We start from the raw sequence: 72089 nt of genomic DNA, 5'->3' as shown, positions 1-72089 counted from the left end.
ATTAACTTCCTTACCTGAAAAATCTTCTGGATCCCCTTCCATCCCCACGTGAGATGGGGTCTCTAGTCTCCTCCCGCTTAGCTCTTCCATGCCATTGTCCTGCTGGCCTTCCCCACACACACCTCAAAACAGAGCAGGAGTTGTCTCTAGTCTTGGATCCCTCAAACATCAGGAAACATTTGGTCACATCACCCTCCGCACAGGGCTCATTTCAGCATATAGGGGCACGGGCTTCCTTGATGGCTCAGCGGTGAAGAATCCGCCTGTATCGCAGGAGCCACGGGCGACATGGATTCAGTCCTTAGGTTGAGAAGATGCCCTGAAGGAGGGCACAGCAACTCATTCCAGTATTCTTGCCTGGAGAAATCCATGGACAGAGGAGCCTGGTGGGCTACAGTCCCTGGGGTCGCAAAGAGCCCAACATGACTGAACAAGCTGGCACTCACACACAAGGACTTTATGCTACATTTTACACTTCTCCTCAACTGCAAACTCTTCTGCCTTTCTTAGGCTCAGAGCTGTTATCAGGGTTAGTGGCAGGGCTGATGAGGTACCTGCTTTATTTATACCCTCTTGGTAAACCTCTCCAGGCATACACCAGAGTCCTCCAGGTTTCCCCTAAAAGGGTAAAGTTGCTTTTCTCTTTGCCTCTCTACTCTGTTTCTTGCAGGTCTCCAGAGGAGCAAGTACAAGCCCCACGTTTCTGAGTCAGATAGGAGAGTAGTCCAGGAACGAATTCCTCATTATTATTCTGCCACCTATACCTTACTCACTAGATTTTGCTAGTCAGTAAGTAGCACTGTTAAATGTTCAAATAATCACTTTTTACTCATGAACATAGATCAACAAAGGATTTTTTTTCAAAAGGAAAAGGATCCTTAGTGTCTCGGGGTGCAGTCATTGAGGTCATTTTAGCTATTCTGCCATCGTGGCAGGCATAGGATCGAGGTCCCCAGGCCACACTGAAGTAGGACGCATGTGCACAGTGCTGGCTGTGGCCGCCCTGGTGGAGCTGTAGGGCTTGTTGCTTTAATAAGCCCCGCTACCACTAAGTTGTTCAGCCATCCAACCCAGTCTGGTCTCCCTCCAAGTCTTCCTTATCCTCCTCACCTTGCAATTGCTCTCTGCCGAGCTCAGCTACTTCCCCAAGCCTTTTTCAAAGGCCCTCTTATGTGTGCACCCCCCACCCTTAGTTTTTCACACTGAGGACTACTTCAAAGGCTGGCAGCCCTGGGAAGGGAGGCCTGACAATAAAAGAAATCCCAACTGGAGAAAGGTTTGCTTTGGCAGCTGCCTGATTGTTCTGTAGGTGGGGAGGCGCCTGCTCCAACCTCTGCAGCTCACTTGCCCTCACAGCTCATTACAGATGTTTTCTTTTGGTCTGGTTCCCTTCTAGGCCTCTGAGCCCCCACTTGTAGCAGGCTTATGTAAATTTTCGTGAGGCCTCAGCTGCTCCTGCCTCCATTGATCCCTTTATCTGCTGCCAACAGGAGACTTTCTTAATCTTGCTCTGAGCCACACTCAGGAGGGGAGAGGCTCAAACACTCCAAAGGTGGGGCCCATTGCTATTTGGTTCTGCAGCTTATTTCAAGGCCACAAGGCTTAGAAGGAATGCGTTGAATAACCCTTCTACCAGAAAGCCTGCTCCATCATGTGTTTCCTCCAAGAACCCCTTGTGGGCCTCCATAGAAATCCTGAACTTCAGCAAGAATTATTATTTCTTTGTGCAGGGCTTGTAATATATATATTTTTAAATCACCCTGCAAACCAAGCTAATCACTGACTGAATTCACCTTAGTAGTAGTCGTGCACTGTTAGTCACTCAGTCTTGTCTGACTCTCTGCGACCCCATGGACTGTAGCCCACCAGGCTCCTCTGTCCATGGGATTCTCCAGGCAAGAATACTGGAGTGGGTTGCCATTCCCTTCTCCAGGGGATTTTTCCTGACCCAGGGATCAAACCCAGGTCTCCTGCACTGCAGGCAGGTTCCTTATGGTCTGAATCACCAGGGAAGTTGCCTTACTGATATCCAATTGAGGACCCCTGACTGACTTGCTTAAACTAGGAATTTTTGACTCAGCTGAAATAATTTTGACCTTCTCTTGCAGTGCTGCTTTATTTCAAATGCTTTTGAAAAGGTCTGTACCCTAAAGGCCAGAAAACAGTCCACACAGCTCCAAGGATACATACATGGACATGTATGACATCCTGGGGTTCCCTGTCCTTCAGGCAAACTCTGGCATCTGGCCAAGTATTGAGTCCTTCTCTTGATGAAATCATAAGGGATTTGATTTAGGTCATACCTGAATGGTCTAGTGGTTTTCCCTACTTTCTTCAATTTAAGTCTGAATTTGGCAATAAGGAGCTCATGATCTGAGCCACAGTCAGCTCCTGGTCTTGTTTTTGCTGACTGTATAGAGCTTTTCCATCTTTGGCTGCAAAGAATATAATCAATCTGATTTTGGTGTTGACCATCTGGTGTTGTCCATGTGTAGAGTCTTCTCTTGTGTGGTTGGAAGAGGGTGTTTGCTATGACGAGTGTGTTCTCTTGGCAAAACTCTATTAGCCTTTGCCCTACTTCATTCTGTACTCCAAGGCCAAATTTACCTGTTACTCCAGGTGTTTCTTGACTTCCTACTTTTGCATTCCAGTCCCCTATAATGAAAAGGATATCTTTTTTGGGTGTTAGTTCTAAAAGGTCTTGTAGTTCTTCAGAGAACCGTTCTACTTCAGCTTCTTCAGCGTTACTCGTTGGGGCATAGACCTGGATTACCGTGATATTGAATGGTTTGCCTTGGAGACGAACAGAGATCATTCTGTCGTTTTTGAGATTGCATCCAAGTACTGCATTTCAGACTCTTTTGTTGACCATGATGGCTACTCCATTTCTTCTAAGGGATTCCTGCCTGCAGTAGTAGATATAATGGTCATCTGAGTTAAATTCACCTATTCCAGTCCATTTTAGTTCACTGATTCCTAGAATGTCGACATTAACTCTTGCCATCTCCTGTTTGACCACTTCCAATTTGCCTTGATCATGGACCTGACATTCCAGGTCCTATGCAATATTGCTCTTTACAGCATCGGACCTTGCTTCTATCACCAGCCCCATCCACAACTGGGTATTGTTTTTGCTTTGGCTCCATCCCTTCATTCTTTCTGGAGTTATTTCTCCACTGATCTCCAGTAGCATATTGGGCACTTACCGACCTGGGGAGTTCCTCTTTCAGTATCCTATCATTTTGCCTTTTCATACTGTTCATGGGGCTCTCAAGGCAAGAATACTGAAGTGGTTTGCCATTCCCTTCACATTCCCCAGACCACATTCCCTGGTCCATTCCCTGGACCACATTCTGTCAGACCTCTCCACCATGACCCGTCTTTCTTGGGTGGCCCCACACGGCATGGTTTAGTTTCATTGAATTAGACAAGGCTGTGGACTGTGTGATCAGATTGGCTAGTTTTCTGTGATTATGGTTTCAGTGTGTCTGCCCTCTGATGCCCTCTCGCAGCACCTACCATCTTACTTGGGTTTCTCTTACCTTGGACGTGGGGTATCTCTTCATGGCTGCTCCAGCAAAGTGCAGCCACTGCTCCTTACCTTGGACGAGGGGTATCTCCTCACCACCGCCCCTCCTGACCTCCTGATCAAATCCCTTATGATTATACAGTAGAAGTGAGAAATAGATTTAAGGGACTAGACCTGATAGACAGAGTGCTGATGAACTATGGATGGAGGATTGTGACATTGTACAGGAGACAGGGATCAAGACCATCCCCAAGAAAAAGAAATGCAAAAAAGCAAAATGGCTGTCTGAGGAGGCCTTACAAATAGCTGTGAAAAGAAGAGAAGTGAAAAGCAAAGGAGAAAAGAAAAGATATAAGCATCTGAATGCAGAGTTCCAAAGAATAGCAAGAAGAGATAAGAAAGCCTTCCTCAGCAATCAATGCAAAGAAATAGAGGAAAACAACAGAATGGGAAAGACTAGAGATATCTTCAAGAAAATTAGAGATACCAAGGGAACATTTCATGCAAAGATGGGCACAATAAAGGACAGAAATGGTATGGACCTAACAGAAACAGAAAATATTAAGAAGAGGTGGCAAGAATACACAGAAGAACTGTGCAAAAAAGATTTTCATGACCAAGATGGTGAGATCACTCACCTAGAGCCAGACATCCTGGAGTGTGAAGTCAAGTGGGCCTTAGAAAGCATCACTACGAACAAAGCTACAGGAGGTGATGGAATTCCAGTTGAGCTATTTCAAGTCCTGAAAGATGATGCTGTGAAAGTGCTGCAGTCAATATGCCAGCAAATTTGGAAAACTCAGCAGTGGCCACAGGACAGGAAAAGGTCAGTTTTCATCCCAATCCCAAAGAAAGGCAATGCCAAAGAATGCTCAAACTACCACACAATTGCACTCATCTCACATGCTAGTAAAGTAATGCTCAAAATTCTCCAAGCTAGGCTTCAGCAATACGTGAACCGTGAACTTCCTGATGTTTAAGCTGGATTTAGAAAAGGCAGAGGAACCAGAGATCAAATTGCCAACATCCGCTGGATCATGGAAAAAGCAAGAGAGTTCCAGAAAAACATCTACTTTTGCTTCATTGACTATGCCAAAGCCTTTGACTGTGTGGATCACAGTAAACTGTGGAAAATTCTGAAAGAGATGGGAATACCAGACCAGCTGACCTGCCTCTTGAGAAATCTGTATGCAGATCAGGAAGCAACAGTTAGAACTGGACATGGAACAACAGACTGGTTCCAAATAGGAAAAGGAGTCCGTCAAGGCTGTATATTGTCACCCTGCTTATTTAACTTCTATGCAGAGTACATCATGAGAAACACTGGGCTGGAAGAAGCACAAACTGGAATCCAGATTGCTGGGAGAAATATCAATAACCTCAGATATGCAGATGACACCACTCTTAGGGCAGAAAGTGAAGAGGAACTAAAAAGCTTCTTGATGAAAGTGAAAGAGGAGAGTGAAAAAGCTGGCTTAAAGCTCAACATTCAGAAAACGAAGATCATGGCATCTGGTCCCATCACTTCATGGCAAATACATGGGGAAACAGTGGAAACAGTGTCAGACTTTATTTTTCTGGGCTCCAAAATCACTGCAGATGGTGACTCCAGCCATGAAATTAAAAGATGCTTACTCCTTGGAAGAAAAGTTATGACCAACCTAGATAGCATATTAAAAAGCAGAGACATTATTTTGCCAACAAAGGTCCGTTCAGTCAAGGCTATGATTTTTTCAGTGGTCATGTATGGATGTGAGATTTGGACTGTAAAGAAAGGTGAGCGCCAAAGAATTGATGCTTTTGAACTGCGGTGTTGGAGAAGACTCTTGAGAGTCCCTTGGACTGCAAGAAGATCCAACCAGTCCATTCTAAAGGAGACCAGTCCTGGGTGTTCATTAGAAGGACTGATGATGAAGCTGAAGCTCCAATACTTTGGCCACCTCATGAAAAGAGTTGACTCATTGGAAAAGACCCTGATGCTGGGAGGGATTGAGGGCAGGAGGAGAAGGGGGCGACAGAGGATGAAATGGCTGGATGGCATCACTGACTCGATGGACATGAGTCTGAGTGGACTCCGGGAGTTGGTGATGGACAGGGAGGCCTGGCGTGCTGCGATTCATGGGGTCGTAAAGAGTCGGACACGACTGAGCGTCTGACCTGAACTGAACCTGATGAAGTGGGGCTCACACAAACTCATTTCCCTGAAGATTGTGCCACAAACTGCTGACAGGGTGGCCTTTCGCTGTCACTACCATGAAGGGGGTTCACCAGCAAGGGACATAAGAATGCAGGTACCCTTTGTTCTACGTGGTTCTGTCCAGAGGCTGCTTCCCCTCCCAGAGGGCTCCCTCGGTCACCTTCAAGGGCTGTTCCCATCCCCAGCTGCTGCCCTCACGCTATGAAAGTTCAGAGCAGCTGGACAAACACCATGTGCCCAAGTTAAAATAATAAAGACCTTTCCTGGGGCCTCAAGCTTTTTGGTGATAAGAGATTGTTTCCTAAAAGAAAACAATCCCTCAGAGCCTAAACCACCTGCTGAAAAACACTTCCTGCCTGATGCAATTTGAGGACAAAACCTGGAACAGAGCATTCTATAAATTGCTTTGAATTGGTTAGGAAGTAAGTTGTCCTTGTATCCTTTTCTGTTTGCCTTGAGCTAACTCAAAAAGTAATAGAGCAGAGGTGGCCAATGGGAAGCTCTGCCCATGTAGATTACACCATGATATGGGCCAGTAGGAAAATTTCCAAGACATCCAATGTGTGTATTTAAAAAAAACAAACCACTGGAAATACAATGAGAGGGTGAAAATTTATTCACCAAACTTCTCAGAGAAAGCAAGCTCTGGTTCAAAGACATAAAGTTCCCTGTGCTGGGAATTAGAACCTCTAAGTGGCATCCTTATAAACAGAAACAAGAATAGTTGGCCAACTAACCATTTTCTAAGGAAGACAAGTGTAATTAATGACTAAACTTTAGTTTTCCTTAGTGAAGCAAGGCCAGGGCAGAACTTCTGGGTTAATGGAGGAGACACTGAGTGTTGCCTCATGTCCTACATCTCTACCCAAGCTCTTGGCATCTCCCTCAACTAGTGACCTGAAGAGTCTAGAGTATTTTTGAAATATTAGTTGAAGGAGTGCCAAAGCATTAGCTTGCCAAAAAACTTAGCCACACATTTGGCTAAGACCCTGGACCTGAGGACTTGCCCAGCTCAAACTGCGGAGATAGCACTGTTCATCAGGACAGTTCTTTAACCTAGACAATTCGTGTGTCCTTCCAGATTTACCTCTTGAGGAGTAAGGAGGTGTAAGTGGGGAGATCTCAAGGCAAATCTACATGTCAAGGATAAAAGAACGAGCAGGACAGCTGTGCAGTCACTCAGCCAATTTTCACTAGGCCACCAGTGCCAAGTTATTAAAATCCCTAGTATTCTTACCCCAGGCATCGTCTCATATCAGCCAAGACCCACCTGAAATGAGCTGACTCCACATAGAGAGTCTCTGGGCCCCACACCTAAAGCTCCCCTCCCCACCCCCCAGGGCCAATAGGAATTAGGAAGGCATATAGCTATGGATGAAGACATGAGGTGGAGGAAAATGGGCCTAGGGAACAAAATCATCTCTCAAAGATGCTGATGAGGCATCTGGGCTGTAGATCCCTCTGCTGAAAGCCCAAATGTGACTAACCTCCCTTGTGCCTAGTTATTTGCTTAAGGTCCTTTGACCTACAATATAGCCCCCAAACCTACTGAATCTGTCTTTACAACAAATTCGCACTGGGATTCTGTCCCATGTCATTTGCCATTCCTACACCCAAGCACCCAGCTCTGCAGCTGGAATTCTTTGTGTATCCATCCTCTCTGTTAACATGGATGTGTCATTTGTTTGCTCTTGCCCCCCAGGGAAGGATAAACTCCTTCCTGAAAGCTCAGGCTCAGAGCAGAGCTCTGTGTACAATGATAGCAAGTGCTGGAAACTTATATTCAGCCACCAACATGGCCTGACAAACTTATATTTACCACCAACATGGCCTTGCAATCCTCTGCCTCCCCACAGCCAAGCCATGGCCCCTCTATGGTGACGGATCCTCTTGGGCTTTGCTCAAATTTTTCACTAAGAGGAAATGCCAACTCAGTGTATTATGGTTTGTCTTTGTTTTGGCAGAATAAAAGACACTTTGCCAAAATTAAAATGGAAAATTTGGAGTCAATCTTAAATTTTTTTTTTTTAAATGAGGGAATGTCACATGTTCATAGGTTTATGTGAGTGTGAGGGCAGGCTCTTTGAGTCTCAGTGGTGTCAGTGGCTCCTCAGATGTTCTTGAGCACCAGATAAATATAAGAGAAAGTATATTGATTTGGTCTGCATATTGGGTTGGGATTGTTAAACTTGGACAAATGAAGCCTGAGGGACAATAGCCTGAAAAAAGTCACTATTTAAGTATTAAGTTTACAAAAAAAGGTTAAACGGCTTCAAAATGGCTTAAAGACTTAAGTATAAAACGTGACACCATAAAACTCCTGGAAGAGAACATAGGCTTTTGCCTATTCTCCAACATAAATCATAGCAATATTTTCTTAGATCATTCTCCCAAGGCAAAAGAAATCAAAGCAAAATTAAACAGATGGGACCTAAACAAATAGTAAGCCTTTGCACAGCAAAGGAAGCCATAAACAAAACGAAACACAACTTACAGACTGGTGGAAAATTTTGCAAATGATGTGATGGACAAGGGCTCTTTTTCCAAAATATACAAACAACTCATACAACTCAATAATAAAAAAAAAAAACTCAATCAAAAAATGGGCAAAAGACCTAAATAGACATTTCTCCAAAGAGACATACAGATAGCCAACAAGCTCATGAAAAGATGCTCAACATCGCTAACTATTAAAGAAATGCAAATAAAAACTACTGTGAGGTATCACCTCACACCAGTCAGAATGGCTATCATCAAAAAATCTTCAAATAATAAATGCTGGAGAGGGTGCAAAGAAAAGAGAACCCTCTTACACTGTCGGTGGGAATGTATATTGGTATAGCCACTGTGGAGAACAGTATGGAGGTTCCTTAAAAAAACTAAAAATAGAGCTACCACATGATCCAGCAATCCCACTTCTCGGCATATACCCATAAAAGGCAAAAAATCTAATTTGAAAAGATACCTGCATCCAAATGTTCATTGTAGCACCTTTTACAGTAGACAAGATATGGAAGCAACCTAAATGTCAGATGAATGGATAAAGAAGATGTGGTACATATGGAATTGCTCAGCCATTAAAAACAATGAAATACTGCAGTGTGCAGCAACATGGATAAACCTAGAGATTACCATACTAAGTCAGAAAGAGAAAGACAAACATCGTATAACAGCACTTATACATGGAATCTAAAAAATAATACAAGTGAACTTATTCACAAAATAGAAACAGACTCACAGACATAGAAAGCAAACTTATGGTTACCAAAGGGGAAAGAGGGGGCAGAATGGATGAATTAGGAGTATGGGATTAACAGATATACACTGCTATACAGAAAACAATAAACAACAAGGATTTATTACATAACACAGCTAACTATACTCAATACATTGCTTTTTTTTTTAAAAAAAAAAAGTGAGATACAGCTTAAACTGCTGCATGAGGGATTTCTGTATTAATGAAAATCTGTATCAAATGTTAAAATCTCACATTAAATGTGAAAATCTGTATTAAATGTGAAAATGGATTATACCAAGGGACAATATGGAATCTTCTCTAAGTGTCACTTAGAGAAGTGACGCTTTATTTAGTGACACTTTTTTAAGTGTCACTAAAATAAAATTTGTCAGTTATGGATAGTTTAGAACTGGACCTAACGGAAGGGATAAGGGACATCTTTTCTTCTATTTTTATTTGAATTAAAAAACCCCAACAATGGATCTCTAGCTTTAATATACGTACCTGCTATGCATTTGTAACCAATCACAAATTGATTGTACTAGAAGAGATTTCTTAATAATACATTATTTATGAGGCGCGCTTGTGTGGACTAGTAAGAAAAAAAAATTTTAATGTATATATAATTCATGTGCACTCATTACATTGAGGCCACATTTTTAAAAACAACCACATCAAAGAAAATTTGGGAGAAAGCTATATCTCAGCATCTTTTAGACACTTGAGAATAACGATCGACATTTTATTAATCTTTAACTTTTTTTCACTTACATTTTAAAGTTTCATCCCTTCATTTCCAGACTGTAGTCATGCTTCACAGGAACAGTCGAGACAACAGCCCTTGCCGTTCGCTAAAGGGCTTATCTGCCCTGCCTTGCTTCTTCATTAAAAACAAACCCGAGGGACATCACTAATTATTAGAGAAATGTGAATAAAAGTTACAATGAAGTAACACTTCACACTGGCCAGAATGGCCATCATCAAAAAATCTACAAACAATAAATGCTAGAGAGAATGTGGAGTAAAGGAAATCTTCCTACACTATTGGTGGGAACGTAAACTGGTACAGCCATTATGGATAACAGTATGGAGGTTCCTTAAAAAAAAACTAAAAATAGAACTACCATATGATCCAGCAATCCCACTTATGGGCATAAATCCAGAGAAAAATCATACTTCAAAAAGATACATACACCTCAATGTCCATTGCAACACTATTTAGAAAAGGCAGGACATAGAAGTGACCTAAACGTCCATCAGCAGAGAAGAAAGAAGATGTGGTACACACATACAACGAATATTAGTCATAAAAAAGAACAAAATAATGCCATTTGCAGCAACATGAATGGACCTAGAGATTGTCAAACTGAATGAAGTCAGACAGAGAAAGACAATATCTTATATGTAGAATCTTAAAAAAAAAAAGATACAAATGAACTCACAAAAAAAGAAATAGAGTCACAGGTGTAGAAAATAAGCATCTTTATTTTTATGGGTACAGGGGGTAAGGGGGTGTGAAAGATAAATTGGAAGATTGGGATTGAAATATACATACTATCATATATAAAATAGGTAACTAATAAGGGCCTACTGCATAGCATAGGAAATGCTACTCAATACTGCATAGTGGCCTATATGGGAAAAAAATCTGAAAAAGAGTGAATATATGTACATATATTGATATAACAGATTCACTTTACTATACACCTAAAACTAATACAATGTTATAAATCAACTATACCCTAACAAAAATCTAAAAAAACTGAAGGAAGTTCCCTGGTTGCCTAGTGGTTAGATTCTGGGCTTTCACTGCCAAGGGCCCAGGTTCAATCCCTGGTTGGGGAACTAAGATCCTGTAAGCCATACAGAGCAGCCAAAAAAATTAAAGAAAAAGAAACAAACAACATCAAACCTGAGGATTCATTACTATTTAATATATGATAAAAGTAGATTGTTCAATAAATGATTGTGAGAAAATTGGTTAAGTCTGTGGGGAAAAAAATGATATTAGATCTTTACTTTGAAGTATGTTGCAGCTGCTGCTGCTGCTGCTGCTGCTAAGTCGCTTAAGTTGTGTCTGACTCTGTGTGACCCCAGAGACGGCAGCCCACCAGGCTCCACCGTCCCTGGGATTCTCAAGGCAAAAACACTGGAGTGGGTTGCCATTTCCTTCTCCAATGCATGGAAGTGAAAAGTGAAAGTGAAGTCTCTCAGTTGTGTCCTACTCTTCGAGACCCCATGGACTGCAGCCTACCAGGTTCCTCCGTCCATGGGATTTTCCAGGCAAGAGTACTGGAGTGGGGTGCCATCACTTTCTCCGACTTTGAAGTATAATTCAAACTAAATTCCAAATAAATTAAGTGTCCAAGATATAAACAAAAGAACTGGCTAATCAGTCTTTGGAGGGAGAAATCTATTATAAACAAAATGACAAAGGTGAAAAATGTTAAAAAGATTTAACAAACATTCACAATCTAATGTTAAAAACTCTTGATTAAATATACACACATGTAAAATGAAAGATAAATGATATTTTTGTATACAAAAATACTTTGTATGAAAAATAATGTTCAGTTCCACATTGTTGAACATAGTTCTGTTTTTACCAAATAAATCCTCTACTTCAAATTACTGTCCAAATGGTTTCTTACTGTCCAAATGCTTCTGGCCTTCGTTGTGGAATCTGTTACTTTTGTTGCCACCTGCTGATTGCTGTTCCCTGAAGGTTCTACTTCTTTCCCACTGTCCCCCGATGCCTCAGTTGCCCTTGCGCTGTCCCCTGAAGCCTCGAATGCCTTCCTGCTGTCCTCAGAAGTTGTCATATCCTTCCTGTGGACCTGCTAGCTCTGGTTGCTCCGTGGCCACAGAAAGCTGCTAGCTCTGTGAATCATGCCACTTTTCCCGTACTTCTCTTACTGATGCAGTAGGGATATCAAAGCAAACACCTTGCTTTCCTTTAAGACCATTCCCTTCACTTTGGAATCAATATCCTCACCCAGCTGCTGTTTAAGTTCTTTCCTAACATAACTAATGTTTGGCATTTCAATTGAGCACCACAAGATCATGGTCAAAAAGCTTGCTTCTGAGTTGATCAAGGAGTGCTGGTCTACCAACGTGGCACCGGAAAAATGGGCCAGGGCTGCTGCCAGGGCTGCCACAGCGCCCTTCCCCTCAATCAGCTTCTCAGCTGACCGCTTGAAGTGACCGATCACAGTGGGAGGCACAGAGTCCAAGAGCCTGATGGCATCTTTGCTAGAAGCATTTATTATCTCTGTTGCAGAAGGAACAGCTATTCATTTAAATTTAATTCCCGCTTTTTGCTCCACTTGGGCTAACTGGCATTCTTCTTTGTGCTGGTAAAAGCAGATGCAAACCCTCGTCCTCCCAGCTCTCTTGTTCGCCCAGAACAATGAATGTAGGATTCAATATCCTTTGGTGGAGAACTCTGAACAACCAGATCAACCTCAGGGATGTCTAACCCATGTGCAGCCACGTTGGCTGTAACCAAAACTCCAAAATCACCATTTCTAAAACCTTTCAGGGTGATTTCTCTTTGCTTCTATGGAATGTTTCCATGTAATGACTGGGCTGACTCCAGTACTTTGGCCACCTCATGCGAAGAGTTGACTCACTGGAAAAGACTCTGATGCTGGGAGGGATTGGGGGCAGGAGGAAAAGGGGACGACAGAGGATGAGATGGCTGGATGGCATCACTGACTCGACGGACGTGAATCTGAGTGAACTCCGGGAGATGGTGATGGACAGGGAGGCCTGGCATGCTGCGATTCATGGGGTCGCAAAGAGTCGGACACGACTGGGGGACTGAACTGAACTGAATGACTGGGCATCCTGTGTTACAACCACATTCTGTGACAACTCCTGGGCTTCTTTCTTCATTTCACAAAATATGATAGTGTGTCCTTGAAAACCACTGTATACTCAGATCACATCTCCAATGACTGCCACCCTCTGAGTCCAGTGGCACTTGATACCCAAATGCTCTACAGTTATTGCAGGTTTCTGCATCTTTTTACCAATCAGGTCCACTTGTTCATATGTAGATTTCATGTATTTCTTAGCAACATTATACACCCAATAGGGGCAAGTTGCAGAAAAAAGCAAAGTTTGGGGATTGTCTTCTGAATCTTTCTTGTATGCCACACATAAAATCTCTTCCACTTGATCAGCAAAGCCCATATCCAACATCTGGTCATCTTCATCCAGGACAACATGCTTAAGTCTGGTGGGATCTAGCTTGCCATTCTGCAGATGGTCTTTGATACGACCTGGTGTCCCAACCAGGATATCGATCCCATTCTGCGTGCATTTAATTTGTCCTCCATAGGGAGTTTCACCATAAAAACAAGCCACTGCCAGCTTGTTTGTGATGTCACTGAAGTCTCTACTTATCCTTTGTGGGTGCAAGAACCAGTACTTCAGGGGCACAGCCTCTCTTCTGGTCTTGCAGTTCTCCAAGAAGTTTCTCAACCAAAGGGATAGCAAAGGAGAATGTCTTTCCAGTTCCTGTCCACGCCTGTGCAATCAAATCCTTCCCCCATAGACATGGTAAAATGTCTTTGCTTGTATAGGAAACAGGAAGGTCAACCCACAGGCTTTGAGAACTGTAGTAGTTTCCTCAGATATGAGAAAATTAGAGAAAGCTCTTTCTTCTTGCTCCACAGTCATTTTCTGCTCTAACTCACTGTTTTCTTAACTGGCAGCTTCCTTGGAGTTGGAGTCAGGTCCAGAATCAGGGAATCCATTCCTGAAGTTGGGGCTTTTCTCTCGAATTTCGCCATTTATTTCTTATGGACCAACAAACTTAATACGCACTTATTTCACCCAGCAATTTCACTTCTGGGTATTCAAGGGAAGGAAATAATGTTTCTACAAAGGTAATTATCACATCATAGTTTAAAGGAGTGAAATTAGAAATAATCTAAATACCTGAAAGGAGGGAATTGGTTATATCAATTATTGTGCATTACCTACACTATCTGCATAATGCATTATCTGCATTACTGTCTACACTATCTATAGACTAAGACACTTTCATTAACAGTCGTTCTGCAGATGAATACTTGCTGACATGAAAAACTATTCAACCTACCTCTAAAGCTAAAATTATACGTGAGGTATGACAGTACTGGGCTTCTCAAAGGAAATCAACCCTGAATATTTATCGGAAGGACTGATGCTGGAGCTGAAGCTTTGGCGCCTGATGTGAAAAGCGTCTTTTCATTGGAAAAGATGCTAAGGCTGAGAAAGACTGAGGGCAGGAGGAGAAAGGGATGACAGAAGATGAGATGGTTGGGTGGCCTAACTCAATTGGCATGAGTTTGAGCAAACTCAGGGAGACAGTGAAGGACAGGGAAGCCTGGAGTGCTGCAGTCCATGGGGTTGCAAAGACTTGGACTTGACTGAGTGACTGGATAGCCAAGGTGGCTCAGTGGGCAAAGAATCTGCCGGCGATGCAGGAAACACAGGAGATGCGGGTTGTGATCCCTGGGTCAGGAAGATCCCCTGGAGGAAGGCACGGTAACCCACTCTGGTATTCTTGGCCTGGAGAATCTCGTGGACAGAGGTGCTGGTGGGCTACAGTCACAGAGTTGCATGGAGTCAGACACAACTGGAGCGACTGAACATCATGTAGCCCATGACAGTGTTAGCTGCATCCTTCTGTAGGTTTTGAAACATGCACAACAAAAAGTTTTCTCTGAGAGTAAAAATATGGTTTTCTTTTTCCTTCTTTTGCTATTATTTTCTGAAATTCTGTCTACACTGGGCATAGAACACATACCAGAAAGAAAAGATCATTTTTTGATAATAATTTAAAAAGAACAGGGACTTCTCTGATGGTCCAGTGGTTAAAACGCCACATTTCCACTGCAGGGGGCACAGGTTTGATCCCTGGTCAGGGAATTAAGATTCCCACATACAATGCAGCCAAAAAGAAAAGAAGAAGATGAAAGAAAATTTTTTCTTGAACTGAATAAAAATGAAAATACAATATATCCACTTTTAAAAATTATAGAAAAAAAGAAAGTAACCCAAAGCCAGGCCTATGAACCAGTGGTCAGAAGCGCACTAGTGCTGGCATAATTATTTTGTGCTCTAAACTGTAAACAGCTTTGAAATCAAAGTTCAGTCCTTGAGCTGCCTACAGCGCCCTGCTCTGGCCTCTGAGCTTTGTTACCTGTGGCTCTTTTCAAGGAGGGTGTGGGCAACTCTCCCATGTGCCAGGCACCAAGTGCTGGGCTAGGAGGAGAGCATAGGTCTTCAGCAATCAAGGAAAGGAGGTGCCTGAAGACACACACAGTAATGATAGATGGCACTACCTTCAGTTTTTATATGTTAGAAGTTGCATGTGTGAATCGTATGCCTGCCGTGCTATTTATAGGTGTTCTAATCAGAACCTCCCATATTGCAGCAACTGAGGAATCACTAAGTTAATTAATAGAAGTTGCACAGCCGGCTACAAGAAAGATGCCAAAGGAGAAACCAAATCAACAAAGAAGTGTTTATTCCTTGTAAGGAAACTGCTCCTCAAATTCAAGATATACACCAACTTTTAAGCAAGAAAGCAGGAAAGCATTCTATTCTTTCCCTTCCCTTTAGAAGTGTGTTTTCAGGCTTTCCTAATAGATATGATTTTTCATGAGTATCTTCATCTGATAGACAACGAGCATATTCTTCTTTGCTGGTTAGGGTCAGGAGGTTGCAACTTCTTACTGTATCATCTTGGTAGAAAGGACTCTCTGAAGCCACTTGCAACCACACGTTGCTGTAAGACCTTGAGTTGTGGGGCACAGGAGAACAATGGACAAAGAATAAACACAGGATGTGTTCTTCACTCTGCATTGTTTAGTGTTCAAAGAACACACTGAGTAATGGCTGCTGGTGCCACCGTGACAGGCATTCACACGTGTGCTATGCCCTATTTTCAGGAAGTCTAGACCTGGGTAGCTTCTTTTTGCTCGGTTTTAAGGAGAGCTGAAACTGAGTCCTGTGGAGTGTGGAATGAAACTCTTGAAATCAGGGTTAAAACTTTCCAGTATGCATGGTGTAAAAAATTATAGTCACAATAACAACTTCAATGTGTTGAATGCGGCAGCATATTTTTTTAAAAAAAAGATCAGAGGTTTGGGATTAGACTTAGTTCAAATCCTTATTTGTTCCTTATTAGAGGTGTAGCCTTTACCTCAGTGAATTTCAAGCTCTTTGCTAAAAAATTGGAGTAAAATCATGTATCAAAAAATTCATAAGGTACATAGAGCTTTATGCTGCATTTTCAAACACACTCTCTCATTTGATCTTTGCAATTATCCCCAAAAGATGCTATTAACTCTAATTTACAGTTGAGAAACCTGAGGCTCAGAAACTGAAATGTTAGCAGCTTGTACAACTCAATAACAGCACAACAAAAAACCCAACCAAAAAATGGGCAGAAGACCTAAATAGATATTTCTCCAAAGAAGATATACAGATGGCAAACAGACCCATGAAAAGATGCTCAACATCACTGATTATTAGAGAAACACAAATCAAAACTACAATGAGATACCACCTCACACCAGTCAGAATGGTCATCATCAAAATGTCTGCAAATAACAAATACTAGAGAGGGTATGAAGTAAAGCAAATCCTCCTACATTGTTGGTAAGAATATAAATTGGCACAGCCACTATGGAGAACAGTATGGAGGTTACTTAAAAAAAAAACAAAAACAAAACTAAAAATAGAACTACCATATGACCCAACAAATGGAAGGGAAAAAAGTGGAAGCAGGGACAGATTTTATTTTCTTGGGGTCCAAAATCATTGCAGACAGTGACCACACCCATGAAATTAAAGATGCTTGCTCCTTGGAAGTAAAGCTATGGCAAACCTAGACAGGGTATTACACAGCAGAGACATCACTTTACCGAAAAAGGTCTGTATAGTCAAAGCTGTCATTTTTTCCAGCAGTTATGTACAGATGTGAGAGTTGGACCATAAAGAAAGTTGAGCACTGAAGAATTGATGCTTCTGAACTGTGGTGCTGGAGAAGACTCTTGAGAATCCCCCAGACTGCGAGGAGATCAAACCAGTCAATCCTAAAGGAAATCAGTCCAGATTTCTGGAAATATTCATTGGAAGGACTGGTGCTGAAGCTGAAGTTCCAATACATTGTCCACCTGATGTGAAGAGCTGACTCTTTGGAAAAGACCCCAGTGCTGGGAAAGACTGGGGGCAGGAGCAGAAGTGGGCAACAGAGGATGAGATGGTTGGATGGCATCACTGATTCAATGGACAAGAGTTTGAGCAAGCTCTGGGAGACAGTGAAGGACAGGAAAGCCTGGTGTGCTGCAGTCCATGGGGTCACAAAGAGTAGGACACAGCTGAGTGACTGAACAACAACGTGCTCCAGCAACCCCACTCCTAGGCACATATCTTGAGAAAACTATACTTCAAAAAGATACATGCGCCCCTGTGCTCATAGCAGCACTGTTTACAGTAGGCAGGACATGGAAACAACCTAAATGTCTATCTGTAGAGGAGTGGATGAAGAAGATGTGGTGCATATACACCATGGAATACTGCTCAAACATAAAAAGAGTGAAGGAAATAATGCCATGTGCAGCAACATGTATGGATGCAGAGATTATCACACTAAGGAAGAAAGAGAAAGACAAACATAGATCACTTATATATGTAATCTAAAATACGACACAAATGAACTTATCTCCAAAACCAGAAACAGACTCTCCGACAGAGAACAGACTTGTGGTTGCCAAGGGGGTGAGGGGTGGAGGAGGGACGGAGTGGGAGTTTGGGATTAGTAGATGCAAATGGGCTTCCCTGGTGGCTCAGAGGTTAAAGCGTCTGTCTGCAATGCAGGAGACCCGGGTTTGATCCCTGGGTTGGGAGGATCCCCTGGAGAAGGAAATGGCAGCCCACTCCAGTAATCTTACCTAAAAAACCCCGTGGACAGTGGAGCCTGGTAGGCTACTGTCCATGGGGTTGCAAAGAGTCGGACACGACTGAGCGACTTCGCTTTACTAGTATATATAGAATGAATAACCGATAGGTTCCTACTGTACAGTACAGGTACCAATATTCAATATCCTATAATAAACCATAATGGAAAAGAATATATAATATATATGCATTATATAAACAATGGAATCACCTTGCTGTACAGCAGAAATTAATACAACACTGTAAATCAACTATACTTGAACAAAATAAAAAATATTTTAAAGGGAAATTGAAATGTCTTGTTTTAAGTCACACAGGATAAGGACATGTATCTTCTGACTCATTGTCCTATGCTCTTTTCACAAAACACACAAAATATATTCTAACCAACTAAGCAATAAGGAAAATGAGTTGGGAGAAAGAGGAGCTAGCTGGCCTTAGATATGGCTTCTCTCTGCTTAACCCCAGAAGCCAGTGAGCTGGGGCTCAGCTGAGAAAGCAGCACGTGACTACGAAGGTAGCCCTCTGCTTACAGAAGTGAACTCAAATCTAAATTGGCCTAGTCAATTAGGAATTTGATTCTACCTACAGGAAGAGGATTTTACACATTAGCACTCCTAAAATTGTATGAGTAGAAGATGGTCTCGATTACCTTGTATTGCAAAAACTGATTATAACGTAAGACCAAGGTTTCAGCCTAAAAGCCTCCATAAAAGCTCAACAAAATAAGAGCTAATTCCACAAAGCTAACTTTGCCTTTTGCACTCATGGGTAGTTTCATGATTCTAGTCTGGATCATTAGCTCACTTTATTACCTGTGGGGTCTTTCAGTATCCATTGGGTCCTCTCTCTGCCAAATTCTGCCTGGTATTATAATTCAGGAGCTTTGAGAAACATGAAATTTATGGTCTGGGATTTTTCTAGTTGTATAATGCAATGCTCTTAACTTCATTTTTAAAAAACTGATTCAAAATGTGAGATCACATTAATGATGAATTCTTCATAGGGTCAAAAGTCCATACCTATGGTCTAAAATGTCCCTTGTAGATACAATTCTCTTGATAGTATAATTAAAAGCTTAAACTCTAAAGTAAGAGAGGACTGGGTTCTAAACTCAGTTCTAGCTGTGGGATCTCAGAGGAATTATTTACATATCCTCAGTTTCCTGATCTGTAAAATGATGACAAGGATTGTATTTACCTTATAGAATCATTAGAAGGCATTTGAATGAAATAATGTTTGCAATATGCTTAGTAACTCCTGGAAAACAGTCATCATTCAAGAACCTTACTGCTATCATTATTCATCAAGTATTTATTCCCTGATATCTCAGTGGTTAAAAAAAAAAAAAATCTGCCTGCCAATGCAAGAGATGTGAGTTCAAACCCAGGGTCAGAAAGATCCCCCAGAGAACAACCCATTCCAGTATTCTTACCTGGGAAATCCCATGGACACAGGAGCCTGGAGGGCTAATGTCCATGGGGTCTCAAAGAGTTGGACATGACTTGGTGACTAAACAATAAACAATATCTGGCAAATACTGCAGCAGCAGAATGTGGTTCTACTCAGGAGGCCAAGGTGACAAGTGCCTGGTGCATAGCAATTGCTGAAGCAGCAATTACCTTCCGATAGTAGTAAAACAAGTCAAGGGGGGGTCACTACAGAAGACTCGAACTCTAAGATGCCACCTAGAAAAGTCACCTGATCAAGAGCAATATCCTTAAATTATAAAAAGTATCAACAATTGAATTTCAAAAAGGCAACAAACCAAAAGAAAATTCACAGAAAGAAATACAAATATTGAGAAAAAGAATACATAAAGATGATTTAAAAATAAGATTCCTATGCTTTATACTTTCTGTAGATATATATTACTATAATAATTACTATTTTCGTGTTACAAGAATCTCCATAGAACTAAGGGTTAAAATGTCTATAAATGAAGCACGCAGTCTCCTCTGCATTCCCCAGTTACAAGCACATGTTGAAATTTCGTCATGATTTGGCTGCAAAGAAGAGGCCTATTGTGGTCATCTCAAAGAGTAAGGCTTGGCAGAGCATTCTGTAGGTAAAGAGAACATTGAATCATCATTGTTAAACAAGGAAGAGAAAGAAAAGAAGGTCTGAATTTCAAGAACGGGATTATAAATTAAATCAGACTCAGAACAGGTTTGAGGCCATGTTTCTTTCACATCTCTAGGTCCTCTTTGTCTTCCAATAATTCTTTTATGATGGGCTCCCTTCCTAGGAAGTTACCTGATTCAGAATCCTGGACCTTAGTCTTTCCCTTGTATTTTTAGGTCAAATCACCAAGTCCTGTGTCCTATCTCTTAAACAAATCTGTAACTTACTGTCCTCCTTTTCAAAGCCACCACGACTACCTTCACCGAGGTCCATGGATTCTGGGGATAACTTCCCGTTCAGTCTCTAAGCATCTGAGTCAAAACATACTGGATTTTTATTACCAAAAGATATCACTGACATGTATTTCATGATTCCCTGACTTATACTTTATGCTTTCATCATATTTATGTTATTTAATATCATTTTTTCATGAGTTCTTTTTAAAGACGACTACTATAATCAGGGGAAAATGATGTTTTAAATCTGATAAATCAAGGTTAATCTGTAAAAGGATATCAAAGTCATCAAACTAGGAATGAGTTTGACATTATTAAATATATTGTATCTCTATTATAAGAGTACTGAAAAAATTGACAAAAATTTAACTAAGGATTTTCTGTAGTTTGGAGTAAAAACTAAAGGATCATGTAGCCTCTCCGCTACAAGTAGGTGGACCATATTTCCTGAGTGGTTGAGGACAATTCTATTTCATGACTGTTGTCCTAGAATAATCATTATTTATCCAGCTTGGGGAATAAATTTTATCATCACTATATCTAGAATGGATATATCATACAGTATGTTTTCCCCTTTTTTCCTTGTAAAAGGATTCCCTTACTTGGGAAGTATCCATTATATGGGATTCCAGGAAGGCTGAACCCCACATGGCAACTCTCCCAACCTTTATTCTCCATAAGTAGACACATGCCTCCAGCATGGCTGGTCGGAATAACCCCTATCTTGGACCACAGTTTAGGAATAAGCATATAAATCAAGCTATCCAGCAGAGTCCTTTCTGAAACAGTTTTATAGGCACTTTTAGGGACAATTCTGTTTTATCTGGGTTTGTTCAAGTGATTGGATATTAGCTTTGGGGTTCCAGGGACTTCTTAGTCTGCCAGGTAGAGAAAGATTGTCTCAAAGTGAGAATGCCACAATTACATCACTGACTATGCCTCAAGTCAGCCGCTTACCAGTCTCCCTAGTTCAATAAGACATGACATTTGGGGGCTTCCTTGGTGGTCTGAAGGTGAAGGTGAAGTCACTCAGTCGTGTCCGACTCTTTGCAACCCCGTGCACTGTAACCTACTAGGCTTCTCTGTCCATGGGATTCTCCAGGCAAGAATACTGGAGTGGATTGCCATTTCCTTCTCCAGGGGATCTTCCCGACCCGGGGATCGAACCCAGGTCTCCCACATTGCAGGCAGACGCTTTAACCTCTGCACCACCAGGGAAGTGGTTAAGAATTCAGCTGGCAATACAGGGGACACAGGTTCAATTCCTGGTCCAGGGAGATCTCACCTACCCTGGAGCAATTAAGCCCATGCACCACAACTACTGAGCCAGGGCTCTAGAGTCCCTGAGCTGCAACTACTGAGCCCACACACCACGACTACTGAAGTCCAAGCACCTAGAGGCTGTGCTCTGCACCAAGAGAAGCCACCACAGCGAGAAGTCTGGGAACCACAACAAAGAGTAGCCCCACTCACCACAACTAGAGAAACCCCACGTGCAGCAACGAAGAACTAGCACAGCCAAAAACTAATAAATCAATCAGTCTTTAAAAAGAGATGTGACTTTTTAATAAGCAGTTTAAATGGTTCTAATTAATAGCACTATTAATTAGCCCAGCTCTCCTTCCAGTGTATAACATGAACCCCCTAAAGAAATTGAACATCATATGAAATCCCATAAAGGCAGAGATTTCCATTCTTGAGATTTCTCTAATGGAAAAGAGAACACATATTAGTTAAAGCACTTAATAATACTTATTAACTAAATGTAAATCATTGTTACAGTAATAACCACAAGGGAGTAACCAGCGTATTTGAGGTGCAACTCCTGCAAACTACAAGGGAAGTCTCAGAGGAAGAGCAGTATGTTCATTGCATCTTAATGACTCTTTCTGAGATAAGAACCGCCTGGAAGCACACAACTCCTGGTTACATGTGGCTTATCTGCCAGATGCTGTCTAATTTGCACCCTCTTTCTGACCCCACCCCTCAGTCTCCACAGATTCAGGAGCTAGCATGAAAAGAGGTTCTGCAAAGAGGTGAGATGGCTATTTTTGCACATCACTCAGTAAATTTTAAGAGCTGAAAATGTAATTAATTTTAGGCTACCTCAAAATATCCCTGAGTCAAAACACCTGCATCAAAGAAGCAACTTCAAAGTGCCAGGTATTGACTGCCTCTTTCCACTGGGTCTTGCCCCTTAATTTAGTTTCCATCCAGACTCTCGAGGGAATTTTATAAGATGAAAACCTGATCTAATCATGACCTTATTTAAAGTCCCTCTGGCTCCTGTTTTCCTTTCTCCTACCCCATCCCCACGCGGGTTCCCAGCTCCAGTTACGTCAAACTATACGCAGGTCCCCGAATCCCCACGTGACTCATGACCCCATGCCTCTACAAACCCTCCCCTGCCTGATGAACTCTTCATCTTGGGTCATCTCCTCCGAGAAAGACTCCTAAGTCTCTCCAGACAGGGCTAGTTAAGTGCTTCCTGCTCTGGGCTCCCTCAGCATTCTCTGCTGATTCTCTAATATCCCACTTACTCCTTCAGGGGTCTTACTTGTCTCCTATTTGTCTCTCCTGCTAGACCGTGAATTCTTCAAGGGCAGAGGGTATGTCTTCTTTATCTTTGTTGCCTTTGAACTTGGTATAGTACATCACATGGCAGTTGTTCAAGAAATGTTTGTTGAATGAGTGAATTAATAAATGCATGTATCAATGAATAAATGGGTAATAAATTGAGCATAAGAAACCAACCATAATAGGATGATTACACTGGATGTCTCTCGCAGCTACACGATTTTTAATTCGTTCATGTGAAATTTGAAGTTGTTAGTTTCCTGCCTGCCCCACAGGGGGAAGGAACATCTGTGCTGATATTTAGGGTTTGAGAATAAAGTTCTGTTCATCATTCATTAGTTGTACTTTAAGGGCATGCTAGTTCATTTGCCAGAAGTTTAAGGACTCCACTTGATTTAGAAGTTTCCTGGATATTAAATTAGATAATACATGAGATAATACATGTAAAAGACAGTGTATGGCTCAAGCAGGCATTAAAAGTACTAATACTAATACTATTGTTATTGTCATCACCAGCATCAGGAACAGCAGCAGCCTTAAGGAATTGAGCTGTTGCTTATAGCGGCAGAGCCCAGAGGTTAGAAAGCCCAGGGTTTGGAATCAACCGCCTGGGTTTATATCCTGCTTCCACCACCTACTTGACAACTGGCCTTTAAAAAGTAATCACTGAAGGATAAGGGGAGGGGATAGTTAGGGCGTTTGGGATGGATATGTACACAGGGCTATGTTTAAGACAGTAACGTGGAAACATACATTACCATATGTAAAATAGATAGCCAATTTACTGTATGACTCACGGAGGTCAAACCAGGGCTCCATAACAACCATGAGGGGCGGGAGGGAGGCTCAAGTGGGAGGGGACATGGGTAAACCTATGACTGCTTCATGTGGGTATTTAGTAGAAGCCAATGCAATACTATGAAGCAATTATTCTTCAATTAAAATAAATAAATAAAATAAAAATAAATAAATAAAATGGATAACCAGCAAGGACCTACCATATAGCACATGGAACTCTGCTCAATGTTATGCTGCAGTCTGGAGGGGAGGAGAGTTTCGGGGGAGATGGATCCATGTATAAATATGGCTCAGTGCCTCTCCTGCTCACTGAAATTATCACAACACTGTTAATGGGCTATTCAGTTCAGTTCAGTTCTGTCGCTCAGTTGTGTCCGACTCTTTGCAACCCCATGAATCGCAGCACGCCAGGCCTCCCTGGCCATCACCAACTCCCAGGGTTCACTCAAACTCACATCCATCGAGTCAGTGATGCCATCCAGCCATCTCATCCTCGGTCATCCCCTTCTCCTCCTGCCCCCAATCCCTCCTAGCATCAGAGTCTTTTCCAGTGAGTCAACTCTTCGCATGAGGTGCCCAAAGTACTGGAGTTTCAGCTTTAGCATCATTCCTTCCAAAGAACACCTGGGGCTGATCTCCTTTAGAATGGACTGGTTGGATCTCCTTGCAGTCCAAGGGACTCTCAAGAGTCTTCTCCAACACCACAGTTCAAAAGCGTCAGTTCTTCAGCACTCAGCTTTCTTCACCGTCCAACTCTCACATCCACACATGACCACTGGAAAAACCATAGCCTTGACTAGACAGACCTTTGTTGGCAAAGTAATGTCTCTGCTTTTCAATATGCTACCTAGGTTGGTCATAACTTTCCTTCCAAGGAGTAAGCGTCTTTTAATTTCATGGCTGCAGTCACCATCTGCAGTGATTTTGGAGCCCCCCCAAAATAAACTCTGACACTGTTTCCACTGTTTCCCCATCTATTTCCCAAGTAGTGATGGGACCAGACACCAATACAAAATTAACAGTTTGAAAAAAAAACAGTAATCACATGTCTGTTCTGCGCCAAGGGGGCGGGGGGAAAGGATGGGCTGGGAGTTTGGGGTTAGCAGATGCAAACTATTATATATAAAATTGATAAACAACAAGGCCCTACTGATCTGCACAGGGAACTATATTCAATATCCTATGATAAACAGGGAATGGAAAAGAATATGAAAATGGAAATACATATATAACTGACTCACTTTGCTATACAACAGAAATTAACCCAACTTTGTAAATCAACTATTCTTTAATAAAATAAAATTTTTTTAAATACAAGAATTGAAGATATCTTAGTGATTTCTGAATCTGAGTTGCCTAATCTATAAAATGAAGATGTATGCATTTAACAAGCATTGATAGATTGATTTTTCTGTGCCAAGAATTTTTAGGTGCCTGGGATCCACAGCAAATAAAACGAATACCCCTGATCACATGAGGTTTACACTCTCAAAATAAAATCTATCAGAATAAATGAAATGTATCATAAATTAAATTTTTATGGTGATAAGTGCCATGACGGAAAGAAAAGCCAGCATGTGGATGGGGAGTGGGACAGGGTTGTATTTTAAACAGAGTAGCCACAAAAGGGGACATTTGTGTAAACCTGAAAGGGCTAAGGTGGGAGTGTGGCCGCAGCAAGGAGGCGAGCATGACCAAGTCAGGGGTCAGGGTGAAGTACCAGCATGAAGTCAGGGATGGACCTCGGAGGCCTGTTGGAAGGACATTAACTTTTATCTGAATGGAATCCCATTGGAGGGTTTTGAGCAAAGGTGTGACTTGACTTCTAGGGTTACACAGAAGATTGTTTTGAAAATGAGAAGGGTGGAAGCTAGGAGGCTATGGTAATAATTCAGAGTAGATGGTAAAAGGGACCTTCATGGCCTGTAATTGTGATATTTTCCTTCCATCTCAGAGAAAATGGTTACAATTACTTACTATATCAGAAGTGCAGCTTCTAGGAAATTATTGTACTCCAGTATACAAACCTGTGATGCCTCTGATGCGAGTGGCAAGTCTTTACTTGTGCGGTATGCAACCTGCAGAAACACATGTGTTGGGGGAGAGAGAAAGAATATTAATGATGACTGCAAGTTTTTGGTTTGAGCAATGGGAAGGATAATATTTCCACGAATTAAGAAGAGTAAGTGGTGACTCAGTGGTAAAGAATCTTCCTGTCGATGCAGGAGACATGGGTTGAATCCCTGGGTCAGGAAGATCCCCTGGAGAAGGAAATGGCAGCCCACTCCAGTATTCTTGCCTGGGAAATCCCATGGACAGAGGACCCTGGTGGGCTACAGTCCATGAGATCACAGAAGAGCCGGGCATGACTCAGGGACTAAACAACAACGAGGAAAACTTGTGGTGGCGGAGGCAGGAGATTCATTTTGAGCATGTTGAATTTTAGAAGTGTGGTGCCGAGGATAATAATGGAACTTGTCTCTCAGGATTATTGTGAAGATTAGTTGGTATGTGTAAGCATCAAAAGCTATCAGTAGTTGTTCAGTAAGTGCTAAATCTTGGACTTCCCTGGTGGCCCAGTAGTTTGAAATCCACTTGCCGATGTGGAGGACACGGGTTTGATCCCCGGTATTCCATATGCCACTACAACTACTAAGCCCCCGCACCTAGAGCCTGTGCTCCAAAGACCACCCAGCGTACAGAGAAGCCTGTGCACCGCAGTGAGGCGTAGCCCTGCTTGCCACAACTAGAGTAAACCCACGCCCAGCAACAAAGATCAGTGTGGCCAAGAATGAAATGAATTAATTAATATAAATAAATAAATGCCGGATTCTGTCACAGTCAGGTAACTTGAATTTTCGATGTACACATTCAAATTTAGACTGTAAAAAAGACAAATAAATTTAAACTGTGCATATATATATAATATAAGATCATAGATGCATATATGTAGTCATAGGATCATATTCTAAGCGGTTAGCATTCCAGGCTCACTATTCCAAAACATAATTCTAAAACTACAATCCAGACTGATCTTCTATCATCAGATTAAAAATAATGAACACACATAATATACACACATATCTGTCTGCCTTCTATCTTTGATAAAACATGTGACTGTGTATGTTTGGTGCAGGGGTGGCATTTGCTTTGCAAAGTCCTCTCTCCTCTTCCCCTGCTGCACATATGGGCTCTTTGTCCTGACCGAGTAATAATATACAAACAAGCATGAAACCACTGAAGAATCAAATTGATTATCCTTCAGAATTCCTTTTCTGACTCTCATCAGACCTGACAAAACAGGAATGCTCAAATCTAGGTTGTAAAAATGAAATTACATTTTGGTTTTTATTACCTGTGATACCACTGAAGCAGAATATTTTTATGTGACTGTTTAAAAATTCCCCTGTCAGCATGTAACAACACATCTGTTACAATCAACTTTGGCAGGTTTTTCTCCCACTGACTCTTATTCTCTGGACCAGGCTAAGCTACACTAAGAAGACGGTTTTTGGTAAAGTTAAGTATTTTGAAAAATACTCTCTTTTGAAAAAGCAACAACAGCAGAACTCTGTAGAATTCAGTGGTGGCAATGTGGGGAGAGAAAGAAGTCAGAGATGTTAAATGATCTAACCCAAAGACATTTTAGTATCAAATTGTGCTGGACACGGCTTAGGATTTATGCAAAGCATGTGCTTGGTAGGCATTTTCATCCCTCTCTAAGCTTCCACCAGGTTTTCTGTTTTGTACATTAGTACCTTTTAAAGTTACTGCATAGTTAATATTTTAATGTACATTTACACATGCATATAGAAATATCCAGTTGGGGGATACTTTTTGTTTCATATAAACATGTCATGTATTTTGGTCAACTTATTTAAAATTTTTATAATGATATGTTCATATATGAGAATAAACACTTATATATATAAATAGTATAAAAAATAAAGGAATGAATACTTGGGGTGCTCAACTTAAGAAAGTTAAAACAAAAGCCTTCAATGTGCCCAGGTCACGCCTTTATGGTCAAACTGCCTGTCTCCTCTGAAAGGTAGTTATGGTCCTACTCTCCTAAAATTGGCACTATTTGTTCCCTTACTTACCTTTAGTTTTATTACGTATGTATGTATCTATTCATTATTCATAGATGATAAAGTTTGAAAGTTTTTGACCTTTATATATAGGTAATTGTGCTGTAGTTATTTTTCTGGGACATGCTTTTTCCATCAATGTCAGTTTTATAAGATAAATCCACATTGAAATTTTGTAGCCATTGTTCAATCATCTTTCTACTGTATAGTATTTCATTGTGTGAGTGGATACAAAAATATTTTTTCTTTTTCTCCATTCACTGGACATTTTGATGATATGCAATCTTTCATAAACAGTGCTGTTATGAATATTTTTCTCTCCCAGTGCCCACGTCCAGAAGTTTCTTGGACATATACCGAGGGTGGGCATATATCAAGAATATATACCACAGGTGGAATGAACATGTAATATTTGTCAAGTGTTCTCATAGGTGTAGCAAAATGTCAAGCTCTGATAATGCCAAGATGTGAAGCAAGCACAACTCTTTTAGTCCTGGCAAGAGTATAAAATGGTATGTTTGCATGCTGATTGGTTTCAGTGTGTCTGACTCTTTGTGACCCCATGGACTGTTGTCTGCCAGGCTCCTCTGTCCATGGGATTCTCCAGGCAAGCATACTGGGTGGGTTGCCATGCCCTCCTCCAGGGGATCTTCCTGTTCCAGGGATCAAACCTATATGCATTGCCAGGCGGGCTCTTTACCACTAGCACCACCTGTTTAAGTGATATAAGATGGCATAACTATTCTAAATGGCCGAGGCTTGGTGGAAATGAACACTCTGATTCATAAATCTCATGCAAATAGTATTTTACTGCCACAAACTGAAAGGACTATTGTAATAAGAAATCTCAAAGTACGTGAAGCTAGGGCTGTTCAGTGAGCATTCTGTTAGAACCCTTCTACTCCCTTATATTTAGGCTGAGGGCAGTGGCCATCGGCTTGTCCATGGTAAGGTCTCTGAGGATGTGAGAACTTCTTGGTTAAGAAAAACTTCTTTTAGCAAGGCAAGTCACCTAGATCTAACATCCAGGTTCCAGGTCCTACTTCTGACTATACTCTCAGTATCTTCTTGTCACTCACCTACATAATTGCAATACTATTTCTGACAGTGATCAGACCACGGACAAGCAAAATCAGTTCCAAGCCTAGGAAGGATGGTGGGAAAAATACACCATCAGATTTACTGTAAATAACAAATTCCTTTCAAAAGTGACTACCAGACTTCCCTGGTGATTCAGCAGCAAAGAACCCATCTGCCAATGTAAAGGACATGGGTTCAATCCTTGGTCCAAGAAGAGCCCACATGCTGTGGAACAACTAAGCCCTCTCAACACAGCTACTGAAACCCACATGCCTAGAGCCCATGCTCCACAACAAAAAACGTCACCACAATGAGAAGCCTGGGAACTGTAACTAGAGAGCAGCCTGCATGCAGCAACAAAGATCCAGCAGAGCCAAAAATAAAACACATTTTTTTAATAGTGGTTACATGTTTTAATATTATCACAGACTTAGTATATAGAACATATGTTGCAGACATCGTCTCCAAGACTGTGGCTTGTCTCTTCACTTCCTTTATAGTATGTTTCACAAATGCAAAATAAAAGATTAACTGTGATTTTTCACAGAAATGCTGTTATAATGATAAAATAGCCCTGCATAGCCAAGAAAATCTTGAGAAAAAAGAACATAACTAGAGGAATCATGTTCCCCTGAGTTCAGACTATGCTACAAATCTACAGTAATCAAGACAGTATGGTAACTGGCACAAAAACAGACATATGGATTAATGGAACAGGACAGAGTGCACAGAAATAAACCCATGCACTTATGGTCAATTAATCTATGACAAAGTTGGCAAGAATTCAACAGAGAAAAGACAGTCTCTTCAATAAATGGTGCTGGGAAAACTGGACAGCTACATATAAAAGAATGAAATTAGAATATTCTATAACATCATATACAAAAATAAACTCAAAACAGATTAAAGACCTAAATGTAAGACTATAAAACTTCCATAAGAAAACACAGGCAAAACACTATTTGACATAAATTGTAGCAATATATTTTGGCTCTGTCTTCTAGAACAAAGGAAATAAAATAAACAATAAACAAATGGGATCAAATTAAACTTAAGAGCTTTTGTATAGCAAGGGAAACCATAAGTAAGACAAAAAGACAACCTACTGAATGGGAGAAAATATTTGCAAAGAATGTGACTGATCAGGGATATCTAACATATATAAATAGCTCATAAACCTCAACATAAAAAAAAAGAAAAAGAAAGACCCAATTCAAAAATGAGCAGAAGACCTAAAAAGACATTTCTCCAAGAAGAAATGCAAATCAAAATCACAATGAGATATTACCTCACACCTGCCAGAATGGCTATCATTAAAAAGAACACAAATCACAGCTGTTGGTAAGGATGTGGAGAAAGGGGAACTGTCATACACTGTTGGTGGGACCATAAATTGGTACAATCACTGTGGAAAACAGTATGGAGTTTCCTCAAAAAAAATAAAAATAGGACTACCATATGACTGAGCAATTCCATTCCTGGGTATATATCTGAATAAACAAAAACACTAATTCAAAAAGATATATGTAATATGGAATTTAGAAAGATGGTAACGATAACCCTGTATGCGAGACAGCAAAAGAGACACAGCTGTATACAACAATCTTTGGGACTCTGTGGGAGAGGGCGAGCGTGGGGTGATTTGGGAGAATGGCATTGAAACAGGTATAATATCATATGTGAAATGAATCGCCAGTCCAGGTTCGATGCATGATACAGGATGCTCGGGGCTGTTGCACTGGGATGACCCAGAGGGATGGTACGGGGAGGCAGGTGGATGGGGGGTCCAGGATGGGGAACACGTGTACACCCGTGAGAGATTCAGGTTGATGTATGGCAAAACCAATAAATATTGTAAAGAAATTAGCCTCCAATTAAAATAAATAAATTTCATATTTAAAAAAATATATATGTGGCCCCAGGGTTCATAGCAGCATTATTTATAATTGCCAAGATACAGAAGCAACCTAAGTGTCCATCAGCAGATGAATGGATAAAGAAGATATGATATATGTATACACAGTGGAATATTGCTCAGACATAAAAAAGTATGGAGTTTTGCCCTTTGCAACAACATGAATGGACTTGGGGAGTATTATGCTTAGTGAAATATGTTAAACAGAGAAAGACAAATACTGTATGATATCACTTACGTGTGGAATCTAAAAAACATAGCAAACCAATCAACATAACAGAAAAGGAATAGACTCACAGATATAAAGAACAAACTTGATCTTTCCTCTCCCAGTGGGGAGAGGAAAGCGGGGAGGAGCAATACAGGGGTAGGAGACTATGAGATACAAACTATTCTGTACAGAATAAGCTATAAGAATATATTGTACAACATGGAAATATAGCCAATAATTTATAATAACTATAAATGGGGGTATAACCTTTAAAAATTATGAATTACTATATATACCTGTAACATATATAATGGTTGGATGGCATCACTGACTCGATGGACATGAGTTTGAAAGCTCTGGGAGTTGGTGGTGGACAGGGAAGCCTGGCGTGGTGCAGTCCATGGGGGTAACAGAGTCAGACATGACTGAGCAACTGAACTGAATTTACATAATATTGTATATCAACTATAATTCAATTAAAAATGATAAAATATATCATAAATATAAGAACTTCCAAAAATGCCATAATTGTAAGTGGTATTCAGAAATTCAGTACAAATATGAATATTTATATGTTCTGCTTCAAGGTGATATGTAAATGAGATAATTTCCTACATGGGGCCTTAAAACAAAATGCAAAAAAGAAATATATCATGATGAAAACATTAAACTGAAATTTATTGGCCTTATTTTCTATTTATCCCTATTCCTTGATATGCTGCTGCTGCTGCTAAGTCACTTCAGTTGTGTTCGACTCTGTGCGATCCCACAGGCAGCAGCCCACTAGGCTCCGTGTTTTGAAATTTTGTCAAATAGTTGTATGAAGCCAGAGAACTTCCATATAATTTTCAAATAAAGAAGAGAAACCTCTATAGTAGACTAAAAAAGATTTTCTAGCACAAGCCCTAAGTAATGCATTTTAGAAGAAAACTGATATATTTTGTCACTAAAAGCATACACCATGTTACTAAGACATCATTCACAGCTTTATTCCTTATTGTAAAATTAGATCAGGCCAAGACAGTAAAGAATCTGCCTGCAATGCAGGCTTGACCCCTCAGTCTGGAAGATTCCCTGAAGAAGGAAATGGCAACCCATTGCAGTATGGGATCCATGGGGGATCCCATGGACAGAAGAGCCTGGAGGGCTAAAGTCCATGGGGTCACAAAGAGTTGTACATGACTGAGCAACTAATACTTTCATACTATTGCTAAGAAGTCTATAAAACTTCTGATAAAAATATAGTTCTTGAGAGGAAACAGAATGAGTTATCAGATAAAATTCCTTTATCAAAGGGAACCAGTTGAAGTCACATGGAAGTAATGTCAGTTGTTCTTAGTGTGTGTGTGTGTGTCTGTGTGTGTGTGTGTGTGTGTCTGTGTGTGTGTGTGTGAGTTCTTTTCAGTAGGTTGGAACCTCTGATATGCTGAATACAAATCTGCACTTGGTATACATGCTGTCTGTCCATGAGGGAGAAGGGTTTGGTGGTATCTGTCCCACTTATTACTGAAATCCATGCTACTATAGAGATTTTTCATTAATTGAAAATTTCTGAGAAGTGATATGGAGTGGGGCCAGTGTTGACAGGTGGGGACATCCAGAAAGGGGTTAACAGAATTTGCTCCTGATTGCCTGACCCCACATTGCTATACACATTCACTGGCATTCAATGCTAAGTGACTCTTGACCTTCAATGCTAAGTGACTCTTGACCTTGATTTTGAGTTGAAGGAAATAATGACAAGTAAAAATGAGGTGAAATTATATCCACTAATGGTAAAACTGTTTAGCATGCTATGAGGGGAAAAATTAAGCAGTGACACACACACAAAAATCCACTTCTCCCTACTTTCATAGGAAAAAATACTCACAAGACCATAAACAGAAACATAATTTTACTCAAAAGTATTCATCTGAGACCATATTAGAGACGTTTCTATATTCATAACAGGGTTAATGCCAGGAAGGCTAAGGAGACCATCTAATGTATTATCTGATCAGGGACACCTTTGAGAATGAAAGGAGGCCCTTTTAACAGTTTTATCAATGTTAAGATAATAGACTTAAACTGAAACCATCTCAGAGATATATGTCATCTTAGTAAAGACTATTTCTAGGACTTCCTTGATGGTACAGTGAATAAGACTTCACCTGCCAAAGGAGGGGCACAGGTTCAATCCCTGGCCTGGAAAGATCCCACATGCCCTGGAGCAACTAAACCTGAGCTCCAAAACTACTGAGCTCACAAACCACAATTGCTGAGCCTTCGTGCCTAGAGCCTGTACCCTGCAAGACGAGAAGCCACCCCAGTGAGGAGATTATACCCTGCATTGAAGAGTAGCTCCCACTCACCACAACTAGAGAAAGCCTGTGCACAGCAATGAAGACCCAGCACAGCCAAAAATAATAATTTTTAAAAGAGACAATTTCTATGATTTCAGGTAACTTGTTTGAATATTACATGTATAGTATTATTAACAAAGTAAATAGTTACCACTCAGGGTGAAATACAACGTTAATGTTGAGGATAAGCCATTGAGACTTTCTTGGAAGATAGAATTATTACATAAATCATTCGATTGCTGAGCATTTCAATCTTTTCCAATCCTGGATGATTTTCTCATGCCTTAGAGAAATAAATTGATTCTACATATTGAGTATATTTTACAATTTTAATAAAATGTTTTTTTAAAAAGAACCCAGACTTTTGGACTCAGAGGGAGAGGGAGAGGGTGTGATGATTTGAGAGAATGGCATTGAAACATGTATAATAACATGTAAGAATCGAAATGCCAGTCTATGTCTGATGCAGGATATGACACGCTTGGGGCTGATGCGCGGGGATGACCCAGAGAGATGTTGTGGGGAGGGGGGTGGGAGGGGGTTCATGTTTGGGAACGCATGTACACCTGTGGTGGATTCATGTCAATCTATGCCAAAACCAATACAGAATTGTAAAGTAAAAATTAAAATAAATAAATTAATTTAAAAAAAAATAAAAAAATAAAAATAAAAATAAAAAGAACCCAGAAGAAATACTGTCAAAAGCTGAACTCACCCAGATTGGACTTAATAATCCATCCATCACTCTCTTCCTAGGTGAAACATCCACCCTTGAGTTTCTAGTTTATTGCTATGGAGTGGAGAAAGTACTTGGTAAGAAATCTCACCGTGGGATAAATTGAGACAGTAACATTGAAACATGTACTTTATCATATATAAAATAGATAGCCAGTGAGAATTTGCTGTATGATACAAGGAGCTCAACCTGGTCCTCTGTGACAACCTAGAGGGGTGGGATGGGGTGGGAGGTGGTAGGGAGGTTCAAGAGGGCGGGGACATGTGTATACCTATGGCTGATTCATGTTGATGTATGGCAGAAATGAACACAACGTTGCAAAGCAATTATCCTCCAATTAAAAATAAGTAATTTTTTAAAAAGAATATGAAAAAATGATGAAGATTTTGAAGAGGGAAGAAATGTTTATTAAAAAAAAAAATCTCACCATAATTTCCCCAAAAGCATTTGAAAGATTCACCAAACACCTGCTGCCTATCTCCCAAACTTCTCACTGTGAGAATATTGTTATTTAATAGAACAAAGAGAACTCTAAATTGGATATGGAATCTCACCAATGGTTCACAGTGTCTGCAGATCCCTTAGTGAAAGACAGTAAACAAGTATCATCCTTCTTACTAATATGAAACTGGTAAATAATGCTAACAATAGTAAGTTAACATACTATGCTTTTCTTTCATTTTTTTATTATGATTAATCTTTTGAGAATGTTTACATTTGCTGGTGATCTGCATGACTCATACACAAAGTAAATGGTCTGCAAATGCCAAAAGTTTTAGAAACTTTTAAAAATGATAGTTCCATGTCAGAACTGAGGCTTGTAGGTCTGAGCCTTAACCAGGATTGAAAAGGGTTGACAGGGTAGATATGTTTATGGTCTACATCGCTCCTTTATCCTGCAAGAATGAACTCAAGTATCATATTTTACAAACATTTGAGTCCTGTTTGTGTGTCAGAGTTATAACAATGTACAAAAACCAGCCCTTGTCCTCAAGAAACTTCAGAGAATCTGTGAAACCTCAGAGGTTTAAGCACTACATCAGAGAAAATTTAAGAATCTCTAAAATAGTACAAAAGAGTACCAACCAAGACTTGGGGGAGTCAAGTCAGACAACTGAAAGCTGAAGGAGTGGTGAAGGAGAGCATTCCTAGCATAGGCAACATGATTTGCACAAACCCAGGAGGTGAGAAAAAGCATACCATCCCCCAAACTGTGGATCACTCAGTAGGGCAGAGCACCTGGAGGGATGAGACACTACGATTAACACAGTTTATGTGAGCTACATTACAGATCTCCATCCTGGGCACCATAGGTAGCCAGTGAAGAATGTGAGCAGAAGAGGGACGTGACTAGAAGCGCACTTTAGAAATACTCTGTAGAATGGAAAATGAATTGGAGGGAGGCAAGAAGAGGCAGGGAGACTTGGCAAGCGGCTATAACGGCAATGGGATGATTTAAGAGCAATGATAGCAGTAATTATGGGAATGCAAAGGAAGGGGAAAATAGAGGATGAAAGTGAATTTTGACATTTAATTTTGGTCTTGAAAGATGAGTAAGAGTTTACCAGGCAGGCAAGTAGGGAAGAGCACTCTAGGCACAGCAAAGACGAAGGAAACAAAAGAAAAAGGTATATTCCTGGGCACTCATACAGCAAAGAGATGAGATATGGAGAGAAGGATGGCTTGGGAACAGGGTGGGATGCCACTTGGTTTTTGGAGATGGGAAGTGACATGCCCAGATCTATATTTTAGAAAAACAAAGATAGGGCATAAGAAAAATTTAGAGTATGGGGAGGCACCACCCTACCAAGCCCCTTTACAACAGCACATCTGATCAATCCACCTCTGGGCCTCCATAGGAATGCCTTCAAACAGAGGAGATTTGACCAGAACAAGGACACACTGAGATTTCCACAATGAAATGCTTTCAACAGATCCTTGCAGGAATCAGGCTGGTTTTAGGCATTTTGAGTTGCATGGCACCAGCTGACATCCTCTAAACAATCAGAGCGCCTTCTGGAGTGGAGGAAACTCATGGAAAGTTTAGCAATAGGGAGGGAAATGTTCTTCAACATTAGCTACATCTCTTCAAGTACTCCCTTTTCTTCTCCTTTCCACGCTAATATAAACCAATCATCTGTTCTGCAGCCTGCTCTGTGGAGGTAAACAAAGTACCAGGGAGAAGGTAAAATACACTGACTGTTTCCCAGCCTGGAGTGTTTGATTGATTGATTGCAGGAGGGGAAATGTCACTCCCGGCTGTTCAAAAAAGAGCCCTGTGAACACCTGTTCTTTGTAGAAGATGTGGGGAAAAGCGTCATCCTATTAATGCAGGGCCAATGTCCTCACAAGGAATGGGATACAAATGTCACAAAGGGCCATTGTGAGCAGAACTGCCTTTAATTTGGTGGCTTAGCTAATTTGCAGCATCCTAGGAGGAAGTAAACTTCACTCCCACACAAGTATCTGAAACTTCATGAGCGGCTGTGAGCTCCTGACCCAGGCTTGGGTTTATGATTGAATACAGAGAAAAGATGCCACAGAAGATGGTCCCTGCTCTCTCACAGCACAGCAGGGACTCCAGCAAAGAAAGCTGCTGTCAATTTTTGATTTCTATGACTCATCTCTCGTTTTAATTTTCTGGAATTGGGATGCAGCTCACTGCTGACATGTAACATTCAATGCAGTGTCATTTCTTTTCTTGTAAGATGTTCTTCAGCGGATATGTGCCAGCTGATGTGCTGGGAAAGGCATGGACAGATCTACTCCCTCAGGGGGTGGCGAGTATGTGGTTCAACCAGTGACCTCGGCCACAAGAGGCTGTTTCCTTATGAAATCTTTCTCCTGCAGAATGGTGCCCACAGAGCTGGATATCCTGGGAAGTCTGACCTCTGGGTGGACATGAGAAGTGCCTTAAGTGGCAAAATTGTGGGGTCCCTTCAGCAGGGGACCTCTCATGCATCCCGTTCAGTTCTCATGCATCCTGAAATTCCTGCATTATAAAGTCATTCCTTTAGGTCTTAAAAAGTCATCCTGTCCTTGAGAGTTTTCTATTGCATTATTTTCAGATTGAATAGCAGTGAACTCTTTTCCATTGGCAATAATAGTATATAGATATTTCAGTGATGCTTGCTTATTGGAATAAAAACTTAATCTTTGCACAATTTCTGAATCACCTCTCAATCACACTTGTTTGAAAATTACTACTCAAATCCACTGAGATATATGGGAAAAAATTATGAGGGAAGAATCTGGCCCAACAACCTCATTTTACTAGAGAGGCAACCGAAGTTCCGAGAGATTAAGAGGCTCAGCTGCAGGTGGTATTTATGCAGGTGCTGACGGTGGGGATCAGAACCTCTGCCAGCTGGCTCCTGGTCTATAGTTCTCGGAGGACAGCAGGTGCCACCGACAAGAGGGGGCAGGCAGAGGTCCACATGCCTGGGTCACCATGTTGCCTGGCTCTGGCCCTGTGCCCTCAGAAGAGATACCGGCCACCATGCCGCTGCAGCTTCTGCAGCCTGGTCCTCCTTCCTCTCCTCTCCTCTCTGTGCCAGCTGCTGTCATGAGGGTGGCCATCTCCACACAGAGGCCCACAACCTCATGTCAACAGACCAAGCGGCCTCCCATGAGGCGAAGGTGTGCGGCTGAAGTCCATGGAAGACAGACTCTTTCCCTGCTCTTCTCTCACCCTGAGTCCTGGGACTGTCTTCGCAGAAACGCCCGATGGGCTGCTTGGATCATCCATCTATTCTTCTCAAGAACCTGCTCTCAGGCATTTTGGAAACGGAAGCCTAGTTGGGATCCATGCCACTCCAGCTCTCTGAGGTGTGCATATTACTTCCTGTGGTGTCAGTGGCCCTAGTTATAAAATGGGAGAATAATAGTCCTGGGCTTATGGTGGTGTGGGGAAGATTCCGTGGCATAGTACCGGTGGAATACTTAGCATGTAGTGAGAACTCAGTCTTACAGTTACCTCTTCTTAATAATACTAGTTGTTATGTAATTCAATCTGTTGAGTAGCTCTTTGTGCATGAGGCTATACCTACTAATACCAAAAATATTTTTGAAAAGCTACATGTTTTACGCTAGGTTGGAGGGTAGAGGGCAACCTGGAACAAACCACTTGTCATCAAACTAAGGAAGATTCAGCTAAAATCATTTCCTACAGATGCTTTGCTTTAATCCCTGCTGATAGAGTCAGCCTAATTCCTGGACACTGTGATGCTAAAACACCAGCTCTGTTCCATAAATAAACCTTCCGTCAAAGGCCTAGATCAGCAGTGGTCCTTCAGTCATAGACTCTATAATGAAAACGTGCGTTCTCTTCATCATTTTAAGATATTAGTGGTCTTTTGTTATTGTCCCAGATTCTACCATCCTTCCTGTTTTTCTCCTCTACTCTGTTTATCTTGTTTCCTGCCTTCCAAAGTGATAGGACTTCTCTGCCATTCGAAGGGGCAGGAAAAAAAAAACAAGAGATAAACTTCTCTGCTTTGCTGCAGACAGGTGAGAGGCTTCCTGAAAGCCCTGCTGGTTAGGGGAAAGCTGAAAAGTGACTTAAATATTCCTACTACTTCTAACATGAAGAAGTGTGAAACTCCCAGGTAACCAGGGATATCTAAGTAGGTTTGACAGAAAATACTTCAACCGGACAAGGAAAATAAGTTCATAAAAATAACAAACCACACTTTGTAACTAAGTAAACTGAGTTTGTAGATAAAGTGTAATGGTAAGAGAAGGCTTGGCAGTGGACGAGGAGTACTGGGGGGCTCTTCGGAAGATGCTTGGGAGCTGTGATTGACTTTCAAAAAGCAGCAAGTGAAATTGTGATTTATAACAAGAAATATATATTTGGTCTTCATCCCACTCCTGGCACAGAGCTTCTAAAATCTTGGGATTTCCCAAGTGATAAGAAGAAATAAAGATGTTATTGATAAACCCCTTTCAGCCACAACCTGTGTTTATGTTAATATGGTGACTTTGCAAAGCCCCTAATGATGGGGTTGGTTGCCAGGGGAACCAACCCTGTGATTGTATATTGTTCGGTCATGTCCGACTCTTTGTGATTGGTGTCTGAAGTTGGGGAGCAGTCTTGTGGGACTGAGCCTTTACCTGCAGGATCCAACACTGCTCCCAGGGTAGATAGTGCCAAACTGAGTTAAAGTTGTATGACACCCAATTGCTTAGTGTGGGAAACCCCACGCGCACACACACACACACACACGCACACACATGTTTGGTGGCCAGAATAACTGAGTATGTGAGTAGAAGAGAAAAGAGTTCTCCCTTTACACAGTGTCTTTGGGGCTCGGGGTTATTTTGCACTTAGAGTTATAGACAGGAAGAGCTAAACATGAGAGTGCTTTGAAAGCATGGTTTACAATCACCTCTGTCGTATATCTAACTTCCACATATTCATAAATCTGTTGACGGCTCTCTATTATGTTCCACTGGTCTGTTTACATTGTCATCAATATCACCCTGTTTGAAACTAATTCAAAAAAAAACATGCACCCCTATGTTCACGCTGCTGCTAAGTCACTTCAGTCGTGTCCAACTCTGTGCAACCCCATAGACGGCAGCCCACCAGGCTCCCCCATCCCTGGGATTCTCCAGGCAAAAACAATGGAGTGGGTTGCCATTTCCAGTCAAGGCATGGAAGCAACCTAAATGTCCAGCTACAGAGGATGGACAGACATGATGTGATACATATTAATATATACAATAGAATATTACCCAGCCATAAAATAGAATGAAGTAATGCCATTTGAGCAACATGGACGGACCTAGAGATTATCATGCAGAGTAAGAGAAGGATAAATGTCATACGGTGTCACATATATGGAATCTAAAATATTACACAAATGAACTTATCTGTGAAACAGAAACAGACTGACAGCCATGGAGAACAGACTTGCCATTGTCAAGGGGAATAGGGTCAGGGAAGGATGGATTAGGAGTTGGGGATTAGCAGATGCAAACTACTATATATAGGATGAATAAACCAGGTTCTACTATTTTCAATATCCTGTGATAAACCATAACGGAAAAGTGTATATATATGAATAACAAAATCACTTTGCTGTACACCTAAAACTAACATTGTAAATCAACTATATTCAAAAAAATAACTTTTCTTAAAAAGAAGGTAAAGAAAAAAGTACCACCTTGTTTACTTTACTATAGATTTTTTTTTATAAAGTATGTAGTAAAGTGAGCCCCAGAACTCTCATTTTTACCAAATTTTTTCTTGGTTCATCTTGGTCCTTTATGTTTTCATATACATATTAGAATTAACCTTTCAATAAAAGGGGGACTTCATTGAGCTTTTATTGGAATTACATTGATTTATTCTACAAATTTGGGGGACATTTAGCAGTTTTAAGATATGGAGCATTCCCATTTGAAAATGTGGTGCATGTTTCTCCTAAGATTGGCTTTTATTTTTACAACTTTTTTTAACTTTTTTTTTAATTTTAATTTTTAGTTTATTTTGCTTTACAATACAAATTTTACAACTTTTTATAATTGTCTCCAAAGGAGTCTTGCACATCTTTTGAAAGATTTATTCTTTAAGTACAGTGGTATTTGTGTTGCTACTTAAAATATTATCTTTCTTAATTCCAATTTTTACATTTGTTACTAGTGTGTAGGAACACAACTGATTTTTTATGTGCGCATATCCAGCAATCTTGTCAGACTCATTGGTCAGTTTTAATTAGACTGTATGTTCCCTTGGATATTCTACAGACCATCACATAAATGTGAACAATGGCAACTCTGCTTCTTCCCTGGCAACTTATATATCTTTCTTTTGTTTACTCATTTATTTTTTTTTCAACTTACTGTACTCATAGGATCTCTAGTATATTATAAAATAGGTATAGTAATAATGGGTATTTTCAGTTCAGTTCAGTCACTTAGTCATGTCCGACTCTTTGCAACCCCATGAACTACAGCACACCAGGCCTCTCTGTCCATCATCAACTCCCAGAATCCACCCAAACCCATGTCCATTGAGTCGGTGATGCCATCCAACCATCTCATCCTCGGTCATCCCCTTCTCCTCCTGCCCTCAACCTTTCCCAGCATCAGGATCTTTTCAAATGAGTCAGCTCTTTGCATGAGGTGGCTAAAGTATTGGAGTTTCAGCTTCAGCATCAGTCCTTCCAATGAACACCCAGGACTGATCTCCTTTAAGATGGACTGGGTGGATCTCCTTGCAGTCCAAGGGACTACTCTCCAATACCACAGTCCAAAAGCATCTTCTGTACTCAGCTTTCTTTATAGTCCAACTCTCACATCCATACATGACCACTGGAAAAACCATAGCCTTGACTAGACGGACCTTTGTTGACAAAGTAATGTCTCTGCTTTTGAATATGCTGTCTAGGTTGGTCATAACTTTCCTTCCAAGGAGTAAGCATCTTTTAATTTCATGGCTGCAATCACCATCTGCAGTGATTTTGGAGCCCAGAAAAATAAAGTCAGCCACTGTTTTCACTGTTTCCCCATCTATTTCCCATGAAGTGATGGGACCAGATGCCATGATCTTAGTTTTCTGAATGTTGGGCTTTAAGCCAACTTTTTCACTCTCCTCTTTCACTTTCATCAAGAGGCTCTTTAGTTCTTCTTCACTTTCTGCCATAAGAGTGGTGTCATCTTTTTTACCTTTCCTGATTTGTAATAAAATGCTTTCCACTATTCATGGTTACATGTGATGTTATTGATGAGTTTTGGTAGATGATTTTGATTTTCAGATGACCATGTGGTTTTTCCTTTATAAAATGTTAATGTGGAAAATTAGAGCAATGGATATTTATCAGAATGATGCACAAACATTGAAAGAGTCAAATTGCTCAATAACACACCATTTGTAAGTCTGCTAGCAAGGTATGAGAATTCCAAGTATTCTACATCTCCATCCATACTTGGTATTATTATCAATATATTTCATTTTAGTCATCTTAGTGGGTACGAAGTGGTATCTCATCATTTATAAACTTATGAGCTCTGTAGTTCCTGCTGGAAGTAAAACTAACAAAAGCAACTGGTGTAGGGTGAGCCACGCCAAGATGTTTGTAAACTGGTAGATAAATCAACTTGCATAACAGTAGCTCAGTCCAAAGTCAGCATCATAACACAGATTCCAAAACTACCATGAAGGACTGTTCCAAGAGCTTTGTGAATCCATTATCTGTAAACTGTATCATAATAATTTGTGAGTCAATTGTTTATAAACTAAATTAATAAAATTATAACTTATGTGGGTTCTGGGGGGGGGGTTCCTTTAAAAAAGAGTTTCCTGTGAAAGCTAAGACACCAGCAGGGCTCTGAGAGCTAACCTATGCAACCTTGGATAAACTCTAAAATCTGAGCCTCAGTCTTCATATCTGTGAAGTGGGACATTAGTAGGATCCACAGAATAGGATCATTTTGAGAATGAAATAAAATAATTCATGTCAAGTTTATTCCAGTGCCTAGCTTGGAGCATATGCTTATTAAATGTTTAGTTGTGGCTACTTATCAAAAAGTTTAGATATTGGTTGCTTCACTAGTAGGGGAGAAGTAAAGCACTCATGCAGGTCCCTAGCAGATACATAGTAAAAACTGAACAAAATGGAAAACAAAATTTTAAATGTCTAAAAGTATTCCAAAGTGTACCAAAATCAGAGGAAAGTTTAGGCTTGAGAAACTGCAACTAGAAAGGGTAAAAACTGCACAGACTGTGCTTCTTGACCCAAGAAGCTGCCAAAAATCATAGCCAAGGTCAAGGAAAAAAACAATAAAGTTAAAGAAAGCTGTTACATAATGGATGGCCCTGGACCCTGTCTAAAGTATCAGTGTTATAAGTGGTGTTTTTAGTTGTATAGAAAAGGGGAGAGGAAAAGAATTATTCACTCAGAATCACCCCAAGACTCTATACATGGGAGACATTTATAAAGAAATTAGTGAAAGGATTGCATGGTTGGGCAGTGACCATTCATTCATTCATGTGTTACTCCTCTCCTTGCTTGTTTAACCAACAAATTTTTACCAAGCATCTACAATTTCATTACTAAATGTTAGCACTATAAAGATGCTACTAAATGTTAGCACTATAAAGATAATAGTGGAATTTCTGGATTTCCACTATTTACTCTCTAAGACACAGGCTTGACCAAATTCAGAGATGACTTTAAGGCTCTGCCTCAAAATCTTGTACCCTGTCATAGCTTCCACTGCGTCAAACCGACACCTGCAGCAGAGAGAATGCGGCAGCTCCTGCACTTACCTTGATTTATATCCACGTGCATAGACCTGGCTTCCCTAGTAGCTCATCAGTAAAGAATCTGTCTGCCAATGCAGAAGATGCAGATCAATCCCTGGGTTGGGAAGATCCCTGGAGGAGGAAATGGCAACTCATTCCAGTGTTCTTGCCTGGGAAATTCCATGAACAGAGGAGCCTGGTGCGCTCAGTCTATGGGGTCACAACAGTCGGACACAACTGAGCATGCATGCACCTCTGCCTCCCCAGGCCTAACAGAGAGGGGCTACATTCTAACAGAGAGGGGCTACGTCCATGATGATCAGCCTGGCTGTATGTTAGATCCACCTAGGAGCTCTAAAAACTCTAAGGCCCCCACTGTTTCCAGATCAACCAGATGCAAACCTTTGAGTGTAGGACCCTGACATCAAAACCTGTAAATCTTCCTAGATGATTCGGGGTGTAACCAGAATCGAGAATGAACACTAGGCTGGCTTAGTTGCATCAGAACAAATGAGAATGGCTGGATGGTCTTCCAGGGAGCAGAAAGGTGGGGACTGGTATTGCTACTGATAATGAAGGGGCCTCCCTGGTGACTTAAATGGTAAAGAATCTACCTGCAATGCAGGAGACCTGGGTTTGAACCCTGGGTCAGGAAGAGCCTCTGGAGAAGGGAGTGGCTACCCACTCCAGCATTCTTGACTGGAGAATTCCACGGGCAGAGGAGCCTGGTGAGCGGCAGTCCATGGGGTCACAAAGAGTTAGACATGACTGAGTGAGTGATAGTGAGTCAGGGTAGGCTAGACGCAGGAGGAGGGCATTATGGTCCTCCCCCATGGGGGAAGTTTGTACCTAGCAGGAAGTGTAGTGGGCTGAATCGTGTCCCCTCAAATTCATGTGCTGAAGCCCTAACCCCCATACCTCAGAATGTGACTGTACTGGGAGACATTGTCCTTACAGAGGAGATAAGAGGGAGACGATATGCAATATGACCACTGGGCTTACAAGAGGAGGAGATTAGGACAGAGGCCTGCAGAGCGGGAAGAGCATCTGGACACACAGTGGGAAGGCGGCCATCTGTAAGCCAAGGAAAGAGGAAAAACCAACCCTACCGACACCTTGATCTCAGAATTCTAGACTCTAAAACTGCGTGACAGTAAATGGCCATTGCTTAAGCCACCTACTTATGGCAGCCCTAGCAAACTAACACAGGAAGCACAGGTTCCAGTTGATGATATGGCTGTCTTGTTATGGCTATTAAAACATAGTCATGGGAACTTTTCTGGTGGTGCAGTGGTTAAGACTCCACCTGCCAGTGCAGGGGACATGGGTTCAATCCCTAGTCCAGGAAGATTCCACCTGCTGCAGGGCAAGTATGCCTGTGTGCCACAACCACCAAAGCGCACATGCTCCAGAGCACAGGCTCCACCATGAGAGAAGCCACCGCAATAAAGCCCACGCACTACAGCCAGAGAGTAGCCCCTGCTCCCCACAACTAGAGGAAGCCTGCACGCAGCAACAAAGACCTGGTGCAGAGAAAAATAAAATAAAATTAATTTTTAAAAATACAGTCATAGTAAAAACAAAAAATCTAACAGTGGAAAATGGTATGGAATGAAAATTTTAATTTCTCTTTTCTTCTCTGAACTCTCTGTAATAATTCCCCTGAGGTCAGTACTGTTAACAGTTTTATACTAAATAATATCATGTGAAAGCATCCAGATGTATTTCTTGACTACATGATGAGCACTGACACCTTCTACGTGGAACACCTTGTGCAGCTGCCATACAGAGGAAGACACTATGCTATTCTGAACCCCAGTGCTGGCCACGTGATGGTGCCTGGCTTCCCTCTCTAGGGTCAGGGCCCCCCAGCAGGAAGGAGGAGCATACTGGGACACCCACACTGGGGGCCAGATGGGAATGAACACAGTTGTTATTTGGAGGAAGCCAAAGCAATCACCATCAAAGGGCAAGAACCAACAGGAATTAAAATTTGTGCTTAGTCTTGGAGAAAAGACACTTAGCCAGCCTCTGATCTAGGACGAGGACCAGGCCATGGATGAGGTCAAGGTGGGAAGTGAGGAGGTGCAAGCGTCCCCAGCAGGAGCTGCAGGAGAGAGGGTTCTGCAGCTCTAGGCTGTGAACAGGGTGGGGTTCAGGGTGTGACGGAGTGGCCCTGGCAAGCCAACAGGCTTCGGGTCTCGGGGCGTCTCTCAGGTGACAAATACACACACGTGGGGAGTCTAGCCGACATCATCCTGAACAATTACAGCCACGGGAGGTCACACCCAGATCCCATGGAACACAGAGAAGGAGTTAGGGAAGGAAGTCAGGAAGGTGATGTGGAGGCGTGAGGCTGAACTTGGTCCTGAAGAAGAGACACTGACCAGATGAAGGCGTGGAAGGACATTATAGGAAGGGGAAGCATAATCAAAGCCAGGATGGCCTGAGGGAAGAAGGTATGTCTGCAGAACAGAGAATATACAGTGCAGTAGACATGTATTGTTATGGGTGTAGAGGGTCTGGAAAGGTACCTAGAGCCAGGCTAGACAGCACCCATCAGATGCAAGTGTGGGCTGTGCCCTGAGGAACTGTGATCGGAGGAGAGAGGTGCCGAATCTGGGCTGCAGACGCTGATCTACCTGATCCTCTAGGGGCAGTGAGGCGACAGGCTTGCATCTGGGGAAAGCACGCCAGCAGTGGGCAAACACATTTTATCCTCAGCCTCCCTCTCACCTTCTCCACAGTTGCTGGAGCTTTCCTGAGCTCTCTCCTCTCTTCCGCTTCTACAGCTCTTTTTCCCCAAGTAGGTGACAAGGTGGACCTGCCCCACTGCTCCAGGCCCTGGAAGAATGCCCAGCACAGACTGCCCACCATGGGTCACCATGATGCCTGAAAGACACGGAATAGCTGCAGCCCGGCTATAGCCGTGAGCCCCTCTGAGTGTGTACGGAAGGAAGCACACGGGCAAAAGTATCCCCCTGTGCCACCTTAACAATTCCAGTTACACACTGAGCACTGAAGAGTCTGACAGGATGAAAACACATGTGGGCAGGTCTCCGGGGTGTTCTTTAGGCTGCAAGGCCCTTCTCTCTCTCCAGGATTCTGTGAAAGCCGTTTCACTTAACTTTCCCAGCATGTAAGACACACCCTCTCCAGGGTTATCTCTGGTCAAGGATCAAACAGTTGCTACCCACTGTCTCTGCGGAATGAAATGCTTCTATTGAATCAAGACTGACACAGCAGCACAAAACAGATAGGAGTGAGACTGGGCCACGGGAGGCCCAGTTATCTGGAACATTGTTCCTTATCCAAGAGAGACGCATTTATTTGAGTACTGTGACCATGTACTTTGAGATAAAATTTCCTGGGGATCCCTTCATATCAGCAGCGACTCTCCATCTCTGAACTTAAGAAAAAAAAAAAAAGAAGTATGTATTTCTTTGCCTTATTTGGCTAAGGAAGTGTATAGTGTATAGGGAGGGGAGGGTTTGAAAGCGCTTCTCCAGCTCATGGCCTGGTCCCCAACCTGAGCACTGGAAAAGGAGCCGTGAGATGTATCGGTGGGAACCACCTCTTGAGGGCTCTGAAAGGCTACCTCCCTGTCCCCTCCTCCCAAAAGGGACTTCCCCTTGTGTTTAGCACACAGCACAGTAAATGTGATAGTTAGTTCTATGTGCCAACTTGGCTAGGCCACAGTACCCAGATATTTGGTCAAATAAAATACTAGTCTAGATGTCACTATGAACGTGTTTTTTTAGATTAGATTAATGATTACCTTTTGAACTGTGGTGTTGGAGAAGACCCTTGAGAGTCCCTTGGACTGCAAGGAGATGCAACCAGTCCATTCTGAAGGAAATCAGCCCTGGGATTTCTTTGGAAGGAATGATGCTAAAGCTGAAACTCCAGTACTTTGGCCACCTCATGCAAAGAGTTGACTCACTGGAAAAGACTCTGATGCTGGGAGGGATTGGGGGCAGGAGGAGAAGGGGACGACAGAGGATGAGATGGCTGGATGGTATCACTGACTCGATGGACATGAGTCTGAGTGAACTCCAGGAGATGGTGATGGACAGGGAGGCCTGGCGTGCTGCGATTCATGGGGTTGCAAAGAGTCGGACACGACTGAGTGACTGAACTGAACTGAACTGAATGATTACCATTTAAATCAGTAGAATTTGAGAAAGTAGATTACTCTCCTGAATGTAGATGGGCCTCATCCAATCAGTTGAAGGCCATAAGAGAAAATGACTGAGGTTCCCCAGTGGCAAAGGAATTCTGACTGCAGTTGTGACATCAGCTCTTTCCTGGGCCTCCAGCCCACCAGCCTGCCCTGCAGGTTTTGGACTCCACAACTTTGTGTGCTAACTGCAGAATTTCTGAAACAGATAGATGAAAAATGTATATACACATTTGGGTATGCATGTATGTGTATTAATGTGTGTATATATGTATGCGTAGTGCATATACATGCTTGTATTTCCCAGTTCTCCCTAGTGAAAGTATCAAAAAGGGAATACACTCCAGCAGCAACAATGAGCACACTTAGGTCCTGAATAGTGGTGTCTCATACTCCTCACAAAAACTGACTAGGACTACTCAGAAAAATGGCTGATTTGAGGATCAGGGCAGGGTAGGACAAGATGAGCCTGGAACATGTTAAGCCAGAAAGAAAGAAAGGAAGTGGGCACAAAAGATAATGGAGCATGTTACAAGGACTTGGGAAGCAATTCAAAGTCTTCGCAATGGTACAACTGGAGCACATTAAGGAAAACTCTTGGAAAATGGGATTGAAAAATCAATCCATATCACTGATTTTAAAATACATATACATAAATAGAGGAGAAGGTTACTCTGCTTACAGTTGAATGCTGAGGGCCAAACGGCCAATGTGCAGGGAGAGCTGGAGAGGGAACATTATCATTGTGCAGCCACGGAGTGGAGAGTAGATCAGCAAGAAGCATCTGTGGATTTTCAATCCAGGGGGAGGTTTTGATGAGGAGCAGGACACTTGTATGTGTTAAAGTGTCTCCTCATGAACTGCTTATGAATTCAAGGGAGAAAATAAAACCTAATAATTATGTAGCAGAGATCAGAATTACTTCCACCAGTGAACAGTGTGTGTCTCCTAACACATTAGCCCATGAAGGACACAACGTCACCAGTGCAGCATTACGGCCAGCAATGCAAAGATCACCAAGAAGCATCAGGCAAACACAACATGATGACTGCTCTATTTTTAAAAAGAATGGTGCATGGATGGGAGGGGGGACTCTGTTTCTCAAATGTCGATGTCATAAAAGACGACAAAAGGCTATGACAGTGTTTCAGACTAGAGGAGACCAAAAGATCATGACAACTAAATCCAGTACCCAACCCTGCACTGAATCCTGTGGAGGAGAATGAAGTGCTGGAAAGAACATTATTAGATTGACTGACAAAATCAGGATACAGCTGCCAGATTAGATGAAAGATTACATCAGTGTAAGTTTATGAAGTTGATACTGTACCATGGTTATGTAAGAAAATATTCTATTCTTAGGTAATACACACTGATCTATTTAAAGGGAAAACACCATATGCAATTTACCTTCAACTGGCTCAGAAAAAAGAATTCTATATTTACACATGTATGTATGTGTCTGTACATACACAGAGATGGATGAATGGGTGGGTGTATGGATGGATGGATGGGTGACTGGGTGGGTGGATGTGTGTATGGATGGATGGATGGGTGGATGAATGGATAAAAGAGGCAAGGAGGGAGAGAGAAAGAACAAAGTTCCTGGGGGAAAGAGAACTCTATGGGAAAGAGAGACATTTGTTCCCTGTATCTGTAGCAGTGTGTGTTCTCAGGCCATGCCCACAGTAAGGCTGGATGAACTAATCCTTTGATCTGAAAATATATGAGGTGAACTTGGGGCACTGGTTAGAATCAGATCATTTAGACCAAGTGAGCACATCTAAGGCACTTGCCCCCTTCAGTGAACATGTACTATGGTGTGTTATAGACAACCCTAGCTTAATCACTGTACCAGTCAGCTTTCTAGCAGGAACAGATGGTACACTGAAACTAGATCCCTGAGGACAGTGTAATAAAGGATATTTACAGAAGTCAAGGGCAGAGTCAGAGAAACCAGTGAGGAAAGATGCAGCTCCCCATGAAAAGCAGCAGTGAGGAGCCGGTGCTATCAAAAAGCAAAACAGAAGGGAGGGAGCAGTTACGTAGAGAAGAGCTGTGTCGAGACCTGGTCTGGCCGTCTCAGAGGAGCCGTATGCTCTGGAAAAGGGATGCACCCGACTCTGCAGCCAACGCTTTGCAGTCCAGAAGGGAGGGATCATAGAGACAGACACCTCCATCACACTTTCCTTACAACCTCCCGTCTCCCACCAGGGTCTCCAATTGGCTGAATCCTCCTGGTAGCTGGTGGGCAAGGGAGCCTATTGATGCCGTCTACAGAGGTCAGTTTCCCAGGGGAAAAGATGGGGTAGAGGAGGGAGGAGAGCAAATCTACCAGGGGAGATGGACTTAGCAATGATCTGGGGCTACGATGAATCTTTAACTTTGCAGGAACACAGAAAGCTGACATTCAACATCATCAAACAAGAGTTCTGATTGTATGTAGAAGATTCTTGGAACTAGAATGGTCAAAGAGTTCGAAACAAAAGTTTGAAAAAAAAGTGCTGTTTTCCTGAATATTGGAAATAAGACTTTTAAAATCCGTATTTTTCCTAAAGTAATTTTCCAAATTGTCAATCACAGCCAGTAGGAAGTAAACATAGGAGAATTCATTAACAAGAGAGCAGCAAAATTGAACATGGATGGAGAAATTCTCCCATTCATTTTCCCTGGAAGTAGAATACCTGTCAGATTTGACAAAAAGGTGGTAAGTTTCTGCAGGGCTCCACCGAAGTGTGACCCCAGGTCTGGGGTGTATTCAGTGGGCTCTCTGCAGAGGGCAGGGCACAAGGTAGGATGTAGACTGCACAGCTTGTTCACAGAGGAAATTCAGGGGGCAAGAGAAAGCTACTGACTCAAAGATGAATCACAAAATGAGAAGTTGGGAGGTCTGGGGGAAGAGCAGGGGCGTGGTGTATGACAGTGCGTGGCCAGCGTTTCAGGACCCAGGCTGTGAGAGGCCAGTGTTGAGTGTCATCTGCTGTTTGTTTTGGAGGCAGGATTCACTATGGAGAAGAGGACAGACCTCACAACAAAGATCAAGACTGACCCTTCCCAGCCCATCGCGTCCTCTGTCGTGAGACACAAGCCCATCCATGATTTCCTGACACGAACCTATACTAAGTCCTGCCTTTGCCCCACCTCCCCCGACTCCCTAACCACACTCCAGTCACGACGCTTTCTCTGAACACACCCTGCAGTTCAACATCACTGTGTCTTTGAGAACTGCGATAGACTTCACGTTAAGCTGCTGTAACAAAGAAAGAATAAAATAGATAGCTTTAAATTAAAATTTTTCTCCTGAAGCAGTCCAGGGGCGAGTGGCACAGAGCTGGTAGGGCAGAGCTGCTCCCATTCTGGGATCCAAGTTCCTCACATCTGTAACATCCCATTACTTCCCCATCTCCTGGGGTATTACCATCATCCACGGAGGTGAAGTGGGCTTGCCTCCATGTCTGGCAAAGAGAGAGCATGGGGGGTGGCTTTGTCTCTAAAGAGATGGCTCAGAAGTGGCTCACGTAACTTTTATTCACGTGCTATTGGCCTGAACCTAGTTGTATGGTCATTTCTGGCTGCAGGGGAGTCTGGGAAGTATAGCCTCTACTGGTGGCCCTGTGACCTACACAAGCACATGGTGTTCTTTCATGGAAGGGGGAACTAACAGCAGCATGGTGCCAGAACCTAAGCAACAGGCCAAAGAGGCCCCATTGGACTGCAATGGGGTACAACTGGAGCACTAAATTATTAAGTGCAAAAATAAACTATTTTAAGATGAGAATGCATATTAATCCTTTTCTATCCACATCAATGATTTGAAAAGGTACGTAAACAAATAGGGGAGAAAGCAAGGTTCTTGTTTATGATAACCATCTGCCCAGAATGGACTTTGCTCACCTTGATCACATCCCTGAATTTCCCTTTCTGCCCTTTTGTGACTAGTTAAAAATAAACTTTCCCTATTCTCTAACCCCAACATTTTTTTAAACTCCTCTTTGTTATAATTATCTGTGTATAGCTTAGACTGGGAACTGAAGAAGTTAGCAGCAATTTACCAAGATCGCTCCCAAAGGAGAACAATCTTTATTAAGTCTACAAAACTCAGTTGTTGCAGTCTTCACTTGGTCACCCTTCAGAACCGCATTGCTGTTGAAGAAAAATTGTTTCCAACCCTGATCATACTTTTTCATATCCTTTCAGAGTCAAAGATCTTCTGTGACCAGAAATGGTCTCTCAAGCCACTGACTCGACTATTCCTCTTAGTTGCTGTCCCTTGTAGCAAGTTTTTGTCCCACTCTCCATGGTTCTACAACAGGACCCATTCAACTTTAGAGACCAGACATCACTGTAATCACAAATGCTCTCATCCGTATCACAATAAAAAGAATGTTCTGAACAGAATCTAACAGCTCATTTGTGAAATTTGTGGTGCAAAGAGTTCAGGTCCTTTGATGAAAGATCATTGAAGTAAGCCCTGACTGTTAGCTGAATGAACAATTCATTGAAAAAATAAACAAATAAATAATAAAGTTGGCCAATATTTAATCCAAAAGCTAGTTATAAAAATCTCTAATTTGAAAAGATGAAAGCACCCCAATATTCATGGTAGTATTATTTACAGTAGCCAAGATATGGAAGCAACCTAAGTGTCCATTAGCAGAGGAATAGATAAAAAAAGATGTGGTACATATATACAATGGAATATTGCTGCTGCTGCTGCTAAGTAGCATCAGTAGTGTCCAACTCTGTGCGACCCCAGAGATGGCAGCCCACCAGGCTCCCCCATCCCTGGGATTCTCCAGGCAAGAACACTGGAGTGGGTTGCCATTTCCTTCTCCAATGCATGAAAGTGAAAAGTGAAAGTGAAGTAGTTCAGTCGTGTCTGACTCTTAGCGACCCCATGGACTGCAGCCTACCAGGCTCCTCGTCCATGAGATTTTCCTGGCAAGAGTACTGGAGTGGGTTGCCATTGCCTTCTCTAAATGGAATATTACTCAGCCATAAAAAAGAATGAAATAATGCCATTTGCCGCAACACGGGTGGACCTGGGGATTATCATACTATATGAAGTAAGTCAGACAGAGAAAGACAAATCAAATATTGTATGCTATCACTTACATGTGAAATCTATACAAAATCATACAAATGAACTTATTTCCAAAACAGAAACAGACTCACAGACATAGAAAACAAATTTATGGCTACCAAAAGGGAAAAGTTGAGGAGGGGGGCAGATAAACTAGGAATTTGGGATTAACAGGTACACACAGCTATTTATAAAATAGACAAACAACAAGGGCCTACTTTATAGCACAATGGAACTATATTCAATATCTCATAATAATCTATAATGGAAAAGAATCTGAAAAGAATACATATATATTCTTCTGCTGTACACTTGAAACAAACACAACATTATAAATCAACTATACTTCAATTTTTAAAAAAATCTAGTTACAAACAGTCTGGTTCTTTCAGTTGTTTTAATCATCAAATGCCATTTGCAGGTTACCTGTCTGCTCACAAGATTTCCATTGATCAAAGCACACTGTCATACTGCCTAAATCCAATCTTGATGAAGGGATAGTACCGGTTTTCATGCTTTTTAGAAATCTTGGAAATTAAAAGGATTAAATCCTGTTGGACTGCTGGTGTGGAGGGTAGTCTTAGGGAATCCACTTCTTCAGGTTCTCAAGATAGTCCTGCTGTGGTTCTCCCCTAATGCTTCTGAAGTGAATATGCTTATTTAAGATTGAGGACTGACAGTGAACACAAAGGTTTCCTGTCACTTTGGAACCCACCCAGGGCTCCTACATCTGGTGGGAGGCCCTGAGTGCCAACAGGAGCACAGGCTGGCAGCTCTCCCCAAAACAGGCTTGCTTGGGCCTGAAGGTTTAGGAGGACAAAATAAATAAGAGTAATGATGTGACATCAAGGATGTCTATTTGAAGACAAAACAACCCACCAGCTACACCTTGAGATCAATAGACAGTCAGCCCTGTCTACATTAATATCCACACGACTCCATAAAGATCCTTGGTTCTAGTAATGATGTCACTCAGGCACTGTAAGAGCCCAGATCATCCTAGATCCTGCCATGCTCAGATTCACACGCTTCCCAAACACTGCAATACAGGCTTCCATTTTTATAAGCAGAGTCTAAACAAAAATTTCACTTTTACTCTAGCCCCTGAGTTTCCTGTGTTCATCCTGTTAATGAAACCTGTTTCTTCCTAAAACAAAATAGGGTCTGAAACCTGCCAACCTTCTAAACCCACAGACAGAGGGCAGCAACAGCAGAGTCATGGATTTCTGTGGTGTCTACAGATCCCGACAAATTCTCGTTCCAATGGAAATGAGAGAACAAGGTTGCTTCCTAGCAGACTGGTAGGAAGTCTCTTCTGAGACTTTCTTTCTGTTTCTGTTGTACTGAACCCTGCTTTGGTAGCATGAAAATGGAAAGACAAGTAGCACCTGAAAGAAAAAGAAATTGTCCCCTCCTACTCTTCCAGTACATTCTATTCAAAAGATAGGCAATGGGGAAAGATGAAACCAAATAAAATGATACTGAAAATTCTGAAAAATTTTTTTCATACTCCATGTGCGTTCATGAACCTATTATAATTGACTACTAAATCCTTAACCTTTTTATCTCCCTTCAGTCTCTGCTGCTGCCGCTAAGTCGCTTTAGTCATGTCCGATTCCGTGCGACCCCAGAGATGGCAGCCCACCAGGCCCCCCCGTCCCTGGGATTCTCCAGGCAAGAACACTGGAGTGGGTTGCCATTTCCTTCTCCAATGCATGGAAGTGAAAAGTGAAAGTGAAGTCGCTCAGTCGTGTCCGACTCCTAGCGACCCCATGGACTGCAGCCTACCAGGCTCCTCCATTCATGGGATTTTCTGGGCAACAGTACTAGAGTAGGTTGCCATTGCCTTCTCCACCTTCAGTCTCTACTCACTCCCTATATTTTAGTATCATTTTTGGTAATTCGAATAAAATGCCTAAGTTTTCCTAGGGTTCATAATACAAAGGAGTGATAGAATTCACTCTTAGCCCATCTGGAGACATTTTGTGAAACAGAAGGGGGAAAGCCCCATTTCCCCTCACGGCTGGACAAGGACATATGAACTGGAATTTCAGCACCACGAGCCCTGAGTGGACACCTTTGTACAAAACTTTACAAACAGCCACAGTGGCTCTGATATGAGTGGATACAGAATAATTAGGAAAGGCTTCCAGCATCCTAAGCCCTGTTTCATGAATATGGACTGTCCTCACACCCAAAGGAAAGAAAATAACTTCTGCATTAGTTTCCAGAAAGAGCTTCAAAAAAATCTCAAGCCTGGTGTATTTTCAGAAGTTCACCTACAGCTTGATTTTAAACTTTGCTTTGTCTTTCTATTTCAAATAATCTTATGGGAATCTTTAAACTTCATCTTTTTAGAAGAAATTGTGGAGGCAGGTGTTCAAATGAAAGAGAAAATCTAAAAGTTTGTACTTGTAAATTAGTATTGAATTTAAATAGTCCAAAGAATATTTTACTGAGCAATGACTTGCAGCAATGACCTTTAAAGAAGTCTTTTCCTCCCTTTTACTATTGAACACACTCATGTATGCATGCATACACACATGATTTATGTGTGCAACCCACTCCAGTATTCTTGCCTGGAGAATCCCAGGGATGGGGGAGCCTGGTGGGCTGCCGTCTATGGGGTCGCACAGAGTCAGACACGACTGAAACAACTTAGCAGCAGCAGTACAAATATTAACTTAAAATTTGTCAGTATGATTAAAAAAAATTTTTTTTTTTTGCCTAACTGCAAATCTTGTGTGTTCTTGGTTCCCTGACTAGGGATCAAACCTGTGCCCCTTGCAGTGGAAGCACGGAGCCCTAATCACTGGATCACTAGGGAACTCCCGATATTTCTTTTAATAAATCATCAATTGCCAAACTGGAAGTTAACAGCTCCAACCACTTAAAGTTATCATTAATTTTTTAAAAGAGTGTAGAAATTTTCATTTTTAACCTAAGGGAAGATGATATTATTTGTTTTTTAAAGGAACAAAAATTATAAATCATTATTCTAATTTGTACCCTCAAAATTCATGAGTTTTTCCATTATAAAATTGTTTATATACACTAGTGTTGTGTTTTGAAGATACACAAAAAAGTATAAAAAAAACCACTTTAAAATTCACAATCCATTCACCTAGAGATAAACAATGCTAAGATTTTTTGTTTTCTTTCTACTCTATCTTTTCTGCATGAAGAAGCATACCCAGATAATAATATAAAAGTTATTTTTAATAAATTAAATGAATTTCTTTCATTTAACCAATTATTAAGGTTTTTCAAATACCTTATTTTAGATATCTAACATAATTATATAAAACATGTGGTAGCCAGCCTCCAAGATGACCCCAGTGATTACGGCCTCCTGGTGTTCATGACCCTATGCGGTACTTTTTCACATTGAACAGAGGTGACCTGCGTAACCAATAAGATACTTCAGAAAAACAGTTTGATTTCCAAGACTATGTCATAAAAGATGTTGCAGTTTTCAAACCTTTTTTGGTTTGACTCAGTATAGGAGAAGCCAGGGGACATGTAATGAGGACTCCAGCCATCCACTTCAGAGAGGTGCAGGTGGGGAGGAATTGAGGTCTCCTGCCAATAACCAGCACCAGTTTGCTAGGTATTAACATTTGAGTTTGTCACCATGGAAGTAGATCCTCCCACTTAGTCACGTTCTTGGATGACTGCAGCCCTGGTTGACACCCAGATCGTAACCACATGAGAGACTGAGACAGAATCACCAAGCTAATCTGCGCCTGGGTTCCAGATCCACAGAAACTGTGGGAGTTAATATTTATTATTTTAAATATCTACATTTTGGAATAATGTTGCATATAAAAAATTATGACTTTGGTATCAGATGTGGGTACTATCATAACAAAACAGCTAAAATGTGGGGGTGCCTTTATGACAGGGAAGACTCAGAAGTTAGCAGAAGCCTGATGACCTTCAAGGATGCCATTGGTAAGGACTCAGGAAAATCTGGAAAATATTACTGGGAACTAAAAGATAAGAGATTCTTGTTAGATATGACAGAAAATTTAGCAAATTTCATATGCAAAAATAGGGAAGGCGGGGGGAGGAATATATCTAATGAGCTAAGTGATCTAGCTAAGATTTCCAGGCAGTGTTGAAAGTACTGCTTGGTTTCTTATAGCAAAAAGTAAGAGGAGAGATAAGCTGAAGGAAGAATTAATTATTCAATAAAAAGCAGTCAAGACTTTCTGCTTCTGAAACTTTCCAGATGACAGAAAATGCTAAAATTGTAAAATAGCTTCTAGGCAAAGATCAAATCCAGGGCTCTGAAGTTGAGGTTGTGACTGTAAAAATATCATTTATTGATTAAGGAAAATCTAAGGTAGTACTTCAGAGAACTCTAGGGCTTCTGAAAGTTTATGGACATTGTCCCTCTGCAGTTTCAACAGTCCAAGGTAGAAAGGGGCTTATCTTGAAGAGATTTATGGTGTGGCTTTTAACTAATGGAATAAACCCCACTTAACTGCCCTGTTGCAGGTAACCTACAGAGTGTTTTTTTTTTTTAATATTGGCAGAAACATTATCAGGGTGGACTGCATGGACAGAAACCATACAACGTGAAAAGAGACCTTCAGACGGTCAAACTTTGAGAGGCAGGAAGTAGAGTAAGACAATCTCTAAACTGCAAATCATGGGTTACCTTTAATGGAACAGGAAGGACAAATCAGAGGGCAGAACTAAGAGCTCAGAGGGTAGAACCAGGAGCTAGAGAGAATCATTCCCAGGAAAGAGTGGACCCAAGTCCTATTAAAGGAAATTTTCCATATTTACTTAGCTAGATATTAGGATTTCTATGAAGCAGTGACTTCTGTGTGCCTCCTGTTGTCCTCATTTTGAATGGGAGTATCTGTAATATTATTTAAAGGCTTTCCCACCAGTATATATCAGGTGTGGGAGGGCGCAGGTAACTTAACACTATAATCCACATGTCTTCAGATTGAGAGGAACTGTACTTGAACTGTACTTGGAATGCTGGCTTAAATGGCAACCCACTCCAGTACTCTTGCCTGGAAAATCCCATGGGCGGAGGAGCCTAGTGGGCTGCAGTCCATGAGGTCGCTAAGAGTCGGACATGACTGAACGACTTCACTTTCACTTTTCACTTTCATGCATTGGAGAAGGAAATGGCAACGCACTCCAGTGTTGTTGCCTGGAGAATCCCAGGGACGGGGGACCCTGGTGGGCTGCCGTCTATGGGGCCGCACAGAGTCTGACATGACTGAAACGACTTAGCAGCAGCAGCAGCAGTTGAGAGTTATGTTTTATTTGGTGGGAATTTTTAGGACTTCAAGCCCAGGAGACAGCAGCTCAAGTAACCCTGAAAGAACTGTTCTGAGGAGGCTGCGGGGAGGAGAAAGGTAAACTTGTAATAAGGGGCAAGCAGTCTGAACATCAAAAGATTATTGTTAATTAAGGAAGCCAGATACCTCAAGTTAAGGAATTTAGCGATTTTCTATGTATGGGAAGATGCAAGACTCATTTCTTTCATATGTATCTCAGCTATCTGGGGCCAGTGCTCACTGTGGGGAGTGGTTGACATTGCCGGAGAGCAGGTATTGTTATTCCTGGGCTCAGAAATTCACCTTTGGAGCGCTGGAATCCCTCACGGCTGTGACATCCTTGTTTATTGGTATGATAGCAAATATTCTATTTCATAGGAACTACATACTGAAGAAACTATTCTTGAAGAGCTTCATCTGCCCCTGGCACATGACTTAGCTGGTGAGGCTCTAGACTTGGAACTGATGCTGAAACAGGAAGAAACTTTGAGGATCTTGTCAAAGGGTGATTGTATTTTGCATGTGTGAGGGTGAGAATCATTGGAGGCCAGGGCTAAGACTGTAGTGACCAGCCTTTCCAATGACCTCCAGTAATCCTGCCTCCTGGTTTTATGTCCCTATTGAGGTCCCTACCACCATGAATAGGACTGATCTGTGCAACACATAGAATATTAGAAAACAAGAAGAGCATGATTTCAAAAAAGATGCTGTTTCAACTTTGCTCTCCTGTGGATCACTTGCTGCAGAGAACAGCTCTAGACCTCTGGAGAGGTCCATGAGGTGAGGAATCGAGACCTCCAGCCAACAACCAGCACTACTTCTTCAAGCATGCGTGGGAGCCACCAGCAAAGCAGAACCTACAGCTCCGGTCAAGCTTTCGGATGACCACAGGCCTGGCCAACAACTTGACTAAAATCTCACTATATATCCTGGGGCAGAGCCATCCAGCTAAGATGTCCCTGGGTTTGTTACCCACAGAAATTGTGTGAGATAATAAATATTATTTTAAGCCACTAAGTTTTGGGGTAATTTGTTATGTGCTAATAAATAATTCAGCCCTATTTCATCATACGAATATACCATAATTCAGTGTTAATTTAGATTTAATTTAATTTTAGATTTCTTCTAATTTTTCATCATTATAAATACTACTATAATGAACCCGATAAATAATACTACTATGAAGAACTGGATAAATAATAAATTGTCTGAATCTCTAATGTGAATAGATTCTTAAAAGAGAGATGACTAGATGTGAGCAGTTTATGTTGATAGCTGCATTATATCAAAGCATGCATTTTACTGTAGCCTCAGTTATGCTTTTCAAAACCACATGACAAGAATATCCATTATCAATATTCTCATTTAACACTACATTGGAATAGACACACTTAGGAAAGAAAATGAAATTAAAAGCATAAATGTTAGAAAGGAAAAACTTAAACCTCTACTATTTTTATTTGATATGATGAATATTTGAAAAACACAAGAGGAACTACTGAAATGCTATTATAAATGATATGAGACCCCAATAAGTTAACAAGAAACTAAAGAACTTCATTGCTACCCTAGATGCATTCAAGACACTTTGGACAGAGGTCTGACCAAGTGTGATTATGGGCACCAATAGGGGGAAAAATTGAGCTGCCTCTTGATAGTATCCTACTGAATTCATGTCACCCAACAAACAAGTTCAGTTCAGTTCAGTCGCTCAGTCGTGTCTGACTCTTTGCGACCCCATGAATCGCAGCATCCCAGGCCTCCCTGTCCATCACCAACTCCCGGAGTTCACTCAGACCCACGTCCATCGAGTCAGTGATGCCATCCAGCCATCTCATCTTCTGTCGTCCCCTTCTCCTCCTGCCCCCAATCCCTCCCAGCATCAGAGTCTTTTCCAGTGAGTCAACTCTTCACATGAGGTGGCCAGAGTACTGGAGTTTCCGCTTCAGCATCATTCCCTCCAAAGAAAACCCAGAGCTGATCTCCTTCAGAATGGACTGGTTGGATCTCCTTGCAGTCCAAGTTACACAAATACAAACAATAACGTCAACTGTATAACACTTGAATATTACATGTACACCTCTCAAATTTTGTTGCTGATTTTGAAACTACAACTCACAAGAAGGAAACAAGGAGACTGAAGCAGTTTGTCAGCCTGAACTTCCTCATTCCTTTCCTCAATCCCTGTAGCTTCGCCTACTCCTTCAGATAATCTTCTCTGCGACTGACAAGCCAGGTCTTCAGTGTTTAGCACCGTGCTTCCTGAGCCCCTGCTGAGTCACTCTCCAACTCCTGGCAAGCTCTTCCTTGTGAGAGCTTCTGCTAAGCTCCAATCCTGAAGCGTATGTTCAAGCCCCAAAACAGTTAGGCTGACACTGCTAACTCAATTCCCCATGGTTCCAGGGCCCAGAAACAGGGGTATCTTGAGGCTGGATCACAAACTAGTGGTACCATGAACTTGAGGTCCACACTTCTTTACCAAATCAGCTAGCAAGAGGCAAAATTCATCAGGACTTGTAGCCTCTGCTCACTCTATGGCACATTCCCTGAAGAAAATAGCAACGATTGTCCATTTTGGATAAAAATGAGAAAGGGGAAAGGAGGGACAAAGGGTCCGATGAGCAAACAGCAAATCTTTGGAGTTGAGGACTGAATGTGATCTCACTTGGCACTCTGGGCTCCACTGGCAGGCTCAAAGCCCAGACAGGAATGTTCTCTATACATGTGACTTTCCTGCTAAGTCTGACAAGTATTCCTAAGCCTAACGTGTATTAAAACAGAAGAGATTGGGGGTTCATTCCTGCAGCCTCTCTGACCTCAGAGAACTGAGTGCACCGGCACGATGAGGAGCCTCCTGATCCCTCCTCTTTCCCTCACCCCACCCCGGCTTCCCCCACCCCACAAAGGCAGGGGGCACAAGCAAAGAGGAGGGATCTGCAAGTGGCTTTTCAGCACACACAGAGAGAAGCAGCTCTCCACAGGCCAGGAGACAAGTTGGCAGAAGCCCAGATGAGCTTTTTGCTGTAATGCGTGTGCTCTTTCTAAAGTGAACCACAGAGCTCATACCCTCCAGTGTCAGCAAGTAAAGGTGGGGCTTCTGAGCCCCTCTTATCCTTAGCTTGGAGAACTTACATGGCTGAAGCACAGGCCATGTTCACTCATATGAAACTATGACCTAGGCCTACAGAGAACAGAGCAACTGATTTTTAAATGCTTTGTTGTTGGTTAGTCACTAAGTCCTGTCTGGTTCTTTGTGACCCCATGAACTGCAGCATGCCAAGCTTCCCTATCCTTCACTATTTCCCAGAGTTTGTTCAAACTCATGTTCATTGAGTTGATGATGCCATCCAACTATCTCATCCTCTATCGCCCCCTTCTCCTCCTGCCCTCAATCTTTCCCAGCATGAGTCTTTTCCAGTGAGTCAGCTCTTTGTATCAGGTGGCCAAAGTACTGGAGCTTCAGCATCAGTCCTTCCAATGAATATTCAGGGTTGGTTTCCTTTGGGATTGACTGGTTTGATCTTGCTATCCAAGGGACTCTCAACAGTCTTCTCCAACACCACAATTTGAAAGCATCAGTTCTTAGGCACTCAGCTTTCTTTATGGTCCAACTCTTACATCCATACATGACTACTGGAAGAACCACAGCTTGGCTAGACAGACCTTTGTTGGCGAAGTAATATCTCTGCTTTTTAATATGCTGTCTAGGTTCTAAATGCTTAGGAATAGAGAAAATATGTGGAAGTCCTCCTCAGCATTCACTGTCTATGGTGCTATCAAAATATCACATCCTGGGGTCTCCAGAGTGTGACTTTCCATCAAGTTTCATAACACCTTCCAGGCTCTCCATTTACCTCATGAGATATTAAGGAATTCACAAAACAGATTTACAATTAATTTTATTTCAAATGAATGTACAGCAGATCACATTTGGTGAGTCAGAGAGAGGAAATTTGAAATAAAAATAGAATGTGGTGAACTAAAAAACATTGAAACCCACGGCTCTCCAGACAAAACTGGCATTTAAACGGATACAGAGAAGAAGAGTGCGTCACTGTCCTTTCTGAAGGTCATAGATGTTTGTAATTCTTCATTTGGGGTTTTAACCTTGACTCATATTAAATTTCAAAAGCACAGGTTCAGTCCACGATGCATTTTGATTCAGCCTCTCCTGTGTGCTTGGCACCGAGCTAGGCACAGTGATACACAGGAGAGTAACTCACATCTGCCCAGAGGAAAAGTCAAGAAGATGACATTCTTGCTATTTTGCGAACAAAAAGAAATAATGCCCTGTGTCAGTACAGCAAACATACTGGAGAGCTGACTATAAGATTCTGTGTGAAGCCCCAAGAACTGCCCCCTCCCCAGATAATGCCAAGTTGCAAGCGGCCTTTTAAAGCCACACTACATATTGACTTTGTAACACAGAATGAGCATCTGGGCAGATTTACGTACTTAATTATGTTTTACTTGTGATAATATTAAAATTAGCCTTTATTCCCTGATCATCTTCAGAGGAACAAGTGTTTTAGAAGCATACTGGGCAACAAGATATAAAGGGACTGAAGATGCTCAAGCCAAGAAATATGTCTTCTTTGTCCTACCCTTGATTCCTCCTCTCCATGCCTTTTTTTCTCTCTTCCTTTTTTTCCCCAGATAACTTATATGTGACGCCTTAGGAATATGAAAACGTTTATTGTAATCTTCATAAGTCAAAGAAGGAAAAACCTGATTTATTGAGCACCTACTAAGGGTTAAATAAGCACTAAATGTGTTTCATTATTTACCTCTTTTAATCCTTCCTAGAGTGAAGAAGGAATTGTTATCATCAGTTTAGAAATGAGGAAACTGAAGCACAAAAGTGTTTACGTAACTGAAAAAAGATTGAAGCAGAATTTGAATATAGTCCATCAATGTTAAAATAAATTTCATGGGCCTTCCCTGGTGGTCCAGCGGTTGAGTGTTCAACTTCCAGTGCAGGGGTTGCCAGTTTGATCCTTGATCAGGAAGCTCAGATACCATATGCCTCGTGGTCAAAAAAACCAAAACTGAAATATTGTATTTGTTGTAACAAATACGATAAGTACTTCTAAAATGGTCCACATCAAAAAAAATCTTAAAAAAAAAGAACTCTTTCTTCCCACTATCCAGTTCACTCTAACCTTTAATATCCCTTTTACCAATAGCCCAGTAGAGAAACAGGCAAAGGAGACGACCAACAGTTTGCAGAAAAGGTTCTTAAGCATATTTTTTAGATGTTCGATTATACTCATAACAAGAGAAATGCAAATTAAAGGGTCACCCATCAAAATAGCAAAGCTGAAGAACACCTGGTATGGCACTGAGCTGGTGTGGGTGGGGAAACAGGCCTGTTCACAATGGCTGGTGACGGGAAAGACTGATGTGAGGGCTCTGGAGTGCACTTGGTCATTCCCATCAGTATTCTTCCTCTGTGACTTCATCCTTCAGGTATCCTTGCACTTTTGAGAAATGAGATATTCACAAGATTATTCACTACAACGCTCTCTGTGATGGCAACACACTGAAACAACCTGATGATCATTAATAGAAGATGTAAAGTTTGTTCATCCGTGCAAAGAATTACACATAACTACAAAAAATGAGGATCATTGTGGGTAAAATTTTCTAAGTGGAAAAAAGAAAGATGCAGAAAGGCAAGTGCTATTTTGTGCTTCAGTTTGTGTGGAGGAGGAAATATATACAAGTTTTTAATCAGTAGCATGGCTGCCTCCAGACAGGCATGAGGACCTAAGAGGACAGAAGAATGATTGCTATACACTCTTTGAGGCATTTGAATTTTGAACCATGTTAATACAAAATCTATTTTTAAGTAAAATTTATTTTTTAAAGCATTAAGTAAAAGGCTTCCATGGTGGCTCAAACAGTAAAGAATCTGCCTGCAATGCAGGAGACCTGGGTTTGATCTCTGAGTCAGGAAGATCCCCTGGAGAAGGGCATGGCAACCCACTCCAGTATTCTTGCCTGGAGAATCCCATGGACAGAGGAGCCTGGCAGGCTACAATCCATGGGGTCACAAAGAGTCGGACACAAGTGACTAACACACATTAAGCAAAAAGTTGAAAAGCACACCAATTAATTGTCTTTCATATTTAACTATTGAATAATAGAAGGAAAGCAATACTTTACTGGGTTACAGCTGAAGTTGTACAAACTGATTCAAAATCACCACCAACTCGCTTTCTCTTTGGTCATTTAGTCTTTGGAATTACTCCTTCCTTAAATTGCTGTTTAAGGCTATGATTGAAACCCTTTAGTCTTCTTCCTTCTTTAATAATATTAAAACAATGCTGAGAACAATTTATGGAAGGACCGCTATTTATAAAACTCTTGCATGTACAGCTGTGGTTATACTGTCAAATCTTCCTGATAATCATATACAGTGTGACTATCAAGCCCATTTTTTAAAGTGAACTATAGTCAATTCATAATATTACGCTAGTTTCAGGTGTCCAACCCCATTTTAAAGGTGAGAAAATAGAGGCTAAGACAAATTAGTATTCTTTATTTTAATTGATTTCTAGATACACTGGAGCAGCTGTTTTCTAGTGTTATGGCTTTGAGAAGAAAGAGAAATTTTAAAAAAAGAAAAGGCTTCTGAAAGTCCACCAGGCCTAGAAAATGAAGATGCTGACACACAATTTATTCCACAGAGATTATTCTATTTATTCCATAGTGATGCTTCTCACATTCAGGTGCTACTCAGAAAAAAATAATCCATGGGCTATATAAAAGATTCTGTCATTTTAAAGGAAGAAAAATTCCCTAAAACGATAGCAGCCATAGGCTCCTCTCCCATTCCTGTCAATTTCTCAGCTGCAATGTGTATAAAGCAAAGGCTCCTCCTTGACACAGGAGAGCCCCTTTTTTCCCTCACCATATGATGATGAAAATCATACAGTCTCTCTCTTTACCAGCCCTTGCACTATCCTCCAGCATCTCCTCACAAGTTAGGACAGAGTCCAGGATAAAAGCCTGACATACTAAAAGGTGTATCAGAAACTCTCCACTAAAACGTTTTATTACTGAAGTAAAGACAACAACAGAAACCATTCAGCCTTTGGCTTTTCCCCCACCACTGTGCAGGAGGCTTGAAGTGAAGTTATGGTGCTTACTACAAATGCCCGCAAGACTGACCTTCTGATTCCCTGTTGCCCCAGCTGATATCTCCATCAGCCCGTGTTTTCCGCCTCCTCTCTCTCAGCCATAAAAGGTGTTACCCCTCACTGAGGAGCTCCCAAGAGAAGGGGTACTGTTTCTCATTCTGAAACAAAGGAGATTGAAAGAGATTGAAAACAGTTTCCCCATAAATTTGCCATTCAGACTCTGGATTTTCAACACCCTAGCAGGACAGCATCCAAATTCAGACATCTTGAGATAAAATCTCCTTGTTGGTCTTGGTGGACTGGAGTGACTAAACTGCTAGTCCAAGGACAGAAGATGGCCTGTGGGCACAGGGTAAGGACATCACGGAAATCATTTTATTCCTCCTCTGTCTTTTGGTGGATGTGAACTTTATCGCTTCCACATGATTTAATCCAGAGGGACACATTATATTTGTCACCTGTTTACAGCAAGGCATTGTCCTAGGCACTGAGGACATTGTCCTAGGCAAATACAAAACCAAGTCCTGCACTCTGGGAGTTTAATATTCTACTGGAGGATACAAGAGGTATACAAGTCAAGTCAGTCGTGTAGGACGCAGAAAAAGGTGGCTCGGACGTTAAAGTATCTGCCTGCAACGCATGTGACACAGGTTCGATCCCTGGGTCAGGAAAAATCCCCTGGAGAAGGGAATGGCACCCCACTCCAGTATTCTTGCCTGGAGAATCCCATGGACAGAAGAGCCTGGAGGGCTACAGTCCATGGGGTCGCAAACAGTCAGACACGACCAAGCGACTTACACACACAAGGGAGTGGAAACCAAGGGTGGTTTCCATTAGGGTTGCAAGGGGTGGCACCTGAGGAATGGCCACTTCCAAAGAAATCTGAATGGAGCCTGTGGTTCCTCCAGGAGGTGGGTCCTGTACAGAGAGAACAACAAGGTCAAGGCTCTGAGATGGAGTAGGTTTGACAGAAATAATGGAGGCCTGTCCCAGAAAGGAAGGAAGCACTGGGGAGAGTGGAAGAAAAGAGGGTCGGAAAAATTGCGGAGATTCCTAAAGGATTTCGTGGGTCGTGATAAGGACTTTGGACCCTGGGAAGCCATTGACAGATTTTGAGCAGGTGGCTGACATGATATGTAAAATGATTTACATTTTAAAATGACATCTTTTGTGGTCAAAATACAAAAATGCCTTTTGTATTTATAGATTTAAAAACTGCATGTATAGCCTTTATTATCAAACATACCCTTAAAGATAATATTTTATGTGACAAAATATTTGCATTCATTCTAGACTTGGGTATTTCAGTGTTCTTAGTTTTTTAACTTAATTCTTTTCACAGACATGTTGAGAATAAAAATAAATAATTTCTATTTTCCTTTTCAAGTATTACTGGATAAGGTATTTTAAAAAAATACTAAAGCTGTTTTTTTTTTGTAATATAAAAGACATAATTGATCTTTCCAGGGTCAGAGATGAATAATGCTTTTGCTATATACATTTATGCATCACTTTTTAAACTACTTAAGATATAAACATTCCTTTAAACAGTTCTCTCTCACTTCTGTGCTTTGGCACCTGTTTTTATTTCTTGCCTAGAACATTTCCTCACCCTCTTATCTTGTTAAGTAACTCCTAGTCTACCTTTCGGTGTTCAGCACAGGTATGAGCTCTTTCAGGAAGTTTTCTGCTACCCTCACGGCCTTCATTAGGGTGTCTCCTTCAAGCTCTGAAGGCAGTCAGCGCAGTCTAGCAGTACTACTGGGGCTTCCAGGTGGCGCTAGTGGTAAAGAATCCGCCTCCCAGTGCAGGAGGCTGAAGAGGCATGGTCTTGATCCCTGGGTCAGGAAGATCCCCTGGAGGAGGGCATGGCAACCCACTCCAGGATTCTTGCCTGGAGAATCCTCATAGACAGAGGAGCCTGGAGGGCTACAGTCCATGGGGTCGCAAAGAGCTGGACACAAATGAAGTGACTTAGCACAGCACATGTTTATAAGCAACTATGCTTTCATAGCATACCTTGTGTATGTGAAAAGATAAATATTTAATTCTCACTGTTCACTTCTAACTGACAAAGGAAAAGAGCAAAAGCTACAGGAACTGTGGTGGAACCTTACTTGCTGTTCTAGACCTGGTTGTACCCACCTTTGGTTGGTCCCATAGCTACTCAAGAGACCTTCTCAACTGAGTGCAAGCAACCATCTGAAGTCACTTCCCATATACCCTGCTAGATACTGAATGTTTTATCAAATAGTAAGTGGTGACATTTTTAACTGATGATTAGTATGACCCGATGGATTCTGATTTTGCTTTTAATTCTTGGATTGTGTTTAAACAATTGAAAAGTATGTTCCTGATTTTGAGATACTAAGTGATATTGCACAGTTTTCACTTTACTGAGTGTGTACAACTGTCCCATGAAGTTTGTAAGTGTACCTTTGTATAGCTTCAGATGCCAAAATTAAAACACACACGAAAAAGACAATCTTTGGAATCTATAATTATCTCAAAATACCAAGTTTTTAAAATGCAATCTCTGGCTGTCAGGTGGAGAGGAAACCATAGGGGATGTGGTAGGCAGACTCTTAGATGACCCCAAATGACCCCCACCTTCCGTGTCCCTGCCCTTCTATAATGCCTCCCCGTGAAGACGGGGAAGAAGGCTGCACTTACAGACTCGCATGTAATGAATAGGATATGACAGAAGTAGTGGGATGACCCTTCAGAGATTAGGCAGCAAAAAGACTATGGCTTCCACCCGGAGCATTCTCTCTTGCTTGCTCTTGCCCTCTCCCTCTCGCAGATCACTCACTCTGGGGGAAGCCAGCTGCCATACTGCAAGTCACCTTATGGAGGTGTCCACACAAGGTGACCAGGAACAGTGGCCCACAGTCCAAAGCCCATGGGATCTGAAGCCTGTGACAGCCACGTGAGTGATCTTGGAAGCAGGTCCTTCTGCCCAGTCCTGTCTAGAGGTAACTGCAGCCCTGACCCATAGGTGGGCTGCAGCTTAACGAGAAGCATTGAGCTGGAGGCAGCCAGCTCAGTGGTTCTCCCGTTTCCTGACTCACAGAAACTGTATAACACTGTATGTTTATTGTTTTTGCTATTATGTTTTGGGATAACTTGTTACACAACAGTAGATAACTCATACAGGAGAGTAAGAGTAGAAGCAGAAAGATGTAACCCAATATTCATTACAGCATTGTTTACAATAGCCAGGACATAGAAACAACCTAAGTGGCCAATGACAGATGAATGGATGAAGATGTGGTACATATATACAATGGAATATTACTCGGTCATAAAAAAGAATGAAATTGGGTCATTTGTAGAGATGTGGATGGAGCTAGAGTCCATCCTACAGAGTTAAGTAAGTCAGAAAGAGACAAGGAAGCATCATATATTAACACATGTAGGTGAAATCTAGAAAATGGTACAGATGAGCAGAGCTCCAGAGCAGGAATAGAGACGCAGATGTAGGGAACGGACTTGCAGACACAGAGCGGGAAGAGAAGGGTGGGATGAATTGGGAGATTAGGACTGACATCTATACACTACCACGTGTAACATAGCGAGCCAGAGGGAACCTGCCGTATAGCACACAGGGCTCAGAGCAGTGCTCCTCGACGACCGAGAGGAGTGGGATGAGGAGTGTGAGGGAAGCTCAAGCGGGAGGTGATATATGTATACGTATAGCTGATGGAGGAGCTACAGTCCATGGGGTCACAAAGAGTCAGACGCGGCAGAGCATGCATGCACACACTCCCAATAGCTGATTCACATTACTGTACAGCGGAAACTAAAACAACATTGTAAACAATTATGCTCCAATAAATAAATAAAATTTTTAAAAGACCAGTTAAAGGCCATTGCTGTAGTGGAGACAATCTAGAATAGGGTAGCAATGGCAGACGTGGTGAGAAGTAGGCCTGGGCAGCACAAAGGAGATAAGACAAGCAACAGCATGCTCTCTGAACCCAAGAGAAGTAAAAAAAAAAAAAAAAACCCAAAAAACTATGGCTCCAATTTCCACTCAGTGGAGAATAACCAGCAAGTCCCACAGCAGAGCAACACGTTGGCAGCAATGGAGAGAATAGTCTGGAAGGATTGGAGCTCCACTGGGAAGGTGGGGGATAAAAAGTCTGAGGACATGGCCTGACCTGAGCCTCCTCTAGTAGCCTGTGGCAGGGCTGAGAAATTGATCGCAGGGGTTGGGAAAGGGACAGAACAGGCTCTGGCATCAGCCTGAATTTACAGAGCAGAAGATGAGGACAAGTCCTGAGCTCCTCCTGAACAAATATGCCAGTCCAAGTCCTATGATGACAAATTATGAAAAAGGTATAATCTTTAAGTGCTCCTCTATCAGAGCAGACCAGCAGGCGCTGCCCCCACCCAGACACAGAGCAGGCTGCTGCCAGCCATGCAGGCATGGACCCTGGGAGCAGTTAGCCTAGTGGAAGGGTTTTGATGACAGGAAGGCTGGGGTGGAATTCCAGCTCCTCTCTTGTGTGACCTCAGCAAACTTATTTAAATTCCTACAAGCTTCTACCTTCTAGACGGCAAAAGAAGGATACTAAAGGCGCATACTCCTAGTATCTTTAGTGCAACACCGAATGGCTAGAAGGGTTGGATAAGCATTTTCCTTGCCACAGTGCCCCGCACAGAGTATGTTCTCAGTAAAGGAGCCCTTAAGTTGCCACGATGTGAGATGTTGCCTGCCGCTGCTGTTCTAAGTTTCTGGAGGAACACACAGAGTGACTGAAGGGGAAGGCAGCGTGCTCCATCTTAAAGCAAAGCTGCACAGCTGTGTCTGAGTTTGAAAACAGTAAGGTACACACATCCCTGTGCAGCTATTTTTCTGGGCAAAGCTGTGATCAAAAGCCCACTTTACCCCATCCGTGAACACAGCTGCTGGTTCCATTTGCCCTCTTCTCACTCTTGAAAAGTGAGCTTTTTAAAATGCCTTAAAGGGTAAGTCCTGCTGCTGAGATGAAGAAGGTTCCAAAGGAGACCTGGCAGATTCACAAAGGAGAGAGTCCACAGAGTGTCACGCCTTTCAAGCCCCCCTATGCACATTGTCACCACACCTGCTTCTGACATTTAATGGCCCCTTTGTGACCCACTGGTGTACAAAGAGACAACCCATCGAATAAGCAGGTCGGGAGGGTCGCTGGAGGACCAAAGGCCCGCCAAGTCACCCTCGAGGAACAGGTTAAGCTCAGGGTCTGTGTGTCATGTCATAGCTACAAGGGACACTCCTGCCCGGGTGGTACACCCCACACCTGGTCATTCAGGGCCTCGTCACTAAGAGCTAACACGACCTTGAAGGCAAGACAGATGCAGCAGCTTTTACATTCAAACACAAAAAGCATCACAAGCTAAGCCCACGAATACAAACTCTGCTGGAAATAGTGGTCACTGTCATGAATGATAATGATAATGCTAAGACCACCAAGAATACACAGACAATGTTACCAACAAACCCACCAAAGATATGCAAGTATACATAAAGGACATCAAACTGAATGCTGATGTTTATAACAAGAAAGGAAACTGAAGAGAACAAAACATGTGTTTTGTGGATACATCTAATCTGAAAGTTCACTGTTTAGTTCAAGGCATCCACCTGAATCCAACAAAATGTCATCAGCTTGGCTTCCTGTTCTAAAATGAAAGCCTTCAGAAATCTCACTGTACTTATACATCTAAATGCTTTGCGTTTAGGTCTATAATTAAGCCACGACCTCCTGCTAACATCCACAAGCAATTCATATTTAGCAATAGACTTATCAAACGTTATACAATTTGCAAATTTTTTTAAGTTCTTCCCCACCGTGGATCTTGGCCAGCATTCTGTCATTTCTAATCTACAGCATCTGATTGACAGTTAAACCCAACAAGAGCTAATGTTTGTGACAGGGAAAAATAATCAGCACATCCATTCATTAGCATCCTGCTCACACATTCATTGTCAATTACAAATATTTGCTTGGGCTAAACTCTGCCACCATCATCGGAGCCATTACCACCTGTAACAGTGTGATATATTTGAAGAGTCAAGCTGCTGGCAATTCACAGCTGGGACTCAATAATCAAAACGTTCATCACCTAACACTTGGGTCCCAGCAGAGTATCTGGCTGGAGATAACAAATGATTATCCTAGACAATGGAACTACCAGTCTAACTGACAATCATCTAACTCATGATTCATGAGTTTCCCAGGTATATTGCTGGGCTGTATCCATCAGGTTTTGTTGCACGCCCTCTCACTTGCTATTTGAGAACATTTTTAGGGGACATTCAAGTGCACACTTGGACCTGCACATTGGGAGATAATGCAGGATTCTAGGGGGAACTCCAGATCCTACAATATGTGAAGGGAAGCTATTGGGGCCCCGCCCAGATGCCCTTTAGGGGCGACTGCACCAGCCCTCAGCTGCTGTGAGTGGAGGTTGAGTGGGGATGGCTAATGACCCACAGCTGTGCCCTTCTCCTGCGCTCTGTCCTCTGCCACACCCAAACCATTTTGACCTGGAAGCTGTACCCTCCCCACCTTTTTTTTTTTTTAATGAATTTCTGAATTTATTTCACTTTCAGGTCTTGCAGTGAAGGTTGGGTAGTAAGATTTATACAAACCTTGGCAATATTTTTTACTTAGTTACAGCAATTTAACATGTATATTTTTCTGTAATTGCACAATGGCGCCAGAAGCCAGGCTCATGTATATAGAGCTATATTTGTTTGCATGTATCCTTCAAAGTAAAATCTCAAACACATTTAACAGTATATACTTCTAGTGCTGCCGATAAAACATATAGGCCAAACCTGCCTACTAGGTGGATTTGAAATCTGAATTTACTTTTACATGCACTCATAAATTACTATTTCAGTGCAACCAGGTGATACTTCATTTCCAATAATGTATAATGTTTGATTTGGTCAAATATGTGTTTTACTGTCAATCTCATTGTACCATATTACATATTTTCCCCTTGCCAAGGACTTACCTACATGGAGAGCAAAGAGTAAGTCTCTGCTGTGGGGGGATGGCCGGCTTTGGGGCGTGATTCCTCCTCTAGAGCT

The 72089-nt window shown here is 41.8% G+C and overlaps 1 long non-coding RNA gene and 1 pseudogene across 2 annotated transcripts; one reads left to right on the top strand and one right to left on the bottom strand.

Annotated features, from left to right (window-relative positions):
• Nucleotides 1–11592: 11592 nt before the first annotated feature.
• LOC120862285 lies at nucleotides 11593–46175 on the bottom strand (annotated as a pseudogene).
• A 2443-nt stretch (nucleotides 46176–48618) lies between these two features.
• Nucleotides 48619–51866, top strand: LOC120861913. Of its 2 annotated transcripts, XR_005720654.1 has the most exons (5): nucleotides 48619–48772; nucleotides 49683–49750; nucleotides 49860–50175; nucleotides 51120–51288; nucleotides 51666–51866. It is a non-coding gene; the product is annotated as an uncharacterized LOC120861913 (long non-coding RNA). The 2 variants fall into 2 exon arrangements; XR_005720653.1 differs by lacking the exon at nucleotides 51120–51288.
• The last annotated feature ends 20223 nt before the right edge of the window (nucleotides 51867–72089 follow it).

Source organism: Oryx dammah, unplaced genomic scaffold (assembly GCF_014754425.2).
Source record: "Oryx dammah isolate SB20612 unplaced genomic scaffold, SCBI_Odam_1.1 HiC_scaffold_3, whole genome shotgun sequence".
NCBI lineage: Eukaryota > Metazoa > Chordata > Mammalia > Artiodactyla > Bovidae > Oryx > Oryx dammah.
Note: the sequence above shows the minus strand (reverse complement) of the source record. Positions and strands in the feature narration are given on the sequence as shown.